Source organism: Phalacrocorax carbo, chromosome 4 (assembly GCF_963921805.1).
Source record: "Phalacrocorax carbo chromosome 4, bPhaCar2.1, whole genome shotgun sequence".
NCBI classification, from domain to species: domain Eukaryota; kingdom Metazoa; phylum Chordata; class Aves; order Suliformes; family Phalacrocoracidae; genus Phalacrocorax; species Phalacrocorax carbo.
The window spans coordinates 35,787,626-35,849,709 of NC_087516.1; the positions used below are offsets into that span (position 1 = coordinate 35,787,626).

Consider the following 62,084-nt stretch of genomic DNA (forward strand, 5'->3'; position numbering starts at 1 on the left):
CATGGCCATTTCTTTCTTTAGATGCCTCGGTTTAAAGGAAGGAAGAACACAAGAGTGTGCCTGCTGTTACGCTGCCTTTGTTATCACCACAGCCACTGCCATAATTGCACTTTCAATGTCCGTGTCTGCCTCTACCGCTGGCACTATTACAAGAATAATTATAGCAGCGTTGACTCTACTACCCTTTTTCCAGCCTTGTCTGTGACATGCATTTGAAGTGTTTCATTCTACCTGTTTCCAGTCAGGACTAGGCACTTCCCTTTAAGGGAATAGGAGGCCCAAGCCACCTCTTCCTTTCTTCATAGCATGACCAGCCTAAGCAAGGAGCAAGGCAAGGCTTGGGCATTACCTATGAGTCTGTCTTCTTCACTGCTTATGGACTGGTTATGGCACAGCTGAACCAACCCATTCAATCACGAGTTACTGCTGACTGCATTGGTGAAACTCCTCTTCAGAGCAAGGAGGAACTAAGGGACTAATCTCAGGTTCACCATTAAGCATGTGATGAATTGATGGGAAAACACAATGCCCATCAATGCCCAAAACCTTTTACTTATGTTATGCAACATCAAAGGTCTGCTTGGGCTCATGTAGTGCAGAAATACAAATTTCAGTAGCCAATGGCACATTGGGAAATTATGTCATTGAAAACATATTCAGCTTCCTCTGGCTCCACAGTACAGGTATGACTTTATCTGTATGCCAGACAGTGGTAGCCTTGGGTACATGTCCTCAGAAAGGCTTGAAGTTGTAGTTAACTCTGCAACAAGAAATCCCTAATCCACTGTTAGGAACCTTCAACATCAAACAGGCATAACTCACATTTAGAATATGTAAATGTAAGTTATATTTACTCTTCTAAAGTTCACACCTCTTAGGCTTCTGCTTCTTCCAGTATGACTGAAAACACATACAAAGAAACCTGTCAAACAAGGTGAAATTTGCCTACCTTGCTTTATTTGAGTTAACAGTAAGGGGCCCTTGAAACAGAACAGCTTTGTTAATGGTATCCTATAAACAGAGGATCATAAATTTGTGCCATTTTACTGCCCAGAGGTACCAGTCAGTGAAATGTGAAAATAAATGAAAAAGCCTACTAATTTGTTAATGTTCTGATGATTTCTTAGAACAAGAAGAAGCAATTATCTAATGTAATTCGGAGTGTTTTGAAGATTAAAGCTTTTTCACTTGATATTTCAAAGAGTAACATATAAATAATATTAACGCACATCAATATTTGCATAGGTCAGTTTTCACCTCTGCCCACAAAAAATTCAAAAAAGAAGAAAGACCGGTTTTGTATACAAAACCTTATAATTCTGAGATTAAGATGCTAATGTGACTCAGAAAGTGAATTAGCAAGACGTTTTTCTAAAACTTATATATAAATTAAAATTTACAGTCATATCTACTGCATGGTTTGCTCTGCATTTCCATTTTCAGGAAAAAAACCATGCCTTTTCTTTGCTTAACCTGCTTTGGCAAAAACAAACAAGCAAAAAATAATGGTGGTTTCTTCACTTTCAATTTTTTTTGTTCTCCCAGAGAAGGCAGCAGAGAAGTAATTCATGTACATAAGCAATGAGGAAGATGGTAAACTCAGGAAATTACACTTATCAATGCAAAAGCAAGGGAAGAGTTCTGGTTCCCAAGTTCAGATTAATTCAAGGGTCAGTGATTTCTTCCAACTGTATTTTGATCACATTTCTCCTTAAAGTGTCCCAGAAAAGCAGAACTGTTTAAAGCAGCCTCCCCAGATATAAACCAGATGGTGGAGATGGAATACGAGCAAGCTGCCATCATGAGTTTCCACAGTCCACTTGAAAGCTGGGGTAAACAAGGAAAGGCAACCTTTTGAGCACCTCCAGCAACTCTTAGACACTGTGCTTCAGGGTGTTGCTAAAAGCCAGTGTACGGTTTATAAAATTTAACTGATAACACTCTAAATCCTGTGGATTAAGACTCTCAGTCCTTCTGACAGTGGCATCTCTTATCACAGGATTGGTGCATTAAAAATTCAGAAAAAGCTGTTAGCGCTTTCAAAGTTGTTTTCCTTGATGATGCATCCAGTGCTATGCCTCCACTTCTTTTTCCATATTCACTGTTACTGCAATACTGACACGTTACTTCCATTACTCTCACAGACATCCCAAGAATTTTTAGGAAAACTTCAGTTCACTTTTTTTCTCCTTTATGTCTCCCCAGGAGGCCCATTCCTGCTTATTTTTTAAAAATCATCTATGCTTCAGTCATGGACCATTTGAAGATACTTCTCACATAGATATAATGATTGAATAAAGCATGCTATATATTAACAATTGATGCAAATCCTTTTTTTTTCCTTATATATTACCATTTTTTCTTGTATGTTACAATCCACAGAGTCATCTATTTTTTGTCTCTCAAGCTACATGTTTCTAGACAAAGTTTGTACCTTTCTATATCATTCCAAGCATGTCTTCGAAGAGGAAATATTTTAACAGCACACAAGAATGCTAACTACTGCAAGAGTAGTACATCTGTAAAGGTCATCATGCACAATCATCACCTGCTAAGAAAGAATAATCTTTGTACATAAGCTAGGAGACCAGGTATCCTATTTTTCATAAGAACAGGTAGTAGTGAAGATATGCAAAGAGTTCAGAAACACATGGCTATATTTTCTCTCTTTCACTCATTCTTTGCTCCAGTGCCTCAGGTACCAGCTCTTTTACTAATTTGCTGCAATAGGGACTGCATAGTTATTTGATTTGAGGGATGCATGAATCATGGTGCATTCATCCTTACTACGAGTTCATAGAATAATTTTGAATAGGTGAACATTTATAGCAAAGTACATAAACCACAGTGGGAAATGTCATATTCTTCCAAACCTCTCTGTGTATTTTACTTCCTTTCCTATTTGCTTTTCTTTTTTTTTTTTTTTTTTTCCTCAGACATTACAAGTGCCTATTAAGAATGTGACATACCTCGTTGCTTTTAGCACTATCCAGAATTTTTAGAAAATCATCTCATTACTCATTAGTCTCTGGGACATGAACACTCTCCGGATCAATGTCAAATAATAAAGGTTGCTATAGTTCTGTCTCAGCTGACATGAAAATAACTAATGATTTAATTAATAAGATAGATTAAAGGTAGTGATAATCAGTGACAGCTTATTCTGTACTGACATCTGTATTGATGCAACTCTGGCATCTGAAACACTAGACAATTTTCTTGTATTAAATGGAGTTAAGAGATTGGCAATATCCTGTTTGCTTGGGTATGTTCCAGGGAGCTCCTTCTAACACTGTAAGTACCATGTCAAACCCAATACTGTTTTCCTAATCAAATGTTATTAACACTGAGTGTTTCAGTGGTAGAGTACAGCAAGATGTCTGAAGGGCTCTACTGTCTATTTTAGGTTCAATTTAATTTGCCACTTAAAATAATAATATAAAACATAGCCAGAAGCTTTTCTTTATCTTGAAGCTTATTACATCATTTGTATCTTCTAAGTATGAAATCATTCATTTTCACTTCTGACTGAACCACAACAGTGTTAGGTGTAGGGCGTTGGCGTGTGACTGAGAGCCACACATGCACTCAGAGTGCAAAAAGTAAATTCATCTGGGGAAATGAGTTCAAATGGTGCGTAGACATTTGGGGTCTCTAAGGTCAAGGGTAGCAAGTGGACAGGCTAAGATTCCAGCTTTCAATGAGATACACAAACAGATCACAATATACATAAATTCTGAGTCTAATTCCTTGCAGCATTGGAGCTGACCTTCTGCTTCAGCCGTCACAGCTGTGAGTCAGTGGATTGCCTGGGCACAAGCTAGAAGCTCTGCCTTACAACACTGTAACATTAAACAGGCTTCCCTTGGCTTCTCTTCATAAATAAATACAAATCTGAGAAGTAATACAGCTTGAAAAAAGACTTAATTTAGTAATGGTGAAGACAGTTCCCTTTTGTTACCTGAGTGTCAGGCTAAAAAAAATAGCAAGTCCTCTTGCAGTCAAATTTTAGCATTTAATTTTACCATTTTAAAGGCTTTTATATCCACAAGAGCCCTTACAAACACAAATTAATTTATAGAAATAATACACTGGGAAATACAATAATACAACTCTATCCATAGGAATTTTACTAATTCAGGGTCACCTAATTAGTTACGGATGTGGACACACATTATATAGTAATGTCCACTGAACCCATAACATCTTAAGTGGTCATGTGTCCCTTGTTAGAGCATTATTTGGCAAGAAAAATTTGGTTTCTGCAGAAATAGTACTCGTGTTTAGTATTCAGTATATCAGAAATGATCCAATATATCTAGTAAATAAGTTGTGGTTAAAATTACAGTAGGCTTTGGTAGATATATGCTTATGAATAGCTAATAAAGGCCAGCTAAAAGCATTTAAAAATTATAAATCTTTTAACATTTATCTTTTAATTTCTAGTGAATTACTCAAGACATCCATTTAGTTTTCATATGCCTTTGCTACTTATCACTGTAATAGAGCTATCCAGTAAAGGAGAAAAGGGTAGCAGAGAGGCTACGGATAACCTACAACAGCCGAGAATGTTTTCCAATTTCTGATCAGAGCTGACACCTTGGCAGGAGTCGCAGTTCTGCATCTGCATAGCCTAGTAAACATAGTAAACATGATTTTTGCCGTTACCAGGAGAAAACACCAACTTTGCACTGACCTGTGCAGTGGTCAGTGATTGCTGCCTGGCCTGTTTTATCTTGAGTGGTGGGAAAACATATGTGGTAAAGGCCAAAGAGCCCCAGGGAAACACTGTGCAACAAACAGCCCCCTGGGGTAACAGGGCTGGGGGAGGCTGGGGGACATCTTTCAAGCTTCAGTTGGGAAGCAATGAGAAAGAAGCAGACTGTGATAAGATGATGTATAAAAATAGCAACAGGCAGACCATATAGCCAGTAGGAAGAACCTCCACCTTCCATGATCTTCATACTCCCAGAGAAGGCCCTGGGATGCTGATCACTCTCTGTTTTGCTGAAAGAAAATCTAGGTACAATTCAGATGTGGCTGGTCTCTCTCCAAAGAGATCAGAAGAGATGAGGGTGAGACATTCAGAGCATCGGGACTGCAAGATGCAGCACTTGCATCAAGAGGTAAGCCTAGAAACAGCCAGACTGACTGAAAGAAGGAATTCACTTCTTGTAAAGCTTACCTGCCCTAATTAGACAACTTCTTTGGAAAGCAATTCCCTGCTTATTAAATGGAAAGAGGTAGGCAGGTAAATCTGACTTTGTCTACCATGCAACAGCGTGAATACCTTCTCCAAGGTCACATAGAAAGGATAAACTGAACTCACCTTTTTCAAGTCCTATATAACCATATACCATTTAATGAACTTACCGTTCATGACACCACTATTCATCTTTCACTGATGCTGTAACTGCTGCTCAGAGCTGCTAGCTATCATCCTGTGAAGATTTCCCACTTAGTTTCCTTCCTTTAACTGAATGCCACTATGACAGTCAGTAAAACTCACCTATGTACAGCTGTTAAACCCTTGCCTTTGAACAGACTTGAGAATACTCAAACGAGCACAAACCTGTAGTAATACAATCTTTAATTCTGAAACTCTGCTGAAAACTCTTCTTCAGTTTCATCTTATTTGTGAAAAAATCCCAATCAACATGTTTGTATATGGGTTAGTTTTCTTAACTTTTCTGCATACACATGGTACAGCTGATTTGACAGCTAGACCTATGTGATTTAATGGGGACTGCTCTCTCCTCATGTAGCTAAAATAAAATAGCTTTGCCTAAGGGTTGTGCCAGAAGTCCCTGAGGTCAGTCATACCCCAATTCTAGATTTGTCTAAGGGATAGATACATAGCTGCCAAAAAGCAGCTAAATTCTCCTTGGCCTGAGGCTGCACTACTAAGGCTAGCAGGGCTGAAATTCTCCTTTCTTCAGATTGTGGGACAGCTAGGAAAGCTCCTCTCTAGCAGCTGGGTTGTAGCTCTGAGCTGAGGTAAGACATGTTGAGAAAACTATACAAATCTTGCCTTTTTTAAAAACAGATGATTGTTTAGAGGAGACACTAGGCGTGTCATAAAGCGGTTAGAGCTCCTAGCAGGACAAACACAAAACAGAAGGTCAGGTTTTTATGAGCTTTAGTGAAATAGCCGATTGCACCTTTACAACCTAAGCCTAAGATGTTTTTGCTTTTACTCCCCATGCATGCATCATTTTGTGAATTTGAAAGATGTATAGGCAGGAATTATGCTAATTTCAAAAAGTGACAGAAGACATGGCTTGAAGGATACTGAGGAAAGGAAAAAACCCAAAGTTTGCATTGCTCTAACTTTGTTATCTCTGCTCCTTGTCAATCACCATACAACACAGGAAGACATGAGAGTAACCTTGTAATGGATGATGTCCCTGATGTTATGCAGCTATATCGTATCACTTGCTTACTTTTCTAAAAATGTGGTATTCAGTACTAAGCCCTTGACTAGTGCTCTTTGGTGTAAGAAGAAGGTTTCTCAGTAGCATTTTAAACATTAACATATGTCTAAGAGCCAGGTGGCTTCACCTCATCTTGTGAAGTCCACAAGGTAATGGATCCTGTCCCAGTGGATAACTCATCATTGGCTTTTACAAGCCAGGATGCGCTATAAGGCCTTCCAAATAATTTGGTCTAAGACCTGTTAGGATCAAAACACTGTTTTCTTACCTTTCTGGCAATGAAAATTTCTTAAATAACAGAGAACTTCTAAGGCAACATGGCTGAGCAAGGCAAGCTTCGGCAGTGTTCTGCAAAGCACAGAAACTAATTTCTCCTTCTTCTTAGGAATGGATGTAAAAGCAGCTCTTCTTGAATCCACTGTGCCACTGGCATGTTCCCAGCCTCACAGTCTGCCTCCACTAAAGTCAATACTTCCCCACTCAGTAGAGCTGCAATGTATTGTACACATCAAGAAAACATGGCGACCTGTTGAAGTCAGGGGAGAGAGCTGAGCAAAGACTCCAAAGTCTGATTATCAGCATTAATTTATAAAAATGGGGCAGATAGTAAGAATGTGTCTGTATACCACAAACTGTTTATCTTTTATTTCTCTCGCTACTATGGCCACAGTCACAGGAAGCCATAGCAACCACAAACCTAATATAGGGGGAGAAGCTGAGGAGTTTCTATGATATCTCAGAGCCAATATGCTTATATGTACGGAACAAAGACTTAACAAAAAATATAAATAATTAAAAATATTAATACTGAAATAAAATTTGTATGAAAAAGCCTTTCAGCTAGGTATACATCATGACAAGGGGATTCTGGATGTGACCAGGGCTTTATAGTCATACACTTTTTTTTCTAGTAAAGTAAAAAGTGGATGTAGCTACATAAGTACTTTTTGCAGCTACTCAAATAACAAGTTTTACATATTGTCTCTACCACACGTATAACCCCACTCAGCGTCAAGAATTAAAATAGAGACTGAAGAGAATTAAATGAGAACATTGTGTCAAAAGGGGACTGCAGTAAAAGTAAGTAATTTCCTTTGGAATTCACACCTACCTGAATGTGTAATTTTACACAGATGGAAATTTGCTCGAGATTAATAAGGAACAGCTCCATAACAGTGATCTCATGAGGAACAAAAGAAAGCCAGAGTGGTTTACATGTACAGAAATTAAATCACTAAAATACTGAGCATTAAAAATTTGCATAAGCAGTGGGCTAGCACAGCTATTTTACCATTCCTTAGGCTTTTGCTTGCTATTTCAAGTCTTCTAATCTTCCTCATTTAGACAGACTCACATGGACAGGACACGTGAGCTTGTGGCATAAAGCATTAATGACACCAGTGAGAACAGTTATACAGAAGAGCAGAGGACTCACACTGAGGTTCTCCTGTCTTTGGTCCTGGTTCATGAAGTAACCTCCCCGTATTCTTAAGTTCATCTCTATTCTGATCAGCATTTAAGAATGCATCTAGCTTTAAGCATACGCTTGAATAATATTGAATTTGCAAAATTTAATTTGCATGGTCCTAAATAGAGGTGATTTCCCAGCTCTTGTACCCAGATCTGCCTACGCCTAAGTCACGCACTGTTTGTAAATCACAACACAAAGCTCAAGCACACAGTGTTGTAGAAATACAAGTTCATATTCTGTAGGTAACAGTTTATTTTGTCTTGCTCCGTTATCACCAGTACCTAAAACTGACTTAAGTTATCTAAGGCTTTGTAAAGCCGTGGACTGTCGCCTTCTGACGTGGTTATTTTCCATCATCCTGACACTGCAGTTTGACTACTAGGCAACTGAAAACCATAGATAAAACTGCTCAAAATATAGCTTGCCTATTTTTTCCCAATGACTTTCATGCTAGAAAAGGGCCAGGACATGAACCAGGAAAACAACTGCATTTAAAATTTGTAATTACAACTAAGAAATCAACTTAGGGGGCATTTACAAAGAGAAAAAAAGAAAAAAAATAGAGATAAAAACCCCTCTATATTTCCTGAAATAGTTCCTGGAAGCCCAATATTCATTTTTTGTCAATGCACAAAAAATGTCTTTTCTTCAGACCTGACTCCCTCCACTTTTTTACATATTTGGTTTAGATTCTTCAAAGTCATAAACTCATGCTCACTTATGTTGCTATGTTACCAGTGTAATATATATGGTTACTAAGGCAACAGGTAATAGCACTGCATGTATGTGTAACATGTTAATAATGTCAACAATGAAAACAGCATTGGAAAATAAACTATTATCTGGAAAAATTCTAGTTTTTTACCTTTTCAAATGATAGAATCATTATGATCAAGTGTTTTGGTAATTCCTTGACAATGAATTATTTAATTCTACAAATTTCTCTTTGCAAATTGCCAGTGCCATTTTTAGGGCTACCTAGTTGCATGTTTCAGTAAGCCCCACTCTCAGTAGTGGAAAACCAAATGATCAGTTCACAGTACAAAGTATTCATGGAAGCTAAACTGTGATAGGGCTGAGTTCTCATGGTGCTTCATTCTGTTCCCAGATTAAAAAAAAAATCTATAGTAAAGATAAAACACAGGTTATAATACAGGACTTAGTTCTACTTATTAGCTAGGAGATTCTGTTATGACACTAATTTAAAAAAAAATCAAAACATTGAAAATTTGAAGCTGATCAAGTTGTCTCTTGATACTGCAAAATACATCCCTATGTACTTTGTTAATTTTTTTAACTAATAAATACTGGCAGAACACACCTGAAATGAATTAAGTTTCAAAATGTCCTGAATTTTATTAAAAAGTAATTAAATACATTGAGAAATCAGTCTTGGAATATGTTTATATTCTTTTTTCTTCATCTGATTCTGCTGATCATGTGAAATATATTATTTTTAACTGATATCTAAAGTTAACATTGAAGACTGTCCAGTGAACACCAACAGACTGGTTTCCCCAAACAGCAACATGGAAAATACTTTGTCCTTTCAGAAACGGAGGATGTCTAATTTCACACTTTCTTCCTTCCAGGGATAAACCTGCCTGGCTCATTTTCATCAGCATATTGAGTCTTTGCCAGTAGGAAGAAAAGACACTGATATTCCAATTTAATAGTGCATGTTGCCAGCTCATCTAGCTGAGAGGTAACCAAGAAGTAGGACTGTGTTCTGCACAGGGAAGGGCTCCACAAGAGGTTTAAAAACCATCCACTAAACACATTTTTCCAGGTATAAAAACATGTCTTGTACAGTAACAATCAGCTCTTATATAATGTTGGCTTGCATTCCTGGAAATAAATAGCTCAAAACAATAGGAAAGTTCTCACCCTTGTACAAGTAGAAATACGGGAGTAACATAATACTGCGAACATGTGGATCTCTCCGTGCATTCTTATCTCCTGTGAAATAACGGTTGCCCTGGTTTAGAAAGAAAGGTCAATTGCCAGCTTTGTACAACTGCAAAATGCCTGCCAGAGTCCCTGGGGAGATTCTGCAGAGGCAGGGCAGGCAGGCCTGAGAGAACAGGGTGAAAACTCCTTCATCTCAAGGCAAATCCACAAGGACAGGCTTGTGGAAGCCCATCCAGTCTGCAGACTCTCTCTAGAGGAAGTTTTATGTTAATGACTGGGGAACTACCGGCAGATCTTCCAGAACTGCAGAATGAAATGGGAGGGGAGAAAGAATACAACGACAGTGTGGAAAATCAAATCTATAAATGTTCTAAACCACATGTTTATTCATTTGCAGGAGGGGCATAGCTCTCACTCCCTCAGTGAAAGTGTATTTATTACATCAGGTCTTTCTGGTTATTTTTTTGAAAAGAAGAAAGGTATCTGACTTGGCCACAATTGTCTCCAAGTAATTACTCTAACTTGTCACTGCAGATTTGGGTTATTTACACATTTCGTTACATACTGACAACATTTTAATTATACTGAAAGATGTGCAAAAACCATCTCACCTGTATCTATAAAGTTCAGATTGCCTACACAAAATTTGCTCAGGCTCAGAAATATTCCTTTTGACAAAGTTATGATACAAATCAGCATCCATAAATTGGTTCTTGATCCATCTGCTCCAGGAACACGGTTTCAGACAGCTGCACATTCTGCTCATGGATGTTCCACGTCATCTTATTTTGGACACCTGTTTTCACACACCTGAGAAACATGCAGATGTCTAAAGGATGGCAAAAATAACAGATCAACAGAAAAAGGCTATTGTCAGCTCTGTCTGACAGAAGTTACACCAGATTTTGAAGATCTTGGGCTCCGTGTCTGGCAGAAGCCTAAGTGAGTAGCATTTCACTCATTAGCACTACATTCATTATGTACTTTAAATGCCGCAGGTGGGCTCAGTGCTTTCCAGTCAATATGTGAAGAATCCATAAGTCTCCACAGAAACAAGCGAGCACTGGACTGTGTAATTTTACCCTCTAGATCAATTTGTGGATGTATATATAAACAGATGGAAAGGGAGCTGTTTACAATGGTGTACCAAAGTTATTATCATAATCAACATAACCAGCTGATGCAACATTTACAAGAAGAATATCTTAGAGAGTTTGTTTACTAATTTAAATAAATTCAGTGTTGCTTTAAATTAACCAGGTGGCAATCTTTAAGCTGTGCTTCAGACATGGCATCATAGAGCTCACATCAAAAACAAAGACGTGTTTCAGGTCTAATTTCTTGCCTTTGCATCCTGTTTCAGTTCAGTAAGCAGAGGGTGATTTCAGAATGGATTAGCAGTGCTTGCTTTCATTCTACAGTTAAAATACAAAATTACTAAGAGAACAGGGTTTTAAATGCTTTATGCAGGCTGACAGTCACCCCTGAATTTCTGAAACAAATACCTATAATTTGCTTTTAGGTTTGTTGATGTGCCTTCTAGCTCTTGTTCATGGCCTTCTAGCTCTTATAAACCTGTCTTCTAATAAGGTAGAATATCATTGGTTCTATCTACAGCAGATTAACTACAGGTAGTGAACTCCAAAATGCTTTATCTTATGAAAAAAGATTATCATGAGCTGTTGATCAGTGACAGAACACTTATGACTATAATTAAGTTACAAATTCAGCTAAGTTACGGGATGAACTAAGCAGAAATGAACCTCTGTCGTAAAACTTCCACACTCAAATTCATTTAAAAGTAAGCGAAAAAAAGAGATGTAGAACCATTAGGTCCAGTTTTGTACTAACGTAGGTGCAACACATCTTAAACTTCCTTCGCCCTCATTCAGTTTCAGAAACTCCTAAAATGATAGATGTGCTTCCAGCTCTTCCAAGGTGGGATTTGCCTATTCTCCACCCCAAAGCATATCACTTGAAAATACTTTTATTTCAAATTACCTAGATGCTATGTCATTGTTTTTTTCCAAAAGTCATCACAATTGCTGTGATGGTCTTCATGATACAGAACACATCAACAGGAGCAATTGTACTGGTAAAGTAGTTCAACCCTAATTATTAGTTCACAATAATAATAGTACCTCTGTACTAGTATATTAAATGGCGTCAACTCATTGGGCCAAAAGTAACCATATTACTTAATAATTAGCATACTCTTTGGCATAATTCTGGCCCATTGCAATGCTCAGAGACGATGCTTGGACATGGTTCAAGGGACAGCACATCCTGTCATTGCTCCCAACAGACAATTTGGACTTGGCTATCCTGTTCTGAAGCAGAGAGGCAAAAGAGCGCCACTTACTCTCAGGGCTAAGGAACAGTCTCTCAGCAGTATTAGTTACAAAAATAAACATGCCTAGAGTTACAAAGCCAATCTGCCCTACAGCACAAGCCCCAGGGGACTGGGATAGTCTGTCACGAGACAATCAAGACAGCAGATGAACTGCACAACCTGCAACATACTGTGGAAGCCTCCAATGCATTGAAAAGCATGACACAAAACCAAATCCCTGTCACATAATGACTGGACAGCCAACTCATAACACTCGTAGCACCCTGGAACAGCAGTCAGGGGATCCTGCTGCCTGGGAGGGGAAAGGACCAATGTGGGCACAGATGACCACCTTCCCCTGGGCAGGAACATTGATCCCCCTCAAACCAGCAAGCAACATACCCCTAGGAAAATGAGAAAATCCCTATGGATTCTTTGAGAAAGGAGAATTTTTCTCTCCCATTAAGGTGACTGTACCACACCAAAAAGAATGCAGAAAGGTTACTTGGAAAAGAAAACATGAATCTGACCTGGTACTCTAGGATTTTGGGACACTCAGCTGAGAGAAGGCAGTCCTAAACTTCCAGCTCTACTGCCTGGACAGCTGATCACTTACATTCAAGCTCTTGACTGATACAAACACCCAAGCAACCCCTGGGACAGGCACAGATTTCTGTCACGCGCTCCCCAGGATTCCCACATCTTTCCCCATCTGGGTGACTCACAAGGGTACAGTCATGCACAGGCTCCTTTCTTCTCTTCAGCTCTTCGAACCTGAAGATTCAAAATACCATTTCAGGGAATCGAGACAGTAGACATCAGTTCTCTCAGGGAAAGGAGGAATTAGGGATGCGGCTCATGTCTCTGAGACCACCACCCCACCAGCCAGCCTTGGTGGCAGTTACAAAGGAAAGAACACAAAGCCGACCCTCATGAGCACGCTTTGGTTTGTACACATAGCCTTCCCTTCCCTGTTAGCCTAAACACCTGTAAGAGAGGCACAACTGAGCAAAACACCTGAATGTTTTCATTTTGTAGCTATCGGTGGCATCTGGCTCTGTCTTGGGCTGCTCTGAGCCCACTCAGAGAAGCTGCCTACCATGCTGGTACAGCAGCTCATCTGCCTCACAGGGCTGCCTGCCACCAGCAGACAGCACCCAAGAGGCATCAGCAGCAAAATCCAGACTCATTTCAAAGCCATCCCTTTCCTTCCAGCCTTCACTCTCCTGCTCTGCAGAGATTTGCAGTCTGTTCACCTGATAAAGGCATGGTTTTTGTTTTCCTTTGGAAACAGTGCAGTCCTCTTGCCTTGCACCCCACTCAGTGCATCTCTGTTTTTCATCCCCACCTTGGGCAGTCTCAGAATGTTGTAGGAAATCACCTTATTCCCATGAGGGAGTGGAGTGGGACAGGACATCAGTTACCCTGGGGCACAGAGATGGCAGGTGAAGCTCTTTGGGGGGTGAAACAGGCGCAAAGCCTCTTGGTGCGGTTAGGGCCCAGACTGTGCCTTCAAACTCCTAAAACTCACTGCTGCCTGGGTGTTCCTCCTCCATATCATGGTCTCACATCGGAACAGCATCAGCAGCAAGTGGTACCTGACCTTGCTGGCCGTGCAAACCAGGGAGGGAGCAGCTGAAACACCTCCATGTTTTCACCTCTTCAGTGGTTTGTCAAGGTAGAAACAAAAGCTCCCTGGAGGAGGAGAAAAACACTTCAGTGCAAAACCATATTTTCAAGGTCAGTCATGAAGTTTCAGAATACTATTTTATGACAACAATGTGAAAAAGGAAGAGGTAGCAATATCACAATTCACTCTGTGTCAACAAGGACAAAACTGTTATTGAAAATCATCACAAGGGGGTTAACAAACTCTACCAAATGCTAAGTACTTTTGGGCTGAATGTACCGTTTGAAACTTTCAGGGTGAAACAACATCCTGGAGGATGTGCCTGAAAAATTCCCCAAAGCAAGGAGTAAACAAAATACTCTCTGATCAGTAACTTGTTGCATGGCTTCAACAGCTGCAACAACCTTGTCTCCTTAAGGGTTTCCCGAGTGGCAGCCAAGCACCCCGTAAGTCTTGGTGTGAGTCATTGCAGTTGTATGGGGTATCTGGGCCCAACATTATTTTGGATCCACAGCACAGGAACAAAATGCAATAAGCCATTTCCAGTGCGTTACAGATAAGCTTAGATCAGTCTGTCTGCAGGTAACCAGCACAAATTTTGAAATATAATCATTTTAATCAAAAGCTAGACAAATTATGCACATATACATCATGATGCACAAAGTGTTGGTTTGGTTATTTTGTTCTTAGAGAGTTTCTAAGTATCCTAGCTGTAATGTTTATAAGTACAGGATTTCTTTTTCTTAGGATTTTTTGTTGTTGTTCAAAATATAAGAATAAGCAGAGATTAAACAAGCATTCAGAGATGTTACAGAACTTTTCCCACCTCCTGAGCCAGATACTCTGCCTGGATGTCTAAGTTCAGTTCATATGAAACAAGAACAGCAGACCAAATACCATGACTATCTGCTTTGCTGTAAGGGGTTTTAAGGTTGAATTAGGGGTTGTAAGAGACACAGTGGAGAAGAGAAAGAAAACAGTCTGTGTTTTAAAATAAACCAAGAATGGTCACAGAGCAATAAATGGCACAAAAAGCAATATGTCAAAAGGGGGACAGAAAAAGAAATGCCAACAGAAGCACACTTACACTAAATGTCCCCTTAGCACAGAGAGAAAAAGCAAAGGCTGAACTTGACAAGGCTGAAAATAAACTTGACAGCTTTAGACAAGAAATGTAGGATGACCTTGGCTACACTGATTTGTGTAAGCAATTGTAGACAGATGGCCAAAGGAAAAAAAATCTGGGTACTTTCAAGTATAAAATATTCTTGGGACTGTAGAGACAGTGTTGTTGGTTATGAATGAGGTCTGAAGAGTCAAACTAGATGTTGCGATGTAAAAAATGCCAAACATTATCTTCAGAAAACAATCTTAAGAGTCTTATTATAGTCTAAAGCACCGAAATATCTGTCACTGAGCAGAAGATATCCAACTGCAATAACTGAAATTCAAAGAAAACAAAAAGTAATAGAGTCGTAATTAAAATCATTGGTCACCATTGGTACAGTAGTAAAGAGGATGTATTTGAATGACAGTGGAAATTTTATCATGTCTCTCTTTCTTCAATTGAACCAATGTAGAAACATCACTTAGTAGCACTGGAAGATATTATATATTAATTTTTAATAAAAATTATTGATTCCCAATAAAGCAGACTAATTGCAAGCAATTTACAGTGGAGGGCAGGGGTGTGACTCCTGGAGCTCTGTTCCAGGTGTCCTCAGCTATGAGGCACATGAACTGTTTTGTCTAACCTCCTTATAAATCGCCTTATGCCCAGCCTTGCAATGATTTCACTGGGCAGTTTTCTTTAAGGAGCACTATAAGCCATGTTTTCTTTTGAAACTGCAGGTATACTCAAGTGTTTCTTCTGTGCATGTCTCCCTGCTACACCAGTAACAAACTCATCACCAAATCTGTTTGGATTTGAGAGACCTTTGGTGACAGAGGCTTTCATGTTCCTCAGGTTGCCAGCAGATAGTTAGATCAGCTTCAAGATAGATGGGGGTACAAACGCTATTATCACACTGCCCGGAGATGTGCAGACTTCAAATAAATTTGAAATCGTGACGTCTGTTTTTCTCCTGTCTACCAAGAACTTGGTAGCAAAAAGGGCTTTTTGTGCTGGAGAAATATTTGACTTAGAGCTTTCATTTATTAATTAGAAATCTGCAAAAATAAAAGGATTATTTTTAACATTTGGTTTGCTGAATTTTCCTCCATAGTAGTGAGCCCTTATATTTAATTATTCATCATACACTGCTCATTCAGAGTCTATGGATGATGTGCCATCATAGTTAAGTTTTTTCCTCAAGAGTGACTTGCATTACTAAAAAGATGCAAAAGGAAAAAAATCAATTAATATTTCATCTTGCATGTGGTGCTTGTTCTTTTGGAAAAAAGGACTGCAGAAGTTGCATACTGTGCAAATATTTTAAACTTAATGAAAGCTCAACAGCATATCAGAAATGATTCTGCTTTTTCTTTGATAAAAACACAAGAGAATTTGGTTTGGATCCCCCCCAAAAAAAAACCTGAAGTACTTTTCAGGACTAGACAGTAACTGATTTTTCATGTCAAGCTCCCTTAGATTTACTTGTAAGGCAACCTTGCATCATTCATATGTATAAAATGTATCGTCAGTTTAAGCTCTTGGCCACTGTATCAGAGTTCCCTTGTTTTATTTGCTCAGTTCTGAATGAAAGCCACTTTCAATATGCTTTTCATTAAAAATGCTATTTCTGGTGGTCTAAATAAACTTTCAATTGTATTTTACATCATAATTCTAAAACTATACACTTATTGTAATCAAAATTACAATGGCCAACTATAGCTTTCTCATTGTGAGTTCTGAGATTGAAAGTGCTCTGAAAATCCATACCCTGAAGATGACTAAAAGCAAGTAATATCTTCAGATGTCAAACTGCTGAAAGGTCCTGAACAACCTTCTCCACAGCCCTACTAGATGGTATCTTTCAGTTTCTGTTTAAAAAAAGGACTCCATCGAGCACATTAAAGCACCTGGATAGGGATTATTAGAACGTAATAATGGTAAGATGACCCATGCTTTTCCCACAGCTGATCAGGCTGTGGAAAAGGAACTGTGTAGGTAGACATGCATGCCTGCACCAGCAAATGGTGCAGGTAAAGGCTAGTGCCAGTTCAAACATGAACAAAAGTGGGAAGCACAGATAAATACGCATCACAGAGCCAATTAAAAAAAGAAATTAAGTTAACATAGAAAATCCTACAGTTTGCTGTGGGTTTGACATGCAATTCTGGTGGTAAGATGTATGGTGGCATGATATAACCATTCTGACTGACATGGCCCAGACCACGGTTTTTTTTTTTCTCCAGGGGGATGAGGAGGAGAGGAAAATGGAGGATGAGATGGGAAGGGGAGGAGGCAACTACAATTTCAGCTGAATGCCTGGAGCTTCAAAGCATAAAAGACATGCTGTATTGAGGTGAACACAACTTTTGCATTTTGAGAGGAAAAGTAGCAGCAATAGAAGTAAAAAACAGAACGCCACACATCTGTAAGTCATATTGGATCTGGCTACTGTTAATTATGAATATGTATCTTGTATGCATGTTCAGAACTAAAACTAAAAATAATATTTTGCTGTTCTGGAAAATTCTTGAGCTTCTTAGAACAAAGGCTGTGGGGTTTCATAGTGGGGTGTCACTATAGCTCTTAATTCTTAATAGAAAATAGCTAGCCATGTTTCTTATGTCCAGGATCTCTCTCCAAATCTCTATTTGCTATGCATTTTGTAATTGTTTCTTTTTATTTGTACCATTCAGGGCCAGAATTTCCAAGTAAACATACTCATGTTTTGAATTCAGAGATTAGAGTATCAGTACTGCTCATTTTTAATCTCTGTTGCTGCTAATATATTTGAAATTGCTTCTGCTCTGGAGAGGGGCTTTCCTACAGAACAAAAGTCCAGAGAAATTTGCAAGTAAGTTATTTTGGCTGTAACAATCTCCTGTCATTCTCACTTTTCTGCATTTTTGTTAGCAAACAGGGATCAAATTATATCCAACATTAGCAATTTCTCAAAATATATAGCTGTTTCATAAAGGCATCTGAACATAAAAGTTGAATGCTATAACCAATGGCATTCTAGTACAGTGAAATTTCCAATCTGTCTGTGACTCACATTTCTGATGGTTGGGCCAATTTCTGTGTGTCAAGAGCTACAAGCAGTTATTGTCTGTTACATATTTTCATTTAGGAGAAAAAAATTTTTTCCTTGTATCCCATAAAATAGATTTTCAAAGCATTTAGCCACACTTTGTTTTAAGATCTGCTATCAGACTGGGATATATCGGATGGTTTTGTATGGCAAGAAAACTAAAAACAAAAAGAAAAAAGAATGACCTGTTAAAACCAATTATTTTTCTCTAATACAAACCATCACTAGTGGTGAACATCATCATGGCATGAGCCAGCCAAGTCACTTTGAATAGGAATAAATGTTCACTGCTGGGTTTCTGTTTCCTTCAGCTAAAAATCCAGATCCTGCTCTTTGCTCGAGAGAGTGTACGAAATGGAGACATCCCATGTAAAATACCTGCCTCCTAAGCAAAAGGGACTGATGAGATAGTCAAAATTCATATGTTTGCTTTATATTAACTTCTTTCTGGTTTAGTTAAGGCAATTAATTCTAAAGTGTAATTAACTTGTGTATTTATTTGTTTTAAATTCTCACTTTTTTATGGAATTGATCTTTTCTTGTATTTTTTACTAGAATAAAAAGCAGACGAGGGTCACATGATTTATCTTCTTTAAACAATACATACCTTTGTAACAATTCAGATCTAAATTAGAAAACCACAGCTGTGTATTACTTTTTTACCTGTTATACCAATGAAACAGGTGAAAAACTCATGTTTTACTGTCCGTGTTAATTCTGTTCTCTGTGATGTTGCTGGGAAGTGTTAGTGCATCTCATCTCCTTGTCCCACTGGGCCATTTGTGCCTAAATCAATCCTCTTTTGATCTGCTTGAGAGGAGAAATTGAGCACTCCATGACGTTAATTATATATCTCCTAGATAAAATAATACAAAGCATTACAAAAATACACACATAAAAATAAATACATGTATTTATATACATATTTCTATATGTAGGCATGCCTCAAAACATGTTGCATGCAGATACATAGGTATTTTGGGAACAGTAAGGATCTGCTTATTCTTGAAAGTCAATTAATACATTATTTTTATAAGTCACAGTAAGTAAGTAAAAGGTGCATGTTTTAAAACTACCTCCATCAGGAATATTCAGAATTTTTAGTAACAACTGCAGTGATACCCACAATGTACTATTTCTCTTCCAACAGCATTTGAAAGGCAAAAAACTGTAAAAATGTGTAAAATAAAACGGACGTTTGAGCTCTAATGACAAAACTGCTAACATTTTTCAGTTGGATGCACAAAGAACTAAACCACCTTGTCTGCCAGCTTTGGGAAACATGTGGCAATTAAGACCGATGCTAACCATGTGTGAGAAAACTGGCTGCTGCACACACACACACAGAGCTCTTACACATATGCATATGCTGCCCTCCACAATTTTCCACTGAGGAGACTGAGCTATTGAAAACATCTGTTTTGTAGCGGGTATTTCCAAGTTGAAATGGGGGAGGTGGGGTGGAAAGTCTTAAGAATTTGATTGACTCCATTGGCACCATCAGAGGCTTTACAATCTCCTATTCTGTCAGGGTTTTACTTTGCAAACCTCTAAACAGATCAGAATATGACATTTACTTGAGACATCTAAGTGACTCTTCAATGAGTCATTCTGCAAATGACTTTTTCCTTCAGCCTCTCTAGGATAACCCAGCCCTACATTCCAGAAGGGCAATACAAGTGAAAAAATCAGCTGTTTCCCATCATTATGATGTTGACTTCCATTACACTTCCACGCAGAGGTCTCAGTCAGTGATTACAGGTCTGTCCTACTGAGCATTCACCCCGTGCAATACACTAGAATGTAGTTCCTCTCATACGGACTAAGAAATTTGTCAGTATTTTTTTCATTACAAAGCTATTTAGTATTCAGTTGTCTTTTTAGCACTTAATGCAAAAACAAATGGAAAACAAACAACACAGTGCTACCGAGGACTGAAGTGTTTCCATCCACTCAGGAAATACAGTGGATGCACTCCGTTGTCATTCTTTGCCTTGCAACACATAACTTCATTTATACATTCACCAGGATTAAATGCTATTAATGCCTTTTTTGCATTACCTGTATCTTACTGCATCAAAATATTCCTTTGAATATAGAATAAAATTTCCTCTTTGTGGTCAAAGCCATGCAATTATATATATTTAATATCTACATGCTTAGAGTCATGTTCTTTTCTAATTCCCTAGAAAACAGGATAAACATCTGTAGCATTAATATCTGTTATCCACCTTTAAAAAAAATTCTCATTGATTATGCCCATTTTCAAGCACTGACTGCAAATTGTAGCAAGCTTTATCTTAAAAAAAGAATACAAAAACAGGTTTAAAGAAATAGTATTTTCTCTTGGAAACTTTCACAAAGTATTTTTCTATTTCAAAAAAAAAAAAAACATTTACAGAACGCCACCACCATCCCCACTGCCCCATTCTTCTCTCTTCTCTTTACTCTTTTTATATTTGTCTCTTCCTCTTTCCAGTCCTTTCTCTTTTCCTTTGTCTTCTACTCTTTTGGGATAGCTTTCCTTGATCAGATTCTGCCCTGATTTAAACTTTGCATGGCTTTGCCACTTTTTAATCAGGATAGAGAGCATAAGCATGGCAATTCCACAGAACCTGCAGGGAACAGCCTGCACTGCAAAGTGACTTGCACTGAATGAAACCGAGTTGCTGGGGAAGGGTGCAAAGATAGCCCCTGATTTTCCTCCTGCAGCAAGAGTTACTTTCCTAGATTCTACACTGAGGATCAGCATCAAGTATTTCCTTACGTCCTTTGGTTTGGACGCAGCAAATATTTAGATACCTACTTAATCTTAAGCACACAGTTATTCAAGAGTGCTATACTTAAATTGATTCCTCACTGTCCTACCCTTGCATAAATATTCTTAATTACTTGAGAGTAATTAAAAGTGCATATATCAGTATTTGCTGAGATTCCATGCACTTACCTTTTCAGGAACTGCCATTTCTTACCACAATTAATTTAACGGAAAATTACAAAATGAAACAACTTGCCATTTCGTATTGTAGCCTATGAATTATTAAACTTTAATTACAGTTGCTTTAGGTTTTTTAATCATTCAAGTCAACACTTATAGTCTTAAGTGTTACACACGTTTTGAATATTTCATCTATTGATGGTTCAAATTAGCATTAAGCAAGCTTTCTCTGGCAACTTTATGAATTTTAAAGCATTCATACCAGAAATGACCTAGAGGGCTAAATTTGTCATTGTTAAATTCTTCATGCATTGTGCCTGTAACTGAGAAAACAGCATGATGCTTCTTTAGGGGGGAGGTTTGAGACAATGCTCATGTAGGGAAAAAGAGGCGTTACCATAAAATTTTCCATTATTCTTCTCTCTGACGCAGGCACAGAAAAAGTCCTGGCCTGAAAGTGGTGCACTCTGCCAGCTTTTGTCAGAGTTGGACTATATACTGAATATGCTTTAATCTTCACACAAAAATGTCACCTTTGCTTTCCTCCCCAATATCCATCAAGTAGCACTCTGGCCACCTAGGGATCAAACAAAGAAGCTTCTTTTCCCAGGAAAGGCAACTAAAGCTTGTTATAGATCATGCAAGCCTTAAAAATAGTCAGATAAAACAAGAACTTCAAAACCCAAAGCTTAAGGTTCCTCCTGATCCTGGCTTTATGTCAGCTTTATATGCTAGACCCTGTCCAGCTTTGTTGCAAACCCTTCTGTTTCCTCTGATCCTCACCCCTCTCTACCCAGCTGGAAGTCAGAGCACCGCTCGACCAGGTGTTAGAGAGAGTGAGCCACTACAGTAAGCTATGTTTCCCCAGGTAACACCCTGAGTCAAAATCATGGCTCCAGGAGAAGGTAAGATTTCACCTCTAGTATGACTATCTTTTCCGTCGTCACAGAAGAAATTCTGTAAGTCTTGATGGTTCAATATTGTCAATTCAACGACCCCCACAGCTTAAGTACTTCCTAATACTTAAAACTGTGAACATATGTATTCCCTTTACTAACTTTTGTGAATATTTTTTCCAGTCAGTGATCAGCAATCCAGACACACCCAAGACACTATTTTGCAATATTTAAAGTCATACTATCATAGAATCATAGAATGGTTTGTGTTGGAAGGGGCCTTAAAGATCATCTAGTTCCAACCCCCCTGCCATAGGCTGGGACACCCTTCACTAGACCAGATTGCTCAAAGCGCCATCCAGCCTGGCCTTGAACACTTCCAGGGAGGGGGCATCCACAATGCATCCACAAATATATTTTATTAGCACCATATAGTAGCACAAAGGTGTCCTCAAATGTTAGGACCTTCTCCTCTGTTACAAAGCAGACAGAGGAATAGCAAGGAATAAAAGAGAGAAGAAAGCTGCTGAATCCAGAGCCTTGGAGAGGAGGTGGGAAGGATAATTTAATGCAACAAGGAAAAGTTCAGAGATCTTTGTGCTCTGAGCTATATGACCTTCATAAAGGTCTAAGGTATACTCCCTTTGAAACTCAACTGTGCGGTCCATCCTTAAAGCACCTAGACTGAAAAAGGTGAGGCTAGTCCAAACAATTTTACATTTGTTAGGCTGACAGTCTTAGAATCTGATTTTCCTAAGATCTCCAGGCCATGGTTCCTCAAGACTTCTAAAGTAAAAGTTGTGGGATTCACCTCCTCCTTCTTTCATGCTTTGTTGCAAGAAAAATGAAAGATGATACAGAATGACACAGTACTGGAATCCCATCTAAAATCCAAGAAAGCAGTCAATGCAAGATTTTACATTCACCCTTTCTCCACAGAAAAACTCTACTGTAAAACTAGTATTTAAAGCCCTTCCCTGCTGATTCTCAAAAATGGAGCAGTTCATTATTCAGACTACTACAGCTGCTTGAGAAAATGTTTTAATTGCTCCGTCCCAACACAAATACTCCAAGCGGCAGCCACTTCGCATCCCTCATATAGCAGTTGACACAGGCTGAGCCCAACTGAATAAGATGGTAGCTCCTCTGGTCTAGACACTTCAGCTGCGCCTGTGAGGTATGAAACAAATCTCAGCTTGTTTCACCAGACTGTGAACAGAAACAGCACTTCCAGAATTAACAGGACATTGGATTTTTTTTCCACAAAGCAAGTGAAAATTATTATTACAAAATGAAACGCCTTCTTTCTGCTCAAATATTAACTTCACAGATTACAAAACTTGATATAATACTGAATACATGATTCCCAGGGAACCAAAATTGGTCATAAAATAGATTTGGAGAAGATGACACAGTTTAAGGTGAATGGATCTATAACTATTATATGGTTGTGAAAAACAACACCATGTTTCTTCCACTTCAAGAAAACATTGAAAAATTCTTTGAGACCTAAGAACAAGATTTTCTCAGTTTCATTAGAAGAAATTCTAAATTCAACAGATTTAGAAGCTTAAATTCCTGTAGAAATGTTTAAAACTGTATTAAAACTGAACTAGAAAGCAAGCAGGAACACCATAAGCCAGAAACTCCATAACACAGAATTCTTCCTATAAACTCTCCCCCCCCCGCTTATATATCTCTCTATCACACTTGCACACAAGCTAATTGGAGATAATAATACACACAAGATGTGAGCGCAGTGTTATTATCTATTCAAACTCAGAGATAAGAACATAAAAGTCATAGCAGGTCAGGCCATAGGCAAGAGCCCTAATAAGGTTTTCTAACTCATCCCCACAATGCCCTTATTTATATCATGCAGCATAAACAGAGAAGATGTTTAATGATATGGGAACCCTTCCAAGAAGGTCAGGTCTCTGCTCCTCCCTGTTCTGTGAAAGGTCAACAGTTTCCCTCAGCGACTTACTTTTTTGGACCCAGCTGGCTTTTTCCATATTTGGTTAAAAATGGACAGCATGAAAATGAAACATATTTGATTTACCAAAGACACTTGCTAAATTTGCACAGAAGTTTGACCTGAATATTCTTTTAAGTTTGGTTCATCTGCCAAAGGATAAAACCAGTTAGTCATACAGCTTTACTCAAAGCAATTCTGTTTTCACCATAATGCATGATTAACTTTCAAAAAATTTAAAAAAAAAGTTTATTTTTTCCTTCAGTTCCAAAGACCTGAACATAACCCCCACATTTCATGAGAATTATGCATATCTGATTCCCAAGTGATTCCCAGGATAACAAGATGCGTGTTTTACAGTGACTAAGTACTACAAACAAAGCCCAGTGAAGCCCAGTCGAACAGCCAGTTACCAGAAGAACAATCTCCACATAGTAGTCACCCGACCTCTGACCTCTCAGATCTCAGTTCCACACTTACACAACCCTGAACCCACCCAGACCTCCTGACACCTTTTTGTTTCCTACCTGTCTTGTTTTCATCTCATCGCTATCCCTTGATGCCATTCACAACACTGCCTCCATCATGGGGGTGGGACTGCACGCCAGAGCAGGACCTCAGACCAGAGTTGCAGAACTGGACCTCCACAGATGTTTACCAGAACTTTTTAAAGAAAAGTCTTGGAGCAAAAATTTCTAACTAAATAGCATAAACAATTAGAAGGAAAACTATGTTTCATGCACATCACATTTTCTTTCACTTCTACTAACCCACTCCCTTCTTTTCCGATCTTAAGTTCCTCCTCCTACCTTAAACTGTGCACATGTTTAATACAGTTTGGTTATAACTGGGACACTTGGTCCTACTTAGCTTGGTATTTGTCAGACTGACAAAGGGCTTATGTACCTGAAAATCTGTCCAGGTTTTTCAGGTACATCTGTTCATCCAAAAGAGCCTATCAGATCCTCTTCCAAATCTCACCTCTTTTACATTATCCCATGATTGTATACAACATGTAAACAAGAGGCTGGGGCAGTAACCAAAAATTTCCTTCTGCCTCCCACTGGTCCAGGGAGAGAAACTTCTCATCTCTTCTCCATAGTCTTTGCTTCATAGTGACCAGCTGCAACGAGCAAGAGAGAGCATTTCTTGTATGACACGTTTAGGATGTTCCTCACAGAAATAGGACACATCACTTTGAACACCTTCTGACTAGGAGGACATGGATCCTATTTCCCATTTTGCAGATGGGTGTTTTGATCACAAGGTTGTTACCCACCACTGCCACTACAAGCAGCAGCTGCTAGCCCAGTTTTTGACCAGGGAATTTCTAATGGGAATTTGTCTCCACAGGCAGGCTGTGGAGTTTAGTTTAAGTGTGCATTTTTCACAGTTCTTTGGTATAAGTTCCTCATGCACATGGAAGTCTTGTTGCATGTGCCTAGACTTGTTAAACCTAAGCTTTGCTGAGGGGTCCTCAGCTTAAAGCCCAACAGAGGGGCTTGTAAAGCACTCCATTTTTATTTTTATCAAGGTGTAAGTAACAGGAAGTGACTTCCATCTATCCCTGCCTATGTGCATTTGGGCAGTATTCTTGTATGTGCAGTATCACATTCTAAGCTTCTCAGTGTAATGTTTGTTTTCCTGTAAAGCATTTTACTGGGCATTCAGAATTTTAGTTACTCATCAACTGCCTTTGCAACCCATCAACCTCTTTCACAAACACTCCAGTGACCTTTTTTATTGGGCTAAACAGTAGAAAAGATTTTTTTCTCAATGAAAAATTGCAAAAGAATACATCTTTCCTATGCCTGTTTTACTTTTACTGATCAAGGCAATCAAGGTAGATTGATTAAGGGGTTTAGGTTACTAATACTTAACTGAAACACTCAGTTCCAGCCACAGAAATTAAATCCAATTGAATCTGAGGCTGCAGAATCAGGGCTTGATTTGTCAAGGTTGTTTATATAAATTATAATCTTAATTATAGCCAAAAAGTTATCTATTAATAGGAAAGGATGGATCCCACTGCAGCTTTGATCTACTTACTATTGGCAGTTCTCACAGCCTGAATCACAGGTGTCTCAATAGTTGGTGTTCCTCTGAAAGCTGAAGTCCTGGTGTGAGAACTGCTTCCATAAAAACAATGCACAATGCACAAAAACATAGCATTTGCCAGTTCCAATTAAACATATAAACACAAACCTAAAGATTGCAAATTTACCAAATTCAAAATGAAGAAAACAGTAATATTTGATTTTTGAAACCAACATCAGTATTTTTGTGTTATTTTTGCCATGTACTAAGAAATGAAAGAATCATTTGCCCTATTTTCAGCCTGCCATAATCTGCTATTCTGTAGGATTATGAAAAGAAGGGCACCATTTTAAGTGGAAGCCTGGAAAATCATGCTTATCCAAGCTTAAATATTCTATGACAAGTTCTAGTAGTCAAGGGCTTCCTACATCCCCACAAATATCTTCAGGAAATTTGGCACTTACAAGCTGAAACAGATTCCAGAAACATCAAAGAAATTGAGAAAGGCTGAAAAAAACCACAGCTCTTCATATATTTGATCCCTGTCATTGTCAATTAAGGTTTGATTAAGAAAGGAACAAACAACTCACTCTGATATTTTAAATTTGTAACTGCCTGTTTCTTCCACAATCAAAGAAACAAACCTAGGAACCCAAGGCATGATAGACAGTAAAAAGGAAAGAAAATTTGTGTCTTCCTGTAGGTATATGTAAATAGATAGCCGCGTGAATACAACTACTCCTTTCTAAGTAAACATACTTAATTGTAACTCAGATATGATCCCACATTTGGCAAATAAAATGTAAATTCATTGGTGGAAGGACAGACAACACACCTATAATCCCTTGCTTGTTCTGAAAAACACTGGGTTTGTATTTTATTTATCTTTTGGTACATGTAGATTTATATAAAGATAACAAAGGAAACCAAATACATTTCTTGGAATTGCTTTGATTTCCAGTCCTGGCACCCAATATTTTTTGTATTGTCATTTATATCTCTTATTATCATGTTGATGCTTAGAGATGGGGAAGAAACTCAGTGCTGATGCTGCTGGATCCCGTGTGCTTGTACAAATGTCACCAGGATGTCAGATATGCTGCAAGCCACAGGATTGTGCAGAGAAGGAGGGGAAATCAGAAGAGAAAGGAGCCAGTCTTTTTTCCTATGTTCATGAGATTGTCTCTGCAATCCTTCTGGGAGAGAAGTTACTCAAAAGGATTTTCTTTTTTAACACATCAGTGGTGGAGCTTTCTTAAAAAACAAAACTCTTTTTGGAGGACTGAGAAAAAATGGGGACGTTTTGACAAGAAACACAAGTTTTCTTAAAAATGATGAAGTAATTCCCAAAGCTGAAATGTGCAGACAGAACTCGATTGCTTCTGGGGAGGATATGGGGATAAATGAGACAGAGATGGGGACAGGTGATGTTAAGAGTAACTACTTTCACTGAGAAAACTAAAGAGCTGTTAAGTTGTAGCAAACCTGCAAGTTACAGCTTGTATCATACGTCACACAGCTGTTGCTACATTTACTGAAGTATTTATAATAATTTGCTGTGAAAAGTAATAAGGATCCCCAAAAGCTTCAAAAAGCCTTTGAAAAAACTCTCAGAAAGTGAACAGGCATAAATAAGCCATCCAAAATTACTAGGTATTTAAAAATCAGTCTGGTATTAATGTATAATGTATTTAAGATTCAAATAGTTTAAAGACCAATAATTTATGCTCCCAGTCTTTTTACTGAGGTGGTTATTTCCAAGGTATCTATCAAAGGAAAATAGTTTTAAACAAGACATTATATAAGTGCTAAAAACACTATTCAAAATGTAGTTTTTTAAGAATATAGAATGAGAACACCTGTGTGATGAGTTTTTTCCAGACTAAGCCATTTTTCCAATGAAGTTTAAAAAGTAATCACCCGATAACTCGCATAGTCTTGTAACCAAATAAATCTTTAGGATTTCTTTCTAATACTATCATAAAAGTAACATTTCTGGATGTTGTTATTAATTACCTTTAAGCATACTTAATGAAATGAATTCACCAAAAAGACCTCAAAAGCATCCATGTTTCACAATCTTGTGTTCTAAAACTAAACTACCACAAGTCTCAGCTATTTTTTGTTTGTTTCTCTTCAGCACACGAACATCTTTAGGCATAAGAATAGGTAAACAATAAGCCTGTAAAGTAAATACTACATCAGAGCCAAGGGACCCACAAGCACTTCCAAGTGCCCACATTCAGGAAGCATAGATCAGAGTCAGACTGTGACCAGTCATTCCCCTCCCATCTACTCAAGACCTGGTCCTAGTCTCAAGTCACACAGAATCACAGAATGGTAGGGGTTGGAAGGGACCTCTGGAGATCATCTTGTCCAACCCCCCTGCTTGAGCAGGCACACCTAGAGCAGGGGGCACAGGAACGCATCCAGGCAGGTTTTGAATGTCTCCAGGGAAGGAGACTCCACAGCCTCCCTGGGCAGCCTGTGCCACTGCTCTGGCACCCTCACAGGAAAGAAGTCTTTTCTCACGTTTAGGTGGAACTTCCTATGTTCCAGCTTGTGCCCATCGCCCCTTGTCCTGTCATTGGGCACTAATGAAAAGAGCCTAGTCCCATCATCCTGACACCCACCCTTTAGATATTTATAGGCGTTGATGAAATCACCCCTCAGTCTTCTCTTCTCCAGGCTAAACAAACCCAGGTGTCTCAGACTTTCCTCATAAGGGAGACGCTCCAGTCAGTCCCCTGATGATCTTGGTAGCCCTCCGCTGGACTTCCTTAAGCAGTTCCACATCCTTCTTAAACTGGGGTGCCCAAAACTGGACACAGTACTCCAAATGTGGTCTCACTAGAGCAGAGTAGAGGGGAAGGATAACCTCCCTCACCCTGCTGGCCACACTCTTTTTAATGCATCCCAGGATACCATTAGCATTCTTGGTCACAAGGGCACACTGCTGGCTCATGGTCAGCTTGTTGTCCACCAGCACCCCCAGGTCCTTCTCAATAGAGCTGCTTTCCAGTAGTTCAAGTCCAAGGACTCTCTGTCTTATTCAGTGTTTCTTCATGCTTTTGAAGATCAGGTAGTCTTGACACATGCAACATTACTTTTAATGACACATTAAACGTCAGAAAAGCTTTTAACAGTCATCCTACCCACAAAGAAAAATCTCTGAAGTTAGGTTTCCAGAGAAGATGGCTGTCCTAGGTCAGATATATAAAATACCTTGAAGAACTGTGGAGATTTTCAGCTAATACCCATTACATAAAAGTTATACCATATCTATTGAAGTGTTTACTCTAGCACAGATTTTTAAAGCTTACTTTAGAGTACTGTTAATCTATCCTGGTGAAATAGAGCTAGTTCCTCTATAGTCAGGTACATGGCCATCGATATAAATTTCTCTATCAAGAACAGAAGATATAAAAAAATGCGTCTCTGAGGACATACGCTGAATCACCCCAGAACAGATTTAATTCATGTCTCTCTGAATTCTTCAAAATGTTACTTGCACTTAAATGTCCTGTAACATCTAACAAGTGCTCATTCAGCTAAATGAACTTCCAACGTCCTCAGCCAACACAGACAAGGTCAGATGAAAGACAGAAGCTCTGCTGAATAAGTAATGATGAAAGTTCACGTGCTGAGAAAGACAACTGATAAAACCACTGAGGAATTAAGAGGGACACTTACCAAGTGCAGCTCCTGGTTACTTGTATAGACAGTGGGGAAGGTTCTGCTTTGTAGGCATGCCCATACAGTGTGATTTAGCACCATGAATAAGCACCCAAGCTCTGAATAAACACCAAAACAAAAGAAAAAGAGCAAGAACTCTGTTGCACTGGGGCTATGCTGAATCCAGGCTAATTAGCCCTGTTATACAGCAGAGCTAATTTACTCTGAAGAGCACTAAATTGTTCCTGGACCCCAGGGAGTCCTCCTGGACCTTTGCAGCACACTGGACAGCCCATGGCACCACCCGGCCATGCCAGCTCACACAGACCTGGCTCAGGGTTCACTTAAAGGAACACAGTCCGCGCCCTCTCCTGTGATACAGCAGAGCTTTTACAAACCATTCTGTTCATGCTACTTCGCAGCCCTGAAGGTGGAGCATAGGGAAGGGGCAGGATGACATCCTGCAGAGAAGCTCTGGCCTCACTAAAGGGAGAGGTGGACTATCCACCGACTTGAAGATGACCAGAATTTCCCTGTCCTTGTAGTGAGTCTCTTCAGCTCAGCATCAGCTACTTTTATAGTCATAAAACGTTACCTTTGAGTTCACTCCAGCTGGATTTTTTTGCTTAATGTGTATGGATCATCTCAGCCATACCTGAAATGCTCTCACCCTCCAGGGTTGAGAGGCCATGACATCCGTTTCATTCTTGCAATATCTCAAGGCTGGTTTTCAGACAGGAAAGAAAAGGAAAATTCTTTAGAAGAAGCTGCAAGTAAAAGGTAGACGAGGAAAATATAAATGTTGCCATGGCTGAAATATAGCTGGGTCAGTTCAAGCTGGCATCTGTATACTTCAAAAATGTGCCAGGGCAACCTCAAATGGCAGTGCACTTTATTGTGCTTCCTTGAACTTTGAACAACCATCAGCAAAGTATAATTTGTAACACTACTCTCTCATTTTCTTTCGGTATTATATACTTATGTATATTACTTTCTGGTGCCAAGGGACAAAGAATCAGGCCTTTGTATTTCCTCTTTTTTTAAAGTATTGCTTTTTCTCATGCTTATGGAATAGTTAAAAGCCCAAAAGTCAGCAGTACTTCATTTCCTCCTCTTGCTTGTCTTATTGTATGTTTGCATGCTTCAACTGCTAAAGTATATTTAGCTCTCCCAGACTATCCCTGCTCTTTTTTCTCATCAGTAACTTTTTTTATGTAAGCTCATTCATCAATCTTCCCTTGAGCCATACATTTTAATCTTTTCTCCTGTTTAAAATTGCACTGGAAGGGCCAGTCTGCTGGCACCAGCACATCCTCCAGTTGCTTCTAAGTCCTTCCCTGAGGTCAAAGAGGTCTGCCGACCTCCCATTTCATCTTTAACAAATACTTATTCCAGCAGATACTTATTTAACCCTCTCACACAAAGATTTTTGCTATGCTGTTTATTTTCTCTGCAAACTCATACAGTGAGGGGAAAGCAACTTAACCTTGCTGGTGTAAAGAACACAAAAAATGGTCTTTGAGGTGATGGTCCTGGTGCCAGGAGACAAAGTGATGATAAATAAAAGCATAGAAGATTGAAAGGTTATTTAATGTGGATATCTAAGCTTGTGTTCTTACAACTGCACGCAATATAGACTGAAGGAGGGGTTTATTGGAGACCACAACGGCTTAAGAATCCAATTTACCAAATACAAACTATGCAGTCAAAGCTGAGACCTGACAGTCACACTGAGAATCTGACATTCCAGATGTCACCCGCGAGCGGGTGATTTTTCCCTTTTTGCCAGAAGTCAGCTGTCAATAGCATCCCTGTCAATGCCTTCAGTGCCTCGGGTGAGAGCTGTTCCCAAGCAGGCTGTGAGATAACCCTCAAGCAAGAGGCTAACCCCCATCAATGGGTAGCTGCTTCATGGTAAGGCATCCAGAAATGTTTGGCATTTATAACACCATGTTGTGATTGAAAATTCAGAGTTTCTTATTACTCCTTAGAGGGTTCATATGTATGCCAATGTGCTCACCTGAGACTTATTCAAGTGATAATGGAAATTTGCCAAGGTGGATTTAAAACATGATTTGGATGGCATTTTCAAAATGTCAAGTATTTCCTACATGAGAGAGTTTTTGTGGTTTGGGGTTTTTTTTTTAAGGAGTGTGAGGGTCAAACCCATCCAAGTGCTCCTGCCAAAAAAAAAAAACCCACAAAACTAGAGTAAAATAGACAGAATTAAAAAAAACAAAATCACATTTATGAGCCAAAACATTCCAATTTCTTTTTACTTAGAGTCTTTGTACAAGTAAATCTGCATTTAGTCATGAGAAATCAATGAATGTAATCAAAATTCTCAAAACTAATTAATTTAGTCAAAAAATATTACGTTTTTTCAATGGTTTGATTTGTACAGTGGTCTGAAAAAATAAAAAATGTTAAAATAAAATGGCTCAAGTGTTAAGAAAACCAACTCCATATCAAATTAATGCTTTCTTCATATACTTAATGAAAATGTCATAATCTTCATTAGAAATTTTTGCAGTCTAAAAATAAAGAACATCCAAGAATCCACTTTGTTTTATGTTTGTTTGCTTTCTGCCTTACTAGCATAACTGCAGAATGTAACAACGTTACAATGCCATACCTAGACAAATTATCAGGTACATTAATTTGACTAATGTCTCTCTGGGTACTTAGTCTTTACTTAGAGATTTTTTTCTTTGTGCTTCTCATGTGCTTATAAATTTAACAGGTAGTCTCTCACAGCAAAATTTGTCCATAGCTGTTACAAAGCTGCCTGGGCTATGCATTCATTCCATAAATCACCATAACCCCTTTTGCTGCCTCTAGCATGCTTAGAAAAGCCTTTGATTCATGGGGAATGTTTCATACACTAAACGTTAATGAAATGGAAAATTGAATGATCCCAGCCAGTCAAAAAATGTCTGTTGCCTATACATGACAAAGAAGATGCATAAGCTGCACTGAATAAAACAGCAGACCTGTTATTTGCAAAACTGATCATTGCACCTGGAGCACAAGTCCACTGTCCATCTCAGCATTATACCTCAGCAGAGTGCCAGCAGCTGATTTGAATATTGATACTTTACTGTACATTCTTATCCTATCTTACTTTCTGAAGAAGAAACCAACACATGCATACAAAAAATTTGTTCATTTATCCTCTACATTCATCTGTCACTTCCCTCTCTTATACATATAATGTATAAAATACATGATGTCTATGTATCTTATACATAGATATAATCCATTCAACTATAGAATCCCATATTTTATGATGGTCTAGAAAATTTACTTGTTTCTTTTGTTTCTCCAATCTATCTTAAGGAAATATAATTGCACCTCTATTTGAAACATAATTTTTACCTCATCAAAAGCCTTTCACTGCCCATCCAGCTGACCTTAAAACATTTTGCAATGCTGTAGAGATGAAGAAAACAAGAATCAAAGTGATAAGAGTTGGTAAAATGAGCTCTACCCATGGAGTACACAAGTCAGGTCCAGATCTAGATTTCTTCAGCTATGGGGAAATGTCCCCTATATGAGGTCAAGCCCAACAGTTAAGCTTAGTCCATTCGTAACAGCTAGTTATCCTGCAACACTCAGTACCACCAAGAAATTAGGTTCTTAACGGCTTACTAATTCTTTTCAATTAAGTTCATAGGGCATAATCTAGATTTTTGATTGGACAAATCAAATGGCATGTATTAGACATGTTAAAAAGTAATGTTTTGCACTGCATCAAAGCATACACCAAAAAATAGGCTGCTTTGATGCCACATACTACTGCAAGTAACAAGGTTCTGAAAGCAATTCATTGAAAAATAAATGTCTCACTTACCAGGCAGGCGTGAGTCATTTTGCCGTGGGTATCCCCTGTGTCCAGACAATGCAGTTAGGAAACATGAGTTATGTTTCTATAATCTTGTGTGCCCTAAAGCATTGTAGATGGCCATCACAGCGTTATAAGTGCACCAGCAAAACACCACAACTGGGAGTCTCTCCGTTAATCAAAGCACAGGCACAGCAGCTGAGAACATTGATATAATTTGCTAAAGGTAAAACATTACTATTATTATTATTTATTTTGGAGGCTTCCCCTGGTCAGGCCAGAGCAAGGAAGTGTAGAGAGGCATCATAAGTGATAGTCTTGAAGCAAAGAAAGAATAAGTGACATGCTCCAATTAATCAGCTCTTTCAAATAAAACTTTAATTGCAAGATTACCCTACCCATCTCTTTTCCAAATATGTTTCTCCCAGGGTAGTTTTATCTATATCTGTAGGCCTGGATATTGTAAATACAGAAAGTTCACTTCTGGAATGGAGAAATAACACCAACTCCTGGCATACCATCAGGTTTGGAGTATTTCAGCAATGTGCATAGATGTCTGAGGAACCAATGTCAATGACTTAAATCATTTACAAAGGTTTGTGTTAAAAGGGAATAAAAGAGAATTCAAGAAGTTCAGGTCAGATTTTGCTGAATTTAAGTTCTGGTGGAACATTTGGCCTACATTTTTAGTTCAGGAGATTTACCCTTCATCTTGTCTGAAGGTTTACATAGTATTGTCAGTGCCACACACGTGACAGCTGTGAGTCAGATCTCTGGAAATAATGGAAAAAGCTTTCATATCAGGAGGATTTTTTGTTCAGAAAAACTGCTTACAAATACTAATGGTAGCTTGTAAGCCTCTAGGATGGCCATAGGTCATGTTTTTCAGCTTTTTTCTCTGGAACCACAAGAGACAGAAATGTACTTTCTTTCTATAAAGGTGACCTTCCTACCCAGTCCTATGAATCTAGTAACTGCAGCTTTAAAAGGAAAATCAAATACAGAACATCCTGTAGAAAGTCAAAAAAGTTCAAAATCGTTGTATGTTGATATCAACTGTATTTATGAGGACACTTTGAGTTATTTATTTTACCGATGCTTTTTCATTAAGTAGTGCCTGGAGGCTAACTGAGATGAGTTTCCTTTGTATTACGCAGAATAATATAAGCGTTCAGAAGCAACAGAAAGAGTTGCAAAAGGAGCGGTTTTCTTGTTTTTCAATCAACAGTTGACAATACTCCAAACTGAAGTTCTGCTACCACCTCGGTATGGTTTTCTATTTTTTCCTTGCATGCCTCCATAACCCAAGGTAAATCTCCATTTACTTTACGTCACACTGAGAAAAAATCTTCTTGTGTGCAAAAGGGAATGCACCAAACATGCATATTCAAAATGTATTGCTGGTCCAGCCTAATTAACATAGAAATTCTTCATTAATAATACAGGAAAAAATTGCTATAGAAAAAAAGTAGCCTTTCCTACACCTTTTCTCTGGTGTGTGCTTACTCTCCCCATGTCCCCTTGAGTCCTAAAGTCAGTGGTTTCAGGCTTCCTTGAGAGGATCTCAGGGTGAGTGGGGGTGTTGGGGCATTCTGTGTACAGAACCATCAGCATCCTCAGTCCTTCACTGGGAACACTCATCGCTCAGGCTAAAACAGGTCACTGACCACTGCACAACTGTTAAACCAAGCTACAACCAGCTCAGGCCCAGGTGCAGACCAGTGCCGGGTCCCTGCACTGCCAGGTCAGTGCAAAGCCTGGTACTTTCTCCTGGTAATGGTAAAAATCACATTTACCTGGCTGGTACAACTAACTCATGCCTTTATATTGGTCATATTTAAGACTGTTTTATTGTCTCATTTTTCTTGATTCATTTCACTTTATTATTATTTTAAATGGACTTGAGCTTTCTAAATAAACAGAACTGCAGGGAAAGAAAATAAGTCCATAATAAACAATGTTGTTGTTTGCAGGAGAATGAAAGGCCTGAACTAGCTAAAGAATAGGTAAGAAAAACAAGCAAACAAATATTCTCTGATAGTATTTCATGTTTGAAAAGCCACATGTATTATAGAAAAAAACAAACCCATGATTTGCTGTTGTTGATTATAGGCAGCTGCTGGCAGGAAGATTGTCCAGTCCACCTCCCCTGAGCAAGGCAGGGCCAGTTACACCTTGGTGTAACACAGACCTAAATAATTCCAGTGATGGAAGTTCCACAATATCCTCTACAGTCCCCTACCCACTGCTTTGTTCTCTCTACCCCAGACAGTTTTTCTCAGCATTCTTCTTGCTGTAATTCAAAGCAATTAGTTCTTCTTTAATCCACAAATATCTCTAAATCTTTGGTTTGTTTACCTCATCCGTTCACTGATGCATGTGAAGAACCTCTCCCTCCTCCTGCCTGATTGGTGTAAGCTTTACTAAGATCAATGACCACTTTGAGACAATAGAGTTGTAGTAGAACAGCAAGATATTATTTACCCTTCTGCTTCTCAAGAACCTGTAAGACCTGGGATATCATTCTGCATGGTTCCCTTTAGTTGTGTCCAGAGCAAATGCTGGGGACTAACAATTCAAATTTTTATCTCTGCCCAATCCTAAGCAATTCCATTTCAGCCAATCTCACTACAAATTTTTCCAGACAAGAAAATCTGCCTGAGAAATTCTCGACAGCTAGTCACTTTTTTGGTGGTAGAACCAGTCATATATTATTAAGGTACAGCCTAAATTTACTTTAAGATTATAATGTGCAGTAGTGTGCGAGGGCCAGACTCACACCTAGCTCCTCAAGCTGAGGTTCCCCCAGCTCCCTGATTCAGGGCCAATCGCATTGTGGCCAAGCTGGCCTCAAGCCAAGCTCCCCAGAGGGAGCGGATGTGCTCGGGGCCTTGGCATTGGCTTCCAATGGTTTTGATGTATATTTATTAAATTGTGAAATACCATAGGGTTTCATAGGCAGGGAGCTGTGGGCAAATAGCACTTACCTGGCTTGATTTTGTCAGCCTTCATATCCTACTGTCTCTTAATGTCCCTGTGCCACGCAGAAAAGTGGAGCTGAAGATATTTACCATCTTTGAACTATGAGTTCTACAAATGAAGATGCTGATTTGATTATTTACTATTATTTATCAGCTATAGGAATGAAAATATCATTTTGAGATTTACTAATCATACTCTTATCAAAGCTATACAAGTTCCTTTTTTCACTATAACTATTAAACACAAGACAAATTAGACCAAAAGTGCCACCTAGTGACAAAACCACTGAAAGATATTTTAGAATACATAAAAACACTTCTTTCTGTTCCTGAAATTTTAGCTGAACATGCAGAGAATGTTGAAGAAATCAGAGGCATACTGAGAGCCATACAAACCTTTCTGTAGATAAGCAGAATACCTGTACTGGAAACAAATACATAATCTCTTCATTTCATTTCTTTTTCATGTTTATTGTTATTTCAAGCCCATTCTACCCCCCTCCAGAGAGTTTTGGACTTTTTGATGTCCAAAGTTTTGGATTATGTGGTCTCATTCAATATGAACCATGTAAATTTTTTATTAACTGTTCACTACAGTTCTGCCAACAAAAGAGTTCAGAAAAGTAGCTGCATTCAGTGATTGCTCATGAGTTTACAGCTTCAAGTCATCTGTCAAAACAGCGAAATCCCAGGAAGCCCAGAAGAGAGAAGCAGCGCTACAGCTGATATACCTTTGTCTTCCCCCTTCTACACCTTCCCTTTTTTCCCCCATGGGATGTCACTGCTCCTCCCCCAGTCACACTGGGTCATCTGTATGAGTATGTCTTGTTCCCTACTCAATGTGTTGGGCACAAGTTCAAGTCTAAAACACTCATGCTTGAAGTTCTCAAATGGTGAATCATGCACAGGACAACAGAATCACAGCACAGAAACACAAAAGCCTCAGGAGAGCTATACATGATGTTTCCCTAAGAAGCACCTTTCCAGAAGCAGCACTCAGCCAACAGGGATGATTGAAAAAGTGATGCTGTAGTAGGGACATGCAATGCAATAAACCTCAGAGAGGCCACATCACCCATTAACACCCTAGAACAGTGATTTTTCCAGATCTCCTATGATAGTTAAATCAGACCATTCTTCACATCACCATTTGTGGCATTTTAAAGGGGCATAAATGAGTAAAAAGATAATCAGGAGACAAAATCTACCAGATGGTAAGATCTGTGGAGAAAGGTGTGGAAGTACGGACACAATTTGGGCTGCTACACACATGCAGAGCAGCAAATCAGAGCAGAGAGATGTCTGGCAATAAGCTCAGCTCTGAGTGCATGTCATGGGAGCACCGCACTTCAGCTGACTCTACAACTTCCTAGCACACAGAGAGCTAATTAGCCCATTTCTGCACCATACCTCATTAATCTTCAGGTCCTGGAACATGGTTGTGTGGAACTGGAAGGGATATCTAGGTGCTTTATCATGTTTTCCAGTACCAGGTGCCTAGATGAGTACTTACCATTTGGGATGGTCTTTCTTCATCTTGCACTGATTCTTGTTTTGTTTGTTCCAACTCTTCTCTCAATAACTTCACTTCAAGCTTTAGTTCCTATCAGCTCCTTTTTATCTCTTCTCACATGCCCTGTACATATAGTCCTCTTCCTTCAGTGTTGTCACCCCCCCTTCCTGGTCTTTACAAACAAACCAGCTAACAAAAATTTAGGAACTGACTCCAAGTTAGCTAATATAACATTGTACGTAAAAAGTATCAAATGTAGAAAGGGTGACAACAAGAAAATGAAAAAAAACAACAACAAAAAAAAACCCTAACCTCCCCACTCCCCATTTTCTGTTTCCATGGCAGGTAGCACAAGAAGTACTAGAATTAAACTGCAGGAAAGATTATTAAAGTCAGTGACAAGGAAGAACTTTGCAGTGGTAAAGACTGTTGAGCACTAGAATAGCTTGTACAAGGTGACTGTAAAACCTCTGTTGCTAGAGGCTAGAGAAACTCTAATCATGAATCACATGATACGGAGGTTCTTGATCATGCATGAAGACTGGATGGTGCAGTAGATAATCTCTAAAGACCTTCTCCATTCCTCTTTTCTAGGATCCTATGAAAATTAAGAAGTGTTAAGAAAATGCAAGTGTTTTACATCTCCATTGCATAACTCTCATGAAAAAATTTCTTGTAATATATGATAGGACCCAAGGGAACAGCAGGAAGATGTGCTGGGGAGGTTTAGGTTGGATATTAGGAAAAGGTTCTTCATCCAGAGGGCAGTGGAGCACTGGAACAGGATCCCCAGGGAGGCATCACGGCACCAAACCTGACAATATTCAAGAAGCACTTGGGCAATGCCCTCAGTCACATGATGTGAATTTTGGGTTTGTCCTGTGCAGGGACAGGAGTTGGACTTGATGATCCTTGCGGGTCCCTTCCAACTCAGGACATCCTATGATTCTATGATAACACTCCACAGTAACTCTAATACATCTATACATATCTATAACATGATTTGCAACACAAAGACCACAGGAAAAACAATTAATTTACTATTCCAGGAAGTGCTTGACTATAAATATGTAATATTTCATATCTGCTATTATTGTTCAAAGAGGCAAATTAATTTTGCCCTCTATTTGAAGTTGAAATGCATTTTTAATGTATTACAATGCAGATATTTCATAAACAAAATGAGTTAGCAATAATTTTCCAAAGAATCCTCCTTACATACTGGAAATTAAGCAGAAAATAAGAAACCACATTTTAATTTAACTGAGAGTTCTCCTACCATGAAGACCACCACTACGAATTATTTCCTTTCCATCCATTTCCTTATTTTTCAGTACCTGATATGCATTTTTCATTACAACAGAATAATAATTTTTCACAGAACAAACAAAACTTATACTAAAAGCTTATACCAAATTTCTCCCTTCCCCTCTGCTGGGGAAGCAGACGAAATGGGCATACTTGGTTATCTCTGTACATCTTCGCTATACGAATTTTTAATTCTCCCAGGCAGAAAAAATGAGAGGCTTCACATCTTCTCATTCCCAGCTCAGGTTACTTTCAAGAAGACATACTTCAGCCTCAGACATTAGGCAAAGCATCAGCAGTGGTAGGAAACACACTGCATTGCCAGTTTAGTGGGAAACTATTATTGTTTGGTTTACAATTCTATTAAAATTACTACAGAGAACGCTATGAAAGCTAAAGAGTCCACTTGAGCAGCACCACATTATGCCTTACTTTATGATGAACTAATTGTTATCCGGACTATGATGGCACATATAAAGTGTTTCATCTGTGCCTGAATGAGACTGTAAATTTCTGGGATCAGGGACCTTATTTGTACAAAAACTCAGGACAGACTAATGCTGCCATTCAATATATCAATAGTGGCGCTAGCCCCTTGCAAGATTTAGGCCTATCTAGTGTAAGAAAGATTATGGGCTGTATTGATTTTCCGTGTAACTAAAGAGCTGAATAAAGACACCACCAGAGACACTTGCCATTAATAAAAAAAAAAAACAACCCAAACCAAACACTAAAGCACTGATGTTTATGTTCTGTACCAACACAAACAGAGGTAGATTTAAAGTATAAGGCCAGGCTTTTCTTTAATGAGATATAAAGGTTTTGAGGTTGTTGGTTTTTAAAAATTATTTTTCTCCAAAGAGGTAGAGGAGAAGGTAGAATAAATAAAGGTCATAAACTGCCCCTCATTTGGTGCGAGCTACCTATTGATACCAGAAAGCCTAAGCAACATAATGACACCAATGTGTTTCTATCTAGGACTCCAAAGGTCTCAATGAATTACATATTATGCTAGCGTATAAATCCACAGAAAGGTCAGACGTTCCCTCAGGTAGCTGTTCTTAAATAAAGTCATAAGGACTTTGTATGGCTAACAGGAACTCCTGCAGTCTCCACATAATGTCTATATCTGATACTCACTTCTAGCTATCAGGAATTTCTTATGGGTGAACAGATAACTCATGCAAAACTTCACTGAAGAATATCTGCTTTAGGTGAAAATACATTGGAACAAGACATTTTATCTGGTCAACAGCTACTCATGAAGGATGGATGCGGTCACTGAGATAAGGATCCTTTCCACAAGAACAGCTAAGTTTCCTTTAGCATATTGCTGTCACCAGGTATAACTCTGAGAAACAAAACCTGAAGCTCCAGAGATCTACAGAGCACCGCTGAGCTGTCATTCCTCCTCATTATTCCAATAGCCACAACCTGGAAAGTTGTAGCAGAAAACAAAACAGACAAACAAAGAGAAAAACATCTGATGACAGCATTATTATGAGAAAGCATTAAAGGTTATCAGTTTGACATTGCATACGCTCTTTAGCAAGTATTGGCAGATGAGTATTTCAGATGGTCTCCCGATGATTCTTGCTTAGAGACTTTCAGTCTCTGCTTTCATACTGAAGCAATTCCTTTGTTTCTTCAGCAGCTCTTTTCCAGCCATCTTCATTCCTTCCCCGTGAGTATGGAATCATATTTGAATGACAGGTATCTTTCTTTTTTTTGCTACGTTTTCTATTTTTTTCCTACTCTTTCCCAGTCCCTTATTTAAGTCTCTAGGTTTTCAACAGCATGTCTGAGGTTTGCTGACATTTTAAACTAGTTGTGGATTAAACAGAGCATGAAAAGGACATCAGCCCCCACCTTTATCTCCCATTCTGTTTCTGTAGTGTTGGCAAAAAGTCCCAGCACTGTGATATACCTCCCTTCTCCCAGTCCTCTCACCACATGCCAGACTTTGCCTGTTGGCTCTCTGAACTTCTACAGCCTGCATGGGGATTCCCAAAGCTGGAGAGCTTCAGCACTGTACACCACCAGCAATGCAAGCCCCTGTCCCCAGGAGCCCACCGCGGGGCAGAGGGAAGGCAGGGCCCTTCTTCCCAAGATATGCCTGTAGCAGCACCATTCCCCCTCTCCTCCCCTTATATTTGGACTGTTTCATCCCTTCTTTGAATTTTGATTCTTTAAAAGCAAATAAACAAAACCAAAACTCCAGCCTTTGAATAGGGCTTTAGATTTTCAAGTATGTTGACTGCTGCCAGCTTAGCACTGCACACCCCAAGAAGCACTCTGACCCCAGGGGCTCTTTGGACACTTAGGTACAGACATAACTGTTTGTAAGCTTGTAGTTGTGGAATTACATTTTTCCTCAGAGTTACTGGCAAATAAAGTATCAAAAAATTAAATGCAGAAGTAACTTTCAGCGGCTTGGTTTTTTTTTCTCTCATAAATTTGATATGTTTAATTTCTAATTTTCAATACCTCCTTTACTTGTAAAGCCACTCCTGCTGTTTACCTCCACAACATATCCAGTGTGGGTGTGCAGCAATTATGAGTAGCCTCTAGAACATATTTCCAACAGTTAAGGTAACGTAGATGATTAGGAAACAAGCTCATGAAGTTTGGCAAAGACAATGCTAAGTCCTGTGCCTTCCTTTCTGATTCAATGTGAAATACTGCCTCTTATTATGAGAAAGTAATAGATTTTTGACTGCTGTTTCTCACAGCAGTGTCAATTTTGGCCAGAAAACACATTTGCTACATGACACAAACTAAGGAGAAAGGATAAAAGCAAAAAAGGAGCAAAAGGGTAAGGAGAAAGCTATTTCTTTAATCAAGGAGAGCTAGGGATCTGGAAAATAAAAATATACTGTGCTAAAGACCAATGGTATATGATGTATCTAAGGGGGATGATTCTTTTATTCACTTTCTGGATATTCTGCTTCAAGGGAAGTATACCCCCATTATCGTTCTTATCACAAAACTTTCCACAGAAATTAGAATAATGTAAGTGAAACACAGCACTGTTACCATACTTGCAAAACTGATACTGAAGAACTCGCCAGGGCCCCTGATATCCTGATTTTGTTTTCTCAGCTGGTACTGCAACTTTTTTGGCTAATGCCCTAGGGAAATAACGTTTATACAACTGTATAGGCAGGCTTCTACCTTCCTCAGCTTCCCTTCCCCAAGCCCTTTAGTAAGTTGGAAACTGGTTGGCCCATTTCAACCAAATTCAGACAAGAGAGGGTAATCTCCATTGCTGTGTCCAAACCTCAGAAGTCAGAAGCAGTTCCCAGCTCCATACATGCCCTGCAACCTCATCCACTCCCATTTTACGCTAGCAGAACAGAATAAATCAATGGTTCAGACATATTCTTTTTTTCTGCCAAATCAGTGACTGTAGAGTTTATTTTTATTACGACTTTTTATTTAGTAATGGCAAAGTTCATTCATTCCTGCTTTTCCCCTTTTTTAATCAAGTCTTCTACATCCCAGGCTAACAAGAAACACAATTTAAAAACTGTTAATACACTTCATCACATTGGTCCTAGGGTTATTATTCCACGACATCGCTTTGAGCCAGTAGGCAACTCTCATACTACGTAGTTTTTTCTAGAATCCAGTCTGAATACTCAGCAACTTTTGTGTAGACACCCGGCTGCCTGGAACGAGCACACCCTTCGCCCCAGCTGGTGATGCCCACCAGATACCACACTTCCTCGTGCCTGCATGACAGCGGCCCTCCTGAATCTCCCTGTGTCACAGGAGAAAAAGACAGAGCACGCAAGGAAGAGGTCTCGTCAGTATTTCTCTCTCAAAGAAAGCCTTGATTAAAATCAGCATCATTCAGTGTTAACACCAGCATAACTGCCTAGATTTCAATCATTTTCACTTAAGGCTAATTAACTGAGTACCGAAGCAGGTTTTCTGGTTTTCTAGTAAATTTTTCTAAATATTTTCTAAGTATTTGAAAGTATTTCTAAATACTTTCCAGTCACTGAAAACAATTTCCATTACTCATGAAGGTTCAAAACTATGGGGCTTTTGGGGTTTGGTGTTTTTGTTTGTTTGTTTTTTAATTTACCTACATACACTGATTTAAAACCTGCTGAAGATTACATGTGCAAGTGAGAAAAACAGTAAATTTGCCAATGTTTTCCCTTATGACCCTGGTTTTAGTATGCAAACCTCAGTACTCTTCATGGCTTATCTTGTTTGAGTGACTCTGTTCTCCCCTCAGGATAAAACACCTCTCTGTTTTCTTTTCCTATTCCTAACTGATCTTTCTCAACATAAGGTTCTTTAGTGTAGCTGTTATGAGTGGTTAAGACAACAGCAAGCGTGTTATTTCTATAAAACAGCATCTCCACGTTCTGGTACACTGTATCAGATAAAGAAAGCTTAATTGGCATAGAGGAAAAATTACTTCCCAGCTCCAAGTATTTTTATTCTTAATTACTCAATAGCAATCATAGTAACAGTAACATTTTAATGTAAAAATGTTAACTGTTAAAAGCCTAAAGTCAAAATACTGTATTTGGTAGAGAATTTAATCTTACTAATCAGACTATTTGCTTCTTGCATAAATTAACTCCAAATATTTAAATTAATAGAAGTACATGAGTTTACACTCGCGCAGACAATTTGGCTCTCTGAAATGCTGTTGTGACATTTTCAATTCTAATAATGAAGTCTCGTTAGGTTGTCTTTAGCCTTCCATTCCCCATGCATCTTAATAGCATTGCTAGCACCCTCCCTTCTGGTTTATACACAGTGGGTGCTTTAAAATAAGCTTTCATGCACTGTATTTCAAGTCAAGAAATAAAAACATCAGAAGGGAAATCTGCTTTCATTGGAGAAATGCTTTGACATACTATACTTGCTCTCTTTGGATTTCTGATACTCCGAAGGAATACTGTTTTATTCCCTAAATGGATGAGATATATATATACCCACACTCAGAGTTTCTTATCCATGGAAACTATCCCTAAATATTTCAACATCACATAAGAAATATTTTCTATATACCTTGATTTTCAGTGCTTTTGACATGCAAAAGTGACACGTTAATCAACAGCTCTATTGATAACTGTATCTTTCTAATGGCAATCGAAAGACAATTACAGTATTCAATTATATATTTGAACAAATGGTTGGAATACATGACCAGATACTACTTCTTTCCATTACCTTACAAGCATCCCTTCCACCTTCATCATAGCCAGCACAGATCACTTTGTCACCTATTCTGCGCTTCCGATACCTTGCCTGGCATTCCTCTTTTGACATGAGGGGAACAGTAGCCTTCTGAAGAATATCTTGTACACGACCTATGTAATAGGTGGTATGAACAGACAAATATTTGCTTCTAGCAAAATAAAAGTTAAAATTAAACTCTAGAAATCCTCATACAGTGATATTACAAAGTTGGAGGCCACTGCTTTTAGACTGTTGTTAGATGTTCACGACACTGATTTTCTATTTCTTTGTGTTAGTAATCAATGTGAATTTCTGCTAATTTGAATGGTTTTGTAATGACATTTTATGTCTCATGACTGGGCAAGCTTCAAAACTCCCTTGTGATTTGCAATGAGTCCTCGTACGAGTACAGCTTTCAGGACATTGGCCCTTCGAACCTGTCCTCCCATTAAGAGCAATGATTTGTGTTATTAACAATTATTTCTTAGTAATGTCTTACAATTGGTTTGGAAACTCCCAGTTGCCAAATCTGAACTGCTCCGTGCCCTAGTACTTTATAAGATGGAGAAATTTGCACATAGAGTAAATAAGAGAACTTGAGAGCAGCTTTTTCTTAGAAATTAACAGAAGAAATTAGCTGACACAATATCTGCCTAAATTTGTTAGATTCACATTGAACTCTAACTTTCAAAAAGGAAGTTGTATAATGGAAAGGACACTGTTTAAATAGGTGTGCATATGTATACATGCACACAAATGTTACAGATATAAATATATAAATAAATACATGTAAAAACAGACTTCGATAACTAACAGCTATTTGGCCTACCTCCATATGAAATCAGATGTGTTCAAATATCAACTACTATCAAAACACAGAAGTCATTGGCATTGTTTATAATCAACCTTCAGAATCATGAAAGCAATGTACTTCAGTTTCAGATTTCTAAAGTCATATGAATATAATAATGTAAAAATATCATAAGTTATGTGTGGACTCAAAACCTCACAGTTCAGTGATAAGTCTATTAGCTTTTTTCAGCTGGAAGCATGAAAAGGAGTGTGCATTCCAGATATATACTGGATTTTGCCAGTAGATTAAGCTAGAATCCAAGCAAAGTATTTGAGGGCTGTACAGTATATATTTGAAGTCACAGTTTACATTCTCAAATCTTGAATATATCAATTTATAAAATTTAATTTTTGTGTCAGAGCATGGAGTTATTAAAAGATAATTTCATACATCTTTCATGTATGTTTTATGATGTCTTAATAGAATTAGATTCTAACTGAGAGTTATATTACAGTGCTGGCCAGATAGCAATAACGGTAGCCAAGAAAATAGTAGAATTTTTTTAAAAAAAAGAAGGGCATTTTGGGTTTTTCTTAAATAAAAAGGGATGGGTGGGTTCTTTTAACCACATGAATTTTGCAAAGACAAGAACTCACTGTTTAAAATTTATCTATACCTTTTTCTTTTCTGTAACCCCATCCAATTACCCAACAGTCGGTATAAAATATGTTAGCGTCTTCTTTTGTTGGCAGGCAAATAGGTAGTTGAAGATCTAAAATATGATTAAAAATATTAGTTTGACCAGCAGAGACAACTGCAACATTAAGCTTTGGTAGGCACCTACACGACCCCTGTTGATAGCCTCCATGTTATGCTTTGTTCCTTACACTATACATTGTTCCAGTCACATAAGTAAAAGCCACCCATTTTCTTTTCAAAGCCAAAAGATTCTCCTCAAACCCCAGTAACTGCATATTAAAGGAAGCCAGCCCAGGTGTCATGCACTGCCATACCAACGCAAGCCCTGTGTCATCCTGCACATTTTCAGAATTCCTCTGAAATAACACTACATACCAGTAAAATTCATAGGCTTATCAAGTTTCATTAAAGCAATGTCATATCCAGTCTGTGCGTATTTATACTGAGGGTGAATAATAATCTCTTCCACTTTGAAGAAGGGCGTATCCTCATTTATTTCTGATTGTTTTAAAATACCAGCATAAACACGCCAAATGTTGGGATTCTCAAGACTGAGGGAAAAAGACAAACAGTCAGTCTGCGGCAAAAGATTTGCACTGATTTAGAGTTTTTGTGCAGATGTCGACATCTTCTGTTATTTCTGAGTGTACAGTGACCAGCACTGGGGTCATTCTTTCCATTTTTTTATTTTCACACTCTCAAAACTCAAAAAAAAAGGTTCATTTTGTCCATTCCCTCCACTACTTCTTTCTGTTCCTCTCCCTATTCCTATTTTCATCCCCACATCAGTTTTCTCTCTCCTTTATCTTCAGACTGTCATTGTCCTGGCCCTTCTTCATCCTCCTTCCCCTTCTGCCTTCTTTTATTTTCGTTTTTTCTCTTATCTTCCTTTTTTTTAAAGTTTTTTTTTTTAATTTTTTATTTTCAGGGGCCTAATGCAAACCCTGAAGTAGTAAATGAGATTCCTTCCATTCATTACAACACAACAGCTTTTCTAGTAATGAAAGTAGGATTGGGAATATAAATCCAAGCAGAGTCTATTCTGGCACCAATTTGTGAGGAAAATGACACTAGCCATGTAAATATAGATTAGAAAGTGTAATATCATAGCCCTGTATGAAAAGTTCCAGTTAATCTTTATGATTTCAACTTTACTCAAAGTTTAGGGCATATTTCATATTCTACCATTAAGGCAACGTAGAAGTTTTGGTACATGCAGCAAAGAGTCAAAACTTGCATTAATTAACAAAGCTTTATTATTATTATTTTGTAAGCATATCTTCTCCCTTTGCCTTTTATATTACTGGTAACTTCTACACTGGATAAGAGGTAGAGAATGGTATTTTTTATATAGGGTTTTTTAGAGAGTTTAACCACTTTATAAAAGTTTGCCACTGAAGGCAAAATATTGGCAGTACTATTCCATGTGAAAACAATCTCACAAACACCGCATGAGTAATAAAGCCTCATTTTGATTCACATTGCTGGGTCAACATCCTCTTTGATGCATTTCATCTGTTACCTGTCCCTTTTCTCCCAGACTGCATTATAGCCTTACACTTTTCACTCTGTAAATGACAGGATAACCTGCTTTACAGGTGATAACAATCTAAGAAAGGAAATTAAACACCTGCCTGACAATTAAATCAGCTCCTCAAGTAATTTCATAACCCAAATCTGATGGCAATTTGATTAACAATGCAGACTATTTGTCTCAGTGCACATTAGCAATGTCTTAGGTATCCACTGCTTTAAAATTTGCTCTTATAGCTGAAATCTGCTTTAAAAATAGGGTATTAATTGACTGATTGATAGAATTTGGGAAAAAAGCTGTTAAAGGAAAACCAGGAAAATTGGGATCTGTGTGTTTCATGTAATGCAGAGACAGGTAGCTCAGGTACCAGAAAGCAGCCTAGTTGGACCCCCACAGAGATTTGCTTTGTGTCCTGGTCAAATAAGTTGTCTTGCTGAGCACCCTGCTGCTGAAGCTATCAGATTAGTACCATTTCTTAAGTGCCGTGGAGAAAGCTCTGAGAAAAGTAATTTGAAGTTTATGAAATGGAGTAACCTAACAACAGATTTTTCCTAGATAGATGATGCAGTATTACAGTAAGAAAAGGCTTGTATCACATGAGAATATCTAACTTTCTGTAGGCATCTGGTGTTTGCTTTAGAATTTCATCTTCTAGATGCATTAAAATAATTTAGCATCAGTAGTACAATACTATGTTACAAACGGACAAAGTATGGAGTTCCGTTTAAGTTAAGGATATGAATAGTCTACCTTAGAAGTTCACCTTTTGGTTACACTGAAACAGTTCATTTTATTCTAGTCCTCATTTTTATTTTCCTGAAAGGTAGATCTCAACTTATCTCACATGCTGGATGAAATTTTGGGGTTTATTTGTACAGTTACATTTAGGCCTCACCTCATGACGCAGTGAGCAGCTGTAAGAATCCACTGGTTGCTGATGATAGAGCCCCCGCAGAGGTGTCTCTGACGAGACAACTTCACATGCAAGCTGACTTGCCATGGCCATTCACCAGGGGAAGCATCTGTCCCTCCAACGATCCTAATAGTTCTTGCAGAATGCTGCATACACACTACAGAAATAATTTTAAATTGTGCTTAAAGATAATTTGCACTCAACAATGAAAAATTAAGATGATAGTACTGCTGACCCCTGAATAGGGACCCACCTGTTGCAAAAAAAAAGGTGATACATGATGCATTCTAATCCCTTTATGATTTATGGTCATAAAGTTTATTAAAAACCAAGCTCACAGTGCTACTGTTGGTGTTTATAACCTGCAGACCCAGCTGACTTCACTTTTCCTGAACAGTTTAACTTCACACGGCGTCCCACTGGGACAATGCAACCAATTAAAAAAATAAAAAACAACTAAAAACCAAAACCAAAAAACATGGAGGTTTTCACTTCCTGTACCGAAATCAGTTAAGTATCGTCCCTTTTACATGGAAAAAGTTTTACTTACCAGTACTGGCTTTTTTTTTACACAATCTCAGCGAGTATCCAGAGATCCTTCCTGGCCCATGTACTATTTCCACTGGAGATCCATTCGAGGACATTCTTAGGTGACACTCACACTTTCTGCCAATGAATCAATGCAAAGATTCAGTTTGTACATTTTTTATGCAGAACACATACAATACCCCCTCACCAAGTCTGCAGAGTGATTATTCCAGCAGTCTTTGAACTGTTTAAAAAATATATCTCACCTTTCCTCATTGCATGAATCTTGGAGGGGAAAGTAGGTAAAAAATTGGCAGCGGATCACATCCGTGCAAACCTGCTGACAGGCTCTGTGTCCTTTAGTATAAGTGACATTGAGTTCGTCTCCCAAAAAATTCATATGCATGTAAGTGCGAGAATTGCAGGCTGTAAGAATGAGTGCATTCCAAGTATCAGAAAGTCTATTAATTTGATCAATTCAAAATTAGTATTTTTATTATAATCTATTCTTTACCAGGAAAAGATCTTCTGCAATTTAAGAGACCAAAGCCTGATACAGCATTTTCTCGTGATGTAAGTGCCTCTGGTATCCCACTTGTTGATGTCTTCAGAAGGCAAATATTTCTAAAATGAAAATTTTTTACAATAACGAAATGTGTTCTCACATTCTAAAATCAATTGTTAAGGTACTGGTAAGGGAAGTTTCATTCTTAAATGTGTTTCTTCTCTCAAGTCTCTATCATTACAATTATTTCATATGAAAATACATTCATTAAGTTCACCTGTTCACACCAAATTGAGAGAGCTTTTGTAGTTCTGTGAAATGGCACATGACTGTACTACTAAAAGTCGTACAGTATTTAGATATACATAGAAGAAGTTACTTTAGCAGATATATAACATCTCAGCTTTGCTTCTCCCTGAAATTCCTTTGAAACTTAATTCTTCTGTTTTGTGTGGAATGTAGATTTTTAACTATTCTCACTACTAAGTATGAAAGAAGGAAGCTCAATAGCAATATTTTTAAACCTGTTACCTTTATCAAAAATCTTTTCAAGTAAATAACTTAATACTGCTAATAAACCAGATTACTCTTTTGATAATTTCATAAAGTTCAGCTTTAAGTCATTGAAGCAATCTGGAGGCTTACTGTCTCTTTGATGTAAGTAACTCTCTTCAGATTAACACCAGATAGGCAGCAGCAAAACCCCTGATTGTACTGTAGGACAGATGAAATGCCCACAGGAAATTATAAACATACAAATACAAACATAAAAAGCTGTGCTTTACTGAAAATAACCTTTTAAAAATTTCCTTAAGTGTAAGAAAATAGTGATGAAAAAAAGACTGTGTGCTTTTAAAAAAAAAATAAATAATCTACTTTGAGAATTCTAGTTGTCATATTCACCTTTCAGATTCTATTTGCCATTCCCTGGTAAAGAATGTAAAGAACAAGCACTTTGGAAAATATGTACAAATAGTTTGGCAGACGGAGACATCAGGAGTGAAAAAAGTTGTAATATTCATTCCTGAAAATTCTTGGTCTTCAAAAATGTCCATTTGACAATCTGTACAAAACAAGAACAGAATATCAAAATTCCAAAGAATTTATTATGCCATCAGAATATCAAGGTTTACATGTTATTAATTTCTATCCTTATTTCCATTTTCTTTCCTTTGTGACTGGAAAGCTGGAAAGATAACAACATTTTAACAAAAAACATTTTCTCAAGAACATTTTTCAGTGTGTAAACTAATGGAGCGGACTACTGAGCAGAGATAAGGTTCATATAGAGAAGAGGAGAAATGACATGTTAGAATACAGATTTGTTAATCTAATAGGGAAGGCTTTAAATTAGGAACAGTGGAGATCAGCACACAAATCCACAGTTAGGAATAAATCATGGTAATCTAGGCAAACCCTAAAATAATTAAGGGAATGGGTATATCTAAGAGGATCATTGGAAGACTAGAAGAAAAATAACAGGAGTATTCTCTTGACACTTTATGAAACGCTATTTGAAAAGTAGGCAGAATAAGCAAGAGTAATGTACAGACTGCCCTCTGACATGACCAAAATAACATAACAGAGGCTTGGCAGAATAATTCACACAACCAGACTATGGATATGTAAATTACAGGAAGTACTATTATGCTTAGAAAGCGAAGAACAAGTTGCCTTCTCCAAAGATATACTTGAAGTCCTAGTTAAAATCCCAGTGCAACAATAAAAAGAGTTAAAAAGGAAGCACCAGCATGGAGGATGTTTCTTGAAACTATCAAGCTGTAAAGACAGTAAAACCAGTGAAATGATCCAAAACACTGCATTTGGTGGCAGCAGAGAACTTCAGCTGTTGAGAAAGTATAGTAGCCAAGTTGACACTACCCAATGAGTTATAGAAACATACTGGGAACATCTTACTACAGAAAGGGAAAAACAGTAAAAGGGAGAGGTAGAGCTTAATGTGACTCCTGTTAATTTGATGAGGTTTTCAATAACATAAGCATGAAAGGACAATACAGGACAGTAATTACACAACAAGAACAGAAAAGAAAATCAGGAGATACAAAATAATGGACAATTAACTCTGACAATTAGTAGGTAAGATCCCACATTAAGGGGAAATAGAGTTCAGGAGAATTGATAGTTTCTAAAGAAAATTATATTTAAAGCACAAATGTAGATTTGGAAGTTTAGGGAAGCTTACCCACAATCTCGATCATGTTCAGTGATCTTTTGCTCAATATTCAATGATGTCAAAGAGGATATTTTGCAAAAAGAAGAAATACAGACAAATTGCTATGGATTTGTAATAGCATGTGTGCATAAGGACAAAATCAGAAAGGCAAAGGCACAAAATGGAAGGCCAGATAGGAAGGAACAAACTCCTAAAAGAAAAATATGCAGTATTATTCAATTAGCATTAAGGAAAGAGCTCAGGTTCTGCTCAGGGGAGAAGGAAAGCTAATGGCAAAGGAAAAAAGAAAGGCTTCCCTCCCTGCTTCTTCATGAAAACAAACTGCAGCTAGATGGTCAACACTGTCAGCGTTACTGAGCAGAGTGAAGAGGGCACAGTAGAACAGGAAACAGCAATCCCATAATGTTGATAATTTTAGTGGTCTTAGAATCTAACTGAAACAATCTTAAAGTTTCTTGGTACAATTTAGCTTTTGTTGTTTACAGCGGGTTGCGTGATTCCAAAAGCTTTGAAAGGGCAAGCATCTATTTGTAGAATTATGACACTGGAACATATACAAGGTAGGACTAGTCAGCCTAAAGACAGACAAAAAACTAGAACAAATATTCAGATAAACCCATTTCATTTACAACGCAGCAAGGCAGACGGTGGTATTGAGATTTTATGACTACATTTGACAAATCTCTGTCTGGACCGGTATAGCTGATCTGTCTTGGATTAGGACAGATGACCTCCTTAGATCACCACTTGATCCAATAGTACTGTCTAAGCTTCTATGATCACATATTTAATTTCTTCTCTCTCTCTCCTCTTGCCTTTCTTGCAAGACACAGAAAGCAAGGAAATACAGGTAGGAACAAAGTTGATCTTCACGTGCTTTCAGAAATTCTGATTTAATTTGTGATGGATCATTAGTGTCATGTCATCACTGTCATAAACCATAAATGTCTTTGAGAAAGTCTCAAATGGCTTTTTTTTTTCTTAACTTAAAATCACATTGTGTGCACATATGCTACAGTCCCCCAATTCTTCTCAAAGTCTGTGGGCAGGACCCTCCCCTAAGTACTGTGATTTTTCTTCTGATCATGAATACGTGATTTACTGGTGTATCTTAATGCACGGGTTTGGGGAAAAAATTTCTTTCCTCCATTCTCTCTCATACACATAGTGAAGGAATAGCTACATTGTTTTCTTCTCTTTACAAAACTTTTTCTTCCTTTTTTTTATTCTTCGCATTTAATTTTCCTTAAGTGTCTTCATTGTAAAGGTAAGAACAAAACTACTTTTTCAATACTTTCCAAGGATTATTCCTACAGTAGGACTAGCAGAGTCTGAAGAAAACATATCGATATAGAAAAAAAGATGCAGAGCCTCTACAAAATGTGAATTCTGTGGGAAAACTAGACTATGAGCTGTGAGCTAAAAGGCGGCTATACGGAAGCAGAAGAATGTCATCACTTTTAAGACGAGAAAATACGACACAGTTAGACAAGATGGAGGTAGACTTAAAAAAAGAAAAACAAAAAAAAAAAGTGAAAGATATTTCAACTGTTTGATCTTGCACTTGAGAGTTTTGCCTGAGTACTGATTGCAGTAACAACACAGCCACTGCTTTCATCACAAATCACCCACAAAACACAGAATACATCCCTTCGTATTAGCCAGTTGTATTAGAAAGCTGCATGTCTTCAGTAAAAATTTCTAAGTGCATACACTGCATACAAAGAGAATTTAGAAAGCTTTATATTCCTCCTGATCTTTGACTTTGATGGGATCTTATCTTTCATTTTTGTATCCATGGTACAAAGATAACATGCAATTTCATCAAGCTAATCTTATGAAAGAATTCTTTAGATCTTCAAAGCAGGCAACTGCTTTTGTAAGACGAATGATAAAATGGAAAAATTAAAAAGATCTGAACCTCCTTTGTGCCTGAGCATGCTAACTATATTTGCAAGGATAAGTTTATATTAGATTTTACATAATGAAGCATTCATACATGTCAGAGATAGACTGCACATTTTCATCCATAACCCTTAAAACTAAACTGAATCAGATATTTTAAATAGTTACCTGTTTCAGAAAGCTGGCATGGCTTTAAAGAGAATCCAGACACAACTTCATTGAGCACCTTTATGCTGGTTGGAGTTCCTACACTGGTATGTTTCAAGAAGCATTTTTTACTGGGTAACAAAGAATAAAGAAAGTGGTAAGACAACAGGTCATCAACCTTGGTCTACGCCATCCTCCTGGCCCCTCAATTCCTCCCACGTGCATGTTTTGGCCAGAGGCCAGAGCAACCTCCAATCTCCAGAACAATCTTCAAAAGAGGAATAGAGCTACCTGAGCAATGTTTAACTTGTAAAATTGAGCAGATTAACAGCTCAGAAATAGGCCTGATAAAAATGAAAGAATTTCTCTGGCTGCTCTGATGATGCTATTTTCAGAGCAATAAGCGAGCAAGATTTAACAGAGCAATAATGCTGCAGACCTACCAATATAATCTGCATTTCAGTATCTCCAGAGGATTTTAATTCTTTCAGCACTGTGATAGTCAAGTTTATCTTTCTCACCAATGGACAAATGAAAGGTAATTTACTACAGACATTTTCCTATCTGTAAGTTTGAATAAAAATAGCAAGCACAAGATGTCAATGAAAAATTGTTTCCTTGAATAGCTTCTCATACCTTAGACTGCTCTGGGATTTACTCTACTAAAGCACAGTGCCGTCCAAGGAAAGAGATCAAACCTGTATTTACCGAAAGCTTGCATTGTGAAATGTTTCTGAGGCATATGTAAAGAAATGACAATGGTTGTCATTGGTACATCTTTTTTGACACTGTTGATAGCTGTCAGCCATAGCAACATCATGAATTTTCCCAACCATATCCAGTCCTATGTGGATGTCTTGGCTGCAAGCTGCGAAACAAGAGACACCAAGTTCTGGAAACATGCTTCTATTCTTTTCCCCACCCTGCACCCCAAACTGCCCAAAAGATAGCAGTTCGTAAGCCACTGCCCTCATAATCCAGATTCCACATCCCATGCTCACTTCAATTACATTATATTTCACACATACTTCTAGTACAAAATCGGACGTTTAGGTATAGTATAATACCACATGACAAAGGAAAAAACAGGCAGATTTTGACAGCGCCTCTGCCTACATGAGAGAGGAGCTCTAACCACTATGGCTGAGACCATGATGACACTAATCAGAGTAAGAACTCAGGATTAATACTGGAAAGTACTTTCCCATTTCCAAATTATAAAGCCGTTTAAAAGGCAAATTCTGTCCTCATAAGCAACAGACACCTCCCATTTGAGTCAGAAGATTTAATTTACACTCCACAGACGGAAAATTGGGACTGTGGGGTTTGAAATAGCTTCCCCCCATGCAGGATGCAGGTTTTGCCTCATAGTAAGGTCTCTTCACAGAACACAAGTCAGCCAACTATTGGTGGGGTTTTTAAATATATATGGCTAGATTTTCATTTTACTGACATTAGTCTGATTCTAGAGTAACCCCAGTGATATCAATTAGTCTATGTAGCATAAAGAATAACATCCCACTGACTCAGATATATAAATGCAACAGGATATTGGCAGTAAAGGGCTTTTAAAAGTCCTGACTGCTCTGAAAGACAAGTGGCAAGCAAAAGCAAGTACAACTGATTTGTCAGTAGCTTCAATGGTGAACTTGCATAAAGTAAGACCCATTTAGCTCTGGCATATTGAGGTGCTATACCAATAAAACTAAAAAATTAGCCTGACATGCATAAGACACTATTTGGCCTTAGAGTTAGGATGGCCTTAGGTGAATAAATATATTCTTCCTTATTCTGTTTTTCTGCAGTGCCATGCTACATTTAAAGCTGATCTCCTCTTAATGACATCATTATGACGATACAAGTTTAAAACATACTTAAAACACATTTGATAGGCTTTAACTATGCCTGCTGATAACTCACAGTATGGCATGCTGACACTAAGACTCTGTGCATAGCACACATACACTAAAAGATGGAGCTGCTAATAAATTATTGCACAGAATCATGAAGGTAGCAACATCATTTTGTCACCTTGCACTTCTGCTTTGCTGGGCATCTGCTCTAAAAAGTTTTAAATCAGGGTCACACATGCTGCATGAGCAGCTTGCTGGAGTGGAATTGTAGCAGTAAATTAATCTTTAGAACTGCAGCTACCAGTTAAAAGCAAGTGCTCCCAATCTGACTCTAGCAAATGAAACAGTGACAGCAGGAGCGTAACTTCCCTGTTATCTCATCTGGAGAGCCTTGGTGGCGGATAGTTGGGGCTGAAGGGTGAAGATTTTGTAAGCTGTGTTTGAAAACGATCTGGCAAAGGACATACAAAACCTTGCTTGGCTGCTTCCCTGATGCTATTCCTGTTTTCAACATGCTAATTTTCTAACATCTGCTACATGATACAGAGCATAAAATGCATACAAGTGAATAACCGTATCTTACCACTAATTTGGATGTTACACTGTTTTAAGGAATGTCCAGAGATAGCTCCCTCCATATCCACTTTTGGCAGCATTTCTGTATCACTGTCTTTTAAGTAGCAGGAAAACCTGTGTTTTGAAATGCAGCAATTCACAGCTTTTGCAGTACAAAACAGACTTTCATAACTGTTTCTCAGGTGAAATGCAGGCTGTCCAATATGCCTCAACACCACAATTGAGAAAACAAGTGCAGTTTGGATAAAGATAGGTAGAGCTCTATCTGCTTTGTTGGCACTGGTGGCAGATGAGATTACTCAGTGTATGTGGGAGCTCCAAGAGGCCTCATTAAAGCGAGAAACAGAACCCAGGGTTTGGAGGGCAGAAACGCACTGAGCATAGAGAGGGAAGACAACATCATCCTCTCAGGATGCTGAAGTCCTGCACTGTGAGAAAAATATGCTGAAGAGCATGTTTTAGGGTGAAAGTGAGGGACAGTAACGGGGACCATTGGAGATGTGAAATTTCTCACATTGTCCCTCAACAGACAAAACTGTGCTTGGCCACACTGGACACCTTTAAGATTCGGCTGGACAGGGTTCTGGGCCATCTTGTCTAGATTGTGCTCTTCCTAGAAAGGTTGGACTAGATGATCCCTGAGGTCCCTTCCAATCTGTGATTCTGTGATTTAGATCACCAGTCTTAAAGATACATGACATTGTCTTCTATGGCAACCCTGTAGCTTTAGCCGTGTGCCTATGTTCTGTCAAAATGTTACCAAGTTCCTAAAATTATCACAGGAGACCAGCAAAAGCCACATGAACATTTTACCTGTTTGCAGGATCTTTAGTCCATGCTTCTGGCAAATAGGTGAAGAGCAGACAGGTAGGATGGTAAGTACACACTACTTGGCAGTAATTGGCACTTGGTGTAAAAAACGTAGCGATGTCTCCTCCTTGGAAGTATGTATTTTCATAGAACTGAGTCATACATTCTGATACAGAATAACAAAATGCATAAATTATTAGAGATGGGAGCACGCACAGTTCACTGGGAGAGGGTGAAGCCACTGCTCCTCTTTGTCATTGACCTTGCTTTATTAAGACAGCCCTTTAGCGGGGCGGGGGGGGATGAGTAGCACAGTTCCTCCGAGACTCTTGTCTTTGCTCTCCAGTAGAAATAAAATTCTCTGTGGCATCTCCCCCCATTCCCTGACTCATACCCCATGCAGAAGCAGGGCAGCTTGAACCGAGGTGGAAGCCCAAGCAGCAGCGTGGGCCACAAGGCAGATCTGCATGCAGAGAGGGAAAGGACCTTCTCATGGCAGTTCTCAGGAGCAGCAGGAGCATCTTCCGAGAGACTAGTATGGAGCACCATTAAAGGAAAAACCAGGAGAAGAAAGTGCAGACACCAAAAAGAGTTAGAAAGTTGTATGTGAAGGCAGTCCTATTTTGTTTAAGGATACTCTGAGGACAGAGTTGCAGGTGGTGCCACTGTGCGCTTCAACAGCTCACGGTGTTTTACAAACCTTCTGCTACCTCACACTCCACCTTGAACCCCCTCTGACTTGCTTTACAATGATGAAAATACTGTTACGGGAGTAATGTCTAGGGAACTATATTAAAAAAAAAAAAAAAGAGCTCAACTACCGTCTTGCATCTGCAGGAATTACCAACCCCATATTGAAGTCTGTAATGAAACCCACTCACACTGCAGAGCTGTGCAATGAAGATACCTAAGCAGCGACCTGTTCCCATCTTTCAGAATGAAGGCATTTGTAAGAGCTCCGTGTTAAAACACACAAGAGGGTTGGCTTTGCAGAAAAGCCCACTCTCTTCTTGTATTTTGCCCTCCAAAGAGATAGCAAATATGTGGATTTTTATCCCTGTAACAACAAAACTGCTTTTTCTTAGCTAAAAGATAAAGAGAACATACTGTATTTTACAGAATGGGAGGAAATCCAACTGAAAAACATTTTATCTAGCTGCTTAATCTGTTACTATAGAGCTATCGTACTGTATCAAAAGCTCTTTAAAATTAAAAGAAATTGAACTATCATATTGGATATTACAGTTTTAAAATATTACAAGTAGATTTTATTTGTTAATGTAATTATAAAATATATTTAGGTAATTCTATGTTTCTTGCACATGAGTGAAATATATAATTTACCCGAAAAAGGGGAAAGTAAGGAATTATTAGACATATTTGCAGGATATTCTAATATCTTTTAAATGTTAATTACTTCTTAATACAAAATCTGTACTTTATAAACAGCCAAATTTTCTGGTATGTATATATACTTTCAAGATCTTTCTCTAAAAATTGGTACTTATTATTCTCAGTAGAGTTTCTCGGCCCAGCTTTGTCATTAACAGAAAAGCATTTTCTATTACTTAGAATATTCTAAGCAAATTCTAAAAAGCCAAAGGAAAAGAATGTTACAATTATTCGCTGTATCAGATATTTTCTTTCTTATTTACCTTCTTTTAGTGTAAATTCACACACACACAAAGTTTTTTATGCTGTAAAACTATGTACCATATAAAACTATGCCAGTTTTGAATACTTTAATAAAAATATGTTTCCTAGGCCTCAGAAATGTTCCAAGATTTTAGTTTTGCTAACATTTCAATCCATGTAAAACATTACTTCAAATAATACTACATTTATCAAACAGATTTTGCTACAAAGCTGAGTTACCTAACTGTCCTCTGAGAAAACTGTTAATACATTACTGAACGTAAACCGCTGTTAGGTTTTAGTTATAATTTATCGGCACAGGGAACTTCAGGGAAACGCAATGCAATTTTTGTAGTTTGGCTTTCGCTAACTAAACAAGGTAAATCATTAACAGTCTGACATTGAAAAACGTACACTGAAAAGCTAGTAATTGTGTATAAGAGAACTCTAAAAAAATTTTTCAATAAAACAATTGGTTCTGGAGTTATTCACACTTAGTCTTTCAAGCATGATGGTATGTAGGTGTTACACAGATACTTTTAAAATCAGTAATTTCACGCAAAGGCAATATGTGAATAAGACTGAAGGTTGGTGGGGTTTGTTTGTTTTCAAAAAAAAAAAAAGGATGTTGTGTCTGAGGCTCAGCTGCTGGCCCCCAGCGAGGCTGCTGGGCTGAGCAGCTCCTGCACCATGACAGTCAGTCCTGCCTCCTACCCCGCGGGCAGCACCTGGGGAAACGGGAAGAGGCAGCCAGCTTACACCAGCCCTGCCGGACACAGCCTCCAGCAGCCAGCACACATTACTGCAACCTTTAGAGAGCTCTAATTTGCACCGGGGTGGGGAACCAGGTTAGAGCAAAGTCAGCTGAGAAGCACACACAGGCCACCGCTCCTCTTCCTGGACCCACCATCAAGTGCAAAGGGTTCCCTTCCTAAGCTGCTGCTAAAGCTGCTAACCTTGCTGTTGGGTGTAGGACACTGAATGCCACACTGATTTCACGGTTACAAGCTGGATGCAGCCTTGGTCCGATAGAGAAAACTGCCCGTAGCATGGTCCCGTGCATGCTGGGTGAGGTGACAGCATGGGGGGTAGCAGGACAATGTCAGTAAAGCCCCGTTAGAGAGTTCCATGTCAGGCAATAGAGTTATGTGAGTTACCCAAAGTTAAGTGAGTGCAACCCAGAGGAATAAAGAGGGGTCTCTCAGGACCAGGCTACAGTTACTAATCATCTCCCCTTCTAGAAGAGTTGCATTACTCTGTGTGCCTTTCTTAGGAATTATATATTCACTTACCACTGTAAACGGAAGCAAGAAAGAAAATGAAATAAAAAGTCTGATAAATCCAAATCATCCTAAAAAACACAAAACCATTTTATAGGATATATTTAATAAAGGGTGTGTAATTAGTTTGATAAAGTATCACAAGGCATATAACTGATTTACACTTCTACTGTTACACCACTACTTCAAAATGACGTTGAGAATTACAAAATTACAGCTGTGAGATGCAATTATGGCATACATAAAGTAACATAAAATAACAACAATGGTTTGTCCTTTACTTACGTTTGCAAGAAGCAATAAAGACTATAAGTACTTAGAGAACCTCTGCTTCATTTTACAGCAGAATATTTATTCTTGCTTAGACTGGGAGCAATATTCCATCAAAATGTCATTATTAATCCCGATCCTATCCTGGTAGTTAAGTGGATACAATTATCAACGTACCAAACAAATAACTTGCACTCACTGCTTCTGGTATACTTATATGGATTTTAAACCATTTGGGTTTTTTTACATGCTACAGCTTAAGCTGTGAAAGATTCAAATAAGTTAACCTCACAACGCAACGCATAAATAGATCAACATACACTGTCTCTTTGCTATGAAAACATTTCACTGAATATCAGTTGCAATAATGATTACGTACCTGAACATAGAGTATGTCCGGATGAATGGATAAGGTTTATGGTCTACTGAAAAACAAAATCAACAGTTTATGCTAAATATTGCTGTGCCTGCAATGCTAACTTATCTTTAATATTTACTTTGAATGGGTGCTCTTTCTGTCAATATTGTTACTGACCTTCAGCCACATTGTCAGAGCATAGCCCATCCAGACCACACTGAAACCGATGTCCAGGTTTTACACCAGCTGAGCATCTGCCTCTCAATGATATTTTAAAATAAAAGGCAAGTCCCTGGTTCAGAACAGCCAGAGTATCTGCTACTAGCACAAGGACCTACATAAACAGGGAATGAGATTCATCTCAAGAGTAAATCCTGAGCCAGGGTGGGGGAGAAATCCACATGAAACCAGTAAAACTAGTGACTCAGACCCAAGTAAATTACACCAATAGGAAACTACTGTAACTGAGAACAGAATCAGCATCTATGTTTTCTTACTATTACACCATTTTCTTGAGGCATGCCCTTGGCAAATAGATACCGCTATATTCTTCAACCATGTATTCTGTGCTCTGTTTTCTTTAACATCTGTTGAAGTTCTTATTCCTCCTTTTCAATACTCTACAAAAATTATCCTGTCCACATCTTCCAAGTAGTTTTACTGTGGTCCTTTCTACACTCCTATTTTGTTGTTAGATACAACTAAGAGTGTCTTTAAATTGCCAGAAGCCAGAAAAAAAACCAAACCTGTTTGCAGATATATGATATGTAACAAGCCAAACTTAATTTATAGCTGATTTGAATAACTTATTTTGATTTCTACAATTCTTTTTAACATGTGTAACTACATCAAAATAAATTTCAAACCAAAAAAATTCCTTCAAATCTTAAAAAAAAAGGTTTTATTTCATCGTGAAATTTTTGAAGGGACAACTCTTCCCTCCTCCCCACTCTTTTTACCTCATTTGTTTTAGACTGAATATGTTGGGAAAACAAATACATATGCTTTACTCAAAAAATATCTAGACCAAAACATTTCACCCAGCTGTGACCCTTTTGAACATCCCAATGACTGAAATGACTTCTCTGTGACTTACGGGCCAGCAAGGTCTCCAACTCCTCCTTACAGAGGAAGAACTGCCTGAAAGAAAGTCTTCATACTCCCCCGTGTATTAATTTGCTTTGCCCTGACATACTTGTAGGAGAGGACTCAAATGTTTTCAGAATGGCAGCTTTTATTTTTATGTGTTCTCTCCTAAGTGTCTAACAGCAACAAGGGAGAATGCTAGAAGGCTTTAGTGCAAAACACATTGATGGTTTATTCCTGTAACATGAAGTGTTTTGAGACTAAGATGCCTGTACAGCTCTGACCTTCAGCTCAGAAGAGGAGATTTTCCAATGGCCACGGGGTGTAGAGGTATCCGGGGAGTACAGCTCTGGGAAAGTACAGCACACCACCTCCAGCCAACGCCGCTGAAGCCTTCCTGTGTAGCCACACGTATGTCTCTTAGTCTCTCTTTTCTCATCGATAAAATTATAATCTTTTACACCTCTGGAAAAATTATCACCTTTACTTCAAATTACAGAATTTTCATAATGCTGCAAGTAGTCACAAAACCTACCATGCATCTGAATTTTGATAAACAAAACAAGCTGAACTTACAAGTTTTTGCATTGCTCAACCTGCACTAGTATTCAATTAAAATAATTCTTTGTGTGTGCGCACGCAC

General features: G+C 38.3%; 1 protein-coding gene across 3 annotated transcripts; it reads right to left on the bottom strand.

The window, feature by feature from the left end:
* Positions 1-42,503: 42,503 nt before the first annotated feature.
* LOC104047316 (coagulation factor XI) lies at positions 42,504-60,490 on the bottom strand. Of its 3 annotated transcripts, XM_009507609.2 has the most exons (15): positions 60,377-60,419; positions 59,740-59,798; positions 56,816-56,978; positions 56,010-56,116; positions 54,282-54,441; positions 53,595-53,704; positions 50,231-50,390; positions 49,337-49,446; positions 49,089-49,248; positions 48,845-48,960; positions 48,277-48,451; positions 46,223-46,398; positions 45,825-45,920; positions 44,347-44,486; positions 42,504-42,910 (listed from the first exon to the last, which is right to left on the bottom strand). In XM_009507609.2, exons 1-15 carry the CDS (start codon positions 60,382-60,384, stop codon positions 42,755-42,757), a joined length of 1,896 nt encoding a protein of 631 aa, XP_009505904.2. In that variant the 5' UTR covers positions 60,385-60,419; the 3' UTR covers positions 42,504-42,754. The 3 variants fall into 3 exon arrangements, 2 of the variants coding, with proteins under 2 accessions (XP_009505904.2, XP_064305632.1); XM_064449562.1 differs by lacking the exon at positions 59,740-59,798 and having other exon boundaries at positions 42,505-42,910; positions 60,377-60,482; XR_010372633.1 differs by lacking the exons at positions 42,504-42,910; positions 46,223-46,398 and having other exon boundaries at positions 44,398-44,486; positions 60,377-60,490.
* Positions 60,491-62,084: the final 1,594 nt, after the last annotated feature.

Excerpts from the sequence above, each read along its gene's own strand:
- LOC104047316 (XM_009507609.2), bottom strand. Across the intron at positions 46,399-48,276 it reads GCTGCTCACTGCGTCATGAG|TCTTGAGAATCCCAACATTT; the intron begins GTGAGGCCTAAA and ends TTTTTCCCTCAG. Across the intron at positions 42,911-44,346 it reads GTGGAAGGGATGCTTGTAAG|GGAGATTCAGGAGGGCCGCT; the intron begins GTAATGGAAAGA and ends CCTGTGACACAG.